Source organism: Nicotiana attenuata, chromosome 7, assembly GCF_001879085.1.
Source record: "Nicotiana attenuata strain UT chromosome 7, NIATTr2, whole genome shotgun sequence".
Lineage (NCBI taxonomy): Eukaryota > Viridiplantae > Streptophyta > Magnoliopsida > Solanales > Solanaceae > Nicotiana > Nicotiana attenuata.
In genome coordinates, this window is record NC_031995.1 from 46,971,217 (window position 1) to 47,043,305 (window position 72,089).

The following is a 72,089-nucleotide window of genomic DNA, read 5'->3' on the forward strand; positions in this document are numbered from 1 at the left end:
CCTATTGTGTAAGTTAGCACTTTGGAAGAATTTCATAAGTTTAGGTTGAAGTGCATTTCAGTGTTATCAATGTCTATTTGGGATTTTGAGTCCGGGGACAGCTCCGTATGGTGATTCTGGCATTGGGAGCGCGATCAGAAGTGGATTTGGAGGTCCGTAGGTCATTTTGGGGTCATTTGGCGAAAGTTAAAAATTTGAAGGTTTTTGAGAAGTTTGACCGGAAGTGGACTTTTTGATATCGGGGTCGGATTCCGATTTCGGAAGTTGGAGTAGGTCTGTAATGTGGAATATGACTTGTATGCAAAATTTGAGGTCAATCGGAGGTGATTTGATAGGTTTCGGCATCGAATGAAGAAGTTCGAAGTCCTAAAGTTCATCAAGTTTGAAATAGAGCGTGATTTGTGATTTTAGCATTGTTTGATGTGATTTGAGGCCTCGAGCAGGTCCGCATTATGTTATGGGAGGGGACCCCGGGTGGATTCCGGATGGTTAACGGGTCAATTTTGGAATTTGAAGAAAAAGGGGAGCAGATGTCTTCTGGTGTAACCGCACCTGCGAGGCTTGGGCCGCAGGTGCGGAGCCGCAGAAGCGGCCATGAGCGCCGCAGTTCTGATTTTGGGCTGGAAGTGCAGAGACCGCATATGCGGTCATCTCGCCGCAGAAGCAGGACCGCACCTGCGGTAGGGGAAGCGCAGAAGCATAAAGGGGGCAGCTTGTGGAAGACCGCAGATGCGGTAGTGAAGCCGCACCTGCGGAACCGTAGAAATGATCAAGTGACCGCAGGTGCGAAAATGCTGGAGGCAGTGAGGCTTCTTTAAATTCGGGGATTGGCTCATTTTCACTCCATTTCTTCCATGGGAGCTGAATTTTGGAGCAACATTGAGGTGCCATTTTCACCACCAAGCATGAGGTAAGTGGTTTATACTAGCTTGAGTTAAATACATCGATTATGTATATGTTTTAACATGGAAATTAGTAGAAAGTTGGGATTTTGAGGAAAACCTAGAAATTTGGTATTCTTGGATTTTGACCACGATTTTGGACATGAAATTGGGAGTAAATTATATATTTGAGTTCGTGAGGTTATGGGTAAACTTTATCTTAGAAAAATTTAGGAATCCGGGCAGGTGGGCCCGAGGGCGATTTTGTCAACTTTCGAGCGAGTTGGGAATTTATATAAATTGAATTGTTATAAGTATTAGGGTGTATTTCCATTGTTTTGCCCGTTATTTGGCTAGTTTTGGAGCGCGGTGCATTCATTTGAGTCGTCGGAAGGGCTTGGGAAGCCGGTTATGGAACTTCGGAGCGAGGCGAGTCTCCTTTCTAACCTTATAAGAGGGAATTAACCCCATAGGTGAAATGTTTAAATCTGTGCTCCTATTTGTGGGGGGCTACGTATGCACGAGGTGACGGGAGTCCGTGCGTAGCTACTATTATGCTTAAGTCCGGGTAGTCTAGGACCCAAAAGCATGCCTTACTTGTAATATTTGAAATCTTGTTGTCAATATAAAACGCTTAAATCATATCAAATTTGTAAATGAATTTAAATTAAATATCACGTTCTTGACCGTTAAAGAGAAGTTGTCATTTCTTTGGGTAATTATTTTCCCTGATGAATTTTTGATTGACTATTTGATGTGCTTATTTATATTTGACCGCGTCACATGTATGATTCACGAGCGGGTAATAAATGCAGCTATGGTTCGCGCCATTCAACCCTCTGGCAATGCACGGTATAAATATTTGTTTGATCGGGTCGTACGACCTCGGCATGATTTGCGCTTGCTTTTTTTGCTTGACTTGTAAATTTATAAATGATGATATTGCCTCCCTGGCTTGAGATAAATGTATAGATGATGAAAATGAATTTGGAAATTCCCTTTTATTATAAAAGAATTGTTTACTTGCTTCACGTTATTGAGTTACAGCTGTTTTTATATAAATCTCTTGGATCACTAGTAAGTGTCGAAGTCGACCTCTCGTCACTACTTCTTCGAGATTAGACGGGATACTTACTGGGTACACGTTATTTTTTTTTGTACTCATACTACACTTGCTATGCATTTTTGTTACACAGGCACATATATGTCTAGTGGCCTAGTTAGCGCAGCGGCCTGGTTTATACGAAGACTTAGGTGAGCTGCACTTCTCGAGATGACCCACTACCAGCAGAGTCTCCTTCAGAGTACTGTATTGTATTTTCATTTCTGTCCAATTTATATTCCGGAAAGTTATTGTATTTCATTTGATTCTCCTAGTGATTGCTTATGCAATTGTGACAATGGCTCTGGGGTGATTATGAGATATTTAGTATTGAAAGTTGTAAACATTTTTACTATTCAGTGAAGATTACTTTTTATTAATTAAAGTAAAGGAAATTTATGGTTCCTAAAATATTAAAATGAGAGTTTAATTTACTATTTAATGTTGCCTTGCCTGACCGAGGTGTCCGGTGCCATCACGACCCTTAATGGATTTTGGGTCTTGACAGAATTAGAGGATATAGAGTCTGAAATCACGTATTGGAAGAATGTTGTAGTTTGCTATGTGTTGGGGGCTTATCCTCCATTTAATGTGTTGAATAGGTACTTGCAGAGGATATTGTTGGAAACATGGGATTAACAAAATAGCAATACTAAAAATTGGCATTTTGATGGTGAGGTTTGACACTGAGGTGGGGAAGAATGATGTCATTCAAGAGGGTATATTTCATTTTGATAACAAACCGCTTATTGTCAAAGCTTGGACTGTAGATATGGAGTACTCAAAAATAGAATTGTCCACTGTTCCTTTATGGATCAGACTCTCAGGGCTGGATTTTAAATATTGGAGTGCCAAAAGATTGAATAAGATAGGAAGCTTAATAGGAAAGCCTTATAGACAAGAATACAAAGAAGAAAGTAGGATTGGAATATTTTAGAATGCTTGTGGAAGTGAAGGTGGGGGGATCGATTTCCTGAGGCAATCTACTTCAGGAATGAGAAGAGGGGGGTCATTGAGCAATGAGTGACCTATGATTGGAAACCAACTATGTGTGAGGTGTGTCACAAATATGGCCATACTAGAGATATATGTACAAGGAATACGGAGAACAAAAATGAGGTGGGAGAAGCTATGAAGGGAGATGGGAAGCTTATGCTAGTTCCAGTGGAGCCTAATACTGCTATTCAGATAGAGGGTACATCTATGAAGGCCAATGAACCTGATTAAAGACCAAATCCTGTTAAACATGTGCAGGAGAGGGAAGGAACAAAAGAAATCAAGTTAGGGGATGGGCACAACCATTGAAGACACAGAATGGAGCAGGGGCTCAAGATGAAATCATAAAATATAGTAACAACAAGGAACTCTTTCTTGCCGCTTGGGAAGGAGGAAAGTGAAAAGAATGTAGGGAGTGGAGGAAATGAGGGTGTACCATCTTCTCTCCCAATAGGGGGTGGTTAATATACTAAGCTGGAATGTAAGAGGCCCAAATGGCCTCACAAAGCAGACGGAAGTTAAACTCCTCTGTAATGAGCTTGATGTTGGAATAATTGGTCTTTTGGAGACTAAAATTAAGAATAACAAGGTTGACACAAAAGCAACTAAAATGTTTGAAGTGTGGAAGTACTACACTAACCATTTATCTCACTACAATGGGAGAATTTGGGTGGTGTGGAAGGAGGAAGTATACAACATTACTATAATTAGTGAGAATGCTCAAGCTGTAACCTGCAAGGTTAAGCACATAATGCTACAAATGGAATTTGTGGCTACATTTGTGTATGCCTACAATCAGAAGGAAGAGAGAAAGGCACTCTAGGAATATTTGAATTAAGTTTCAGTGGGTATGACTCAATCATGGATAATTTTGGGAGATTTTAACTCTGTCTTGCATGTAGAAGATAGACAAGGAGGTGATCCTGTTACTATAGCTGAAGTTCTAGATTTTCAAACATGCGTAGATATGAATGGACTGGTGGAACTTCCTAATGGAGGGGGGAGAGGGAGTGCTCTTATACATGGAATGATAAACAGGAGAATGGTAGGGTGTTTTCTAGGATTGATTGGGTATTTGTAGATGGGGAATGGATGGACAATATGGTAGATTGTCGAGCAAGATTCTTACCTAAAGGGGTGAGTGATCACAACCCTGTACAGGTTACAACAATGCAACATTCTTGTAGGAGAATGAAACAATTTAAGTACTGTAATGTATGGAGTACTCATCCTCAATTTACAAAAATAGTAAAGGAGGGGCGGAAGCAGAACATAGAAGGATGGAAGACGTTTCAAGTGGTGAAGAAAATCAAAGGTCTCAAACCTAAATTGCAGCTGCTGCATAAAAGCAACTTCAATAACATTCAGAAAGAAGCAACAATGGATAGAGAGAATCTGTTGAAGTGCCAAGAATTGCTTAAGTTGAATCCTTTGGATTTACATTTACAACAAGAGGAAAGAAGATTAGGGGCAAAGTTTAAGAGGTCGAACTATATGGCAGAAATATTACTTCAACAAAGAAGTAAAGCAAACTGGATACGGCTAAGGGATGATCACACTAGGTACTTTTATTTAATGATCAAGCACAGAAAATTAGTACAAGTAGTAACACAGTAGCAAGACAGTAATGGGAACATACAGGATGATCTAGCAGCTATAGCTGAATTGTTTGTACAGTTTTATAAAGATTTACTGGGTAAACAAGGAGGATGGAGAAGAATACCATCACCATGGTTTCTACAGAATAGTCATAGACTAACTACTCACCAACAGTTAGTTCTACTGAACTCATACACAAGGAAAGATGTTAAGGAAGCAATGATGAGTATCAATGTGAACAAGAGCCCAGGTCCTAATGGATTTGGGAGTGGTTTTTTCAAAAGTGCATGGAACATTGTGGGAGATGAAGTAAGTGAAGCTGTCTGGAGTTCCTTAAAAATAGGAAGTTGTTAAAACAACTGAATACTACCCTGATTAGTTCGGTTCCTTAGGTGCCTAATCCTTGAATGCTGGGCAGTTTAGGCCAATATCCTGTTGCAACACCACATACAAATGCATCTCTAAGATTCTATGTAAGAGACTAAAGATAGTGTTTCCATCACTAGTCAGTGAATCACAGGCAGCCTTTATCCAAGGAAGATCATTGGTGCATAATGTACTGATTTGTCATGATTTATGCGACACTACAACAGAAAAACTACTCCAAGATGTCTTATGATAATAGACTTAAGGAAGGCTTATGATATTGTGCGGTGGGAGTTTATAGAGGAGCTGCTGAAAGGCTATAGGTTTCCAACAAGTTTCATTCATTTGGTAATGGCATGTGTCTCTTCTACATCTTTTCTATTAAAGTGAATGGGGGGGATATGGTTAATTTAATGGGAGAAGTGGATTGAGGCAAGGGGATCCGATGTCACCACTCCTGTTTATAATGGTAATGGACTACTTATCCAGAATTATGGGAAGAATGGGTCAATTGCCAGATTTTCGATTTCATCCTATGTGTAAAAGGCAAAAGTCGATTCATTTAATATTTGCTAACGATCTAATGATTTTTTGCAAGGGCAATATTAGCTCAGTTAACAGAGTTATGGAAGCATTAAAATATTTTTCAAAGGTGACTGTCTTGATAGCTAAATAAATCCAGTATGTTTGTGGTTGGGGTGGATGCAGAAATGAAGGAGAAGATAATAGAGATGGCGGGATTTGCAATAGGAACATTCCCAATACGATACTTGGGGTTACCACTTTTGCCTAAGAAGTGGAACAAGATGGAATGTCATCAGTTGACTATGAAGATTACTGAGAAAATTAGAACATATTCAGCCAAGAACCTATCTAATGCAGGTAAATTGCAAGTCATAAACTCGGTGTTGTTTTCATTACATAATTTCTGGGGAACAGTATTCATCCTCCCACAGAGTGTACTAAAAGAGGTCGATAGGAAGTGTAGAGAGTTTCTATAGGGAAGTAATGCAGAACAGAAGAAGGTTTCTTTAGTTGCCTGGGAGAAAATCTGTAAACCAAAAACACAAGGAGGTTTGAATGTTAAAGGATGTAGGAATTGGAATATAGCAGCAGTGGAAAAATTGGTGTGGATGATAATGGAGAAAGCGGACAACCTATGGGTGAAGTATGTGCATGGTATATATATGAACAATGGTATAAATTTTTGGGAGCATCGGGCACCATTGGATAGTAGATGGTACTGGAGACAACTCAACAAGCTAAAACTGGGTATGACAAGCTGGTACCATAATGGAAGATATTGTTTGACAGTCAATGTGCACTATTCTATAACCAAAGGATACTTGAACATAATAGGAGATGCTCCTAAATTACAAACAGCTGGACTAGTGTGGAGCAGAGTAATGCTCCCAAAACATAGGTTTATAATGTGGCTAGCTATGCAGGGTAATGCTGTATGGTGGGCCGGGTTGGGACTGGGACCGGACCGGGCCCGCGGTCTTAACGGGCTAAACGGTCCTGGCGGGCCGGTCCCCAATGGTGCAAGAGGCCCGTCGCGGGCCGGTTCTCATCTCTAAGCCCACGAGCCCGGGACCGCTAAGCCCGGGACCGGCAGGCGGGCCTGGGCCGGTTCAACCGGGCCTAACGGGCTCCAACGGCAATTTTTAAAAAAAAACGGTCAGATTTTTAAAATCTAGCCGTTGGCCTTCATAATTTATCCGTTGGCCACTTTTAAAAATAGCCATTTGGCCCCCAAACTTTATTTTAACCCCAAACTTTATATAATTATACTTTTTCCCAATTCTCAACTATAAATACACCCTCATTCTTTCATTTTTACTCACCAATTTATCAATCTCTCTCAATCTCTCTCAATCTATATCTAATTTCTCTTCTATAATTGCTTATTTTATTATTGCAATTTCGTGAAAAATTGTGAAGTTGGTGAATTGAAGCATTCAAGTCTTCAAGTCTTCCACGATTTTCAATTTTCAAGAAGTTGTTCGGCAATTCGGTAAACTCGTTCCAACTCTTAAGTTTTAAGAATATATTTTTGTGTGTTTAGTTTGCATAATTGTAATTAATATGGCATTTTCTTTGAAAAAAATTATTTGGTGGTAAGGGAAAAGCTAAAATTGGTGAAAGTAGTCTCCAACCTACTACCCTTCCCCCGGCTCCCCGACCCAGACCTGTTACCCGTCCTGCTACTCCTATTATTCTTGATAGTGATAACCCTTGTTTTCAATTTTCCGATAGTGAATTTTGCCATAATGTTGCACCAGGTGAACAATTAAATGAAGAAGTTATGAATGCTCTTTATCCTAATCAAACTATCTTAGAAAATGATGAGGAAAATGAGGATGTAGATGAAACCCAACCGGATTTAGATGATACACCTACTAGTCCTGTTAATAACCCAACTGATGCCCCGCCCGACCCACCTGTAGAAACCCCTACTTTTAATAGACAACCTTCTAAACGCCTAGAAACATCAATAGTTTGGAATTTTTTTACTCAAGTAAGAGAACAAAATAAGGCTAAGTGTAAAACTTGTGGGAAATTGCTGGCGCATAAATATACTGGAGACCGTAGCGGTACGGGTAGTTTGGCTAGGCACATACAAACACACCCTAGAGATAAAGTTAAATATTTACAAATGAAAGCGCAGCAAGAGGGGACAAGTGTAGATATTGCGGTTAACCCTAGTACAGGTTCAAATCTAGTTCAACCAGGAATTAACACTGTGACCGGTGGTATTTTATATTACGATCCTAATAAAGATCGTGAAGAATTAGCAAAGATGGTTACCGTTATGTGCTTACCATATACTTTTCCTTCTAACCCTAATTTTGTGCATTATATTAGAAAAGTTTTTAATCCTACTTATAAAGGTTGGCCTCGCGCAACAGTTAAGAGCGATATTTATAAATATAAACATGAATATGAACAATATTTGCGGTATTTATTTACTCATATAACTAATCGAATTTCTATTACTACTGATATTGGTAGAAGTAATAATGACTGTGATTATCTAACTGTTACAAGTCATTGGATAGATGAGGAGTGGATAATGCAAAAACGCATTATTGCTTATAGAATAATTAATTCACGTCACACAGGTAAGTTTATTGCTAACACTGTTGCAGATATTTGTAGATATTTTTGCATTAGAGATAAAATAATGGCAATTTATATGGATAATGCTTCTAGTAACACTAGTGCTATAGGCATACTTACAACAACACTAAATCCTGCATTTAGTAATTGTTTCCATGTGAGATGTATTTGTCATATTTACCATTTAATTGTCGGTGATGGTATGAGAATTTTAAATTTAGAAATTGAAAAGGTTAGAATGGCTCTTAATTGGCTTTTTTATTCAAACCGTAGAGGCAAAAGCCTCAATTAAAATAAATGCTCAAACAATTTATAATGCTTATCAACTTGCGTTAGATCATGCTAGGCAAATGTTCCAACCCCTACTTCGTCTAGTTCACAATCATCTAAAAGAGCTGCGGGCCTAAAAGCACTTAAATCTTGGACGGAGTTTAGGGGTTCTCAAGGTGATAATTTTGATGAGACTTCACATCTAAATAAGCTTCAAGTTTATTTGTCGCAGGGACTTGAAAAGGAGAATCCAGACGACACCTTTGATTTTTTGGAATGGTGGAAGGCAATACAATATATACTACAAGAAAATATATAAGGGAATATATATACATAACATACTATATATAGTATACTATACTAGTATACTATATATATTATATATACTTGAAGAAGTAGTACTATGTAGTACTATATATACTACAAAACAAGATTTTTCAAAATGAGGGCCCCACCCCCAATGACCACCAACGGTCATATTGCACAAATAGCCGTTTTTTTTTCCAATTTACAAAACTAACCTTCTCTAACACTATAAATACCCCCCCCTCCCTCTTCTTCATTTCAATACTCAATACTCATTTCTCAATTTAAATTTCTCTCAATCTCTCAATCTCCAATTTTCAAGACTTCAAGTCTCAATCTCAATTTTCAAGTTAAATCATGCCTCGTTCGGAAAGAGTGCGCTTATTTGTTTCGCAATACTATGAAGTGCTTGAAGAAAATGAAGAAGGCCAAATATTAAAGTGCAAGAACTGTGGAAGAGTCTTAAATTTTCGTTTAGGGTGTACCACAGGCATTTTAAGGAGGCATATAAAGTATTGTGTTGAGGGTATTTATCCGCAAATTCGTCTTTAAGATTTTTCAACAATTTGTGTTATTTTAAAATTATTAGACGTATTTATGCTTCATGTTGTACTTTGTTATTAATTTATTATGCATGCCAATTTAGTTTTACTATTGTTTTGTTATTTTACTTTTACGTCAAGCACTTTAATAATTAGATTTCTATATTATATATACTACATATATTTATATAGCCATGCATAAGAGCAATTTATATATATACATACATATATGGTTTACAAGAAATTGCCTTAAATAAAAAAAATTAAAAAAAAAGCCCGTTAGGCCCGTTAGGCCCGCTAAGCCCACGAGCCCGGCCCATTTAGCCCAGGACCATATGGGCTTAGGCCCGTCACGGGCTGGTCCCACCCGTTGAGCCCACGAAGCCCGGGACCGTGAAGTCCGGGACCGCCAGAGCCCGGGATCGCTAAGCCCAGGCCCGTTTAGCCCGGCCCGTTTAGCCCATTCAGGCCCGGGCCCGGCTCACCATACAGCCTTAATGCAGGGGAGGCTTATGACAAAAGAAAGATTGCGAGATATGGGAATACACTGTGACAACACAGCATATGGATTATGTGATGAAGGAAGTATTGAAAATGCAGTGCACTTATTTCATGAATGTTCCTGGTCTGTGCAGCTATGGACAATGGTAAAGCAATGGAGTGGGCTCAATATACAACTTCCAGAGGTGGCAGATACCATGCACAACATAAATAGAAAACACTGGAGACTCTTCAAGAAGAAGATCATGGTAGCGATATATGGAGCGGGAATCTACCAAATATGGCAAGCACGAAACTAGAGACAATTTAGAATACAAAATATAAATAATAGTTTTGGTTTAGAGCAAAAACAAAGTGTAATATGTTGAGGGAAACTAAAGAAGCGAGAAAAACTAGATTTCTAATTGATAGGATGTAGCTAGTAGTTGGACAGTTTGAGAGGTGTTTGAGGCTCAATTACTGGTGCTATAACAGTATTGAGTGCTCTCCATATGTACGTTGATGGTTGGTTGTCTGGTAATATATTCACATCTTGTTAAAAAAGAAAAAAAAATCATCCAACTAAACACTATTAGGGAAATTTTATTTTCAATTTTTTCAAAAAATAAAACATATTCTAAGTGGATGATTAGTTTGCAAAATTTTTAAAACCATTTTTAATTCAAAATTAAACAGATTGGTGTCTGTTTGTGAAAAATACGCCACTAGCTTGATAACCTGCCATTGGTCGAACTCAGCGACTCTCGTGTTTTATGCTCCAATCATGTTTAACTTTATTCACTCATCAAATAAAATAAAGTGGAATGCTTCAGTAGTTGATAAGTGAAGTATTTGACAAATAATATTGAATGGGACAAATATCTAAATAGATTATAGAGGACCACGATTTCTTGATTTTTATGATTGTCTTTGTTCTTTAGTCGCTATAAGTTTGAAGAGCCATGTAACCCTATAACCAGTGAGGCTGACAACATATCTCTACTGATGCCGATGACACAAGAGGCCTTGGTTACATGATCAACATCTTTATATATCTCTAAATAATCTTGATTTTAGTCGGGCAAAATACATAGTTTACCTATTTACCTTGCATCCAAATCCCTGTTACATATTTCTCTACCACGGGGTACATCACTTTTTTCCTAATCAGATTTTTAAATCATGTGTATTGTCACACGCCAATAAGGCCGTGACACGTGTCACTGGCAAAGAAAATCACTTAAAATTACAATTATATTCCTACCTTCTTTGTATACGGTCAAAACCGGGCTTGACCTTTGTATGCCTAATCTAGAGTGGAACATGATAGGCCAAGGTTTAACCTCGTGTTATATCGAACCATGGTGCAAAGTTAGATCGCCGAGCTCGTGACCCAAAGACCGATCAAGATCGAGATCGGCCAAGATCGAGACGAGCAAGATAGAGATCGAGCGAGATCGAGGAAAGCTTACCGAGCCAAATAACGGAAAGCCGAAATATCCACAATCGGGCGAGGATCATAGCGGAAATCCTGCCACATATCAAGAAGAGGCTGATTAATTAGCTAATCAAGAGATTTCTTACCTCATATAGATTTGTATCAAGGGTAGGACTCCCTTACTATGTAAAGGGGGTCTGATCATTTGTAAAGCAGATCATTCTTAATACAAAGTAATATCCTATCATTTTCTAGCTTTCATTATCTTGTTACTCTGTTCATAAATCAGTTGAAATATCTTTTGGTTCAAGGGTGACTGAACTCGAGGGCTAAGGCTATTCAATTTGTGTGGTTTGCATTTATTCTTTCATCGTCAATTTCAATATTAATCTATTCTTCTTAATTTGTACTAAGTGATATCACGTATCCTTAAAACTGTGTATAAATGCAATTGTTATCCGATTTTAGGGTAAACAGTTTGGCGCCCACCGTGGGGCTAAGGATAATAGTGGTTACCTGGTACAAACTCTCGTGACACACACTGTTTTACACTTGTTCTTTGAAGTATATTTCATTATAGGACTAAAAATGTCAAACTCTCAGTCAGCACCTATACACGTTGACAATGATATCGGCCACCACGACGAACATGATAACATAGCACCAAGGAAAGATGTACCCCCGGTTGGCCTCGATGGAGTTCCGGCTGTAGATCCAATCGACATCAGTTCACATGTAGCCATCAACGGAAATTTGGCCGTCGATCCTAAGGCGGCGTCCGTGGCGATGCCCGATCAGCCGCTCAAAATGCACGTGTCGATGAAGATGGAGGGATCCGCTTGCGGGTGATCTTCGAAATGTTGCAGGCTCAACAGGCAGCAATAGCCCAGCTCCAAAACCAGAATCACACACCGAGCAGGGTCGAACTCGAGCCATCCCAAGAAGTTGTACACAGGGTCGAATCAGTTTCAAGGAAATCGAGCGAGAAAGGATCGGAGACCAATCCTGCTATAATGAAGGTGCTCGAAGAACTAACGAAGTGAATCGAGTCGGGGGAAAAGAAGATCGAGGAAAATGACAAGAAGGTGGAAACTTTTAACTCCAAGATCGATCAAATCCCGGGGGACACCGCCAATATTGAAGGGATTGGATTCCAAAAGGTTCGTACAAAAACCTTTTCCCCCGAGTGTGGCTCCGAAGCCAATCCCCAAGAAGTTCCGCATGCCCGAGATTCCTAAGTATAATTGAACGACCGATCCAAATGAGCACTTCACCTCTTACACGTGTGCTATCAAAGGGAATGATCTAGAGGACGACGAGATCGAATCTGTCTTGTTAAAGAAATTCGGGGAGACCCTATCAAAGGGAGCCATGATATGGTACCATAATTTACCTCCTAATTCTATTGACTCATTTGCTATGCTTGCGGATTCTTTCGTAAAGGCACACGCCGGGGACATCACGGTCGAAACTAGGAAGTCGGACCTTTTCAAGGTAAGGCAGAAGGACAACGAGATGCTCAGAGACTTCGTGTCTCGATTCCAAATGGAACGGATGGACTTGCCACCTGTCGCCGACGATTGGGGTGTTCAAGCTTTCACTCAAGGACTCAACATTCGAAGTTCACTGGCTTCAAAGCAGTTGAAGCAGAATTTGATAGAATACCCGGCTATTACTTGGGCTGATGTACATAATCAGTATCAATCTAAGATTAGGGTCGAGGACGATCAACTTGGGGCTCCTTCTGGGTCCGTTTATCCTATCAGACCCATCGATAGAATCAAGAGGGATATTGACCAAGAACCAAGGACGAATAGAGATCGATATCAGCCATATAATGGAGATCGTAGGAGCAGCGGATCTGGGCGAAACTCTGCAGGAAATGAAAGAAGAAATGATCGAGGTCAAAGCTCACGGGGACTCATGAGCAAGAACGACTTCGATAGATCTATCGATCCCAAAGAGGCACCACGATTATCTGAGTACAACTTTAATGTTGATGTGGCTGCCATCGTATCGGCTATCGGGCGCATCAAAGAAACCAAGTGGCCTCGACCTTTACAAAATCCAACATAAAGGGATCCCAACCAAATATGCAAATATCATGGCACATATGGCCACAGACAAAGGATTGTCGGCAATTAAGGGAAAAAGTAGCTCAATTGTTCAACAACGGTCACCTTCGAGAATTTCTGAGTGACCGAGCTAAGAATCACTTCAAAAACAGAGATTCCAATAAACAAAATGAATAAGACAAGCCTCAACACATCATCCATATGATCATCGAAGGGGTTGATGTTCCTCAAGGTCCGATGATAAAACGCACCAAAGTATCAATCACAAGGGAAAAACGGACTCGAGATTACATACCAGAAGGGACACTATCTTTCAACGATGAGGATGCGGAAGGGATCATACAACCCCATAATGATGCACTAGTAATTTCTGTACTTATGAATAAAACTCGAGTTGAATGTGTGCTAATTGATCCAGGTAGCTCGGCCAATATCATTCGATCGAGGGTTGTAGAACAATTCGGTCTATAGGAACAGATCGTACCTACGGTCCGAGTGCTGAACGGATTCAACACGGCTTGTGAAACTACTAAGGGAGAAATAACATTACCGGTAAACATAGCTGGCACCACCTAGGAAACTAAGTTTTATGTAATCGAGGGGAATATGAGATATAACGCCCTGTTCGGGAGACCATGGATCCACAACATGAGGGTTGTGCCCTCGACCCTTCATCAAGTATTAAAATTTCCAACACTATAAGGGATAAAGACGGTTTACAGGGAACAACCCGCTGCAAAGGAGATGTTTGTCGTCGATGAAGTAATTCCAATATCAACACTCTCATCAACAAAGGGCTCAGGTTCGAAAGGAAAACAGGAAGCCATTAGCAATCATCGAAGCCAGCCTCGACCTAATCGGGCAAGCAAGGGATTGATGAAGATGACGACTACGGGGTTCCTTGATCCTTTATGGCCCCCGTTGATTCCGATGCTACCAAATCAACAGTTGAAGAGTTGGAGCAGGTCGTGCTGATCGAACATCTTCCGAATCAAAAGGTATACCTAGGCACGGGGTTAACACCCGAGCTCAGGAAAAACTCATTCAATTTCTTACAGCTAATATGGATTATTTTGCTTGGTCCAATCTCGGTATGACAGGGATCCCACTGGAGATCACTACTCACAAACTGAGCTTGGACCCGAAGTTCCATCCGGTAAAGCAGAAAAGGAGGCCCTAGTCCGAGTTCAAGCATGCCTTCATCAAGGACGAGGTAACTAAACACCTTAAAATAGGGTCCATCCGGGAGGTTAAATACCCGGAATGGTTAGCAAACGTCGTAGTAGTTCCTAAGAAAGGAAACAAACTAAGAATGTGTGTAGATTATAAAGATTTAAATAAGGCATGCCCCAAAGACTCCTTCCCTTTGCCTAACATCGATCTCATGATCGATGCCACGACCGGCCATAAGATCCTCAATTTTCTCGATGCCTACTCCGAGTACAACCAAATACGGATGAACCCGGATGATCAAGAAAAGACCTCTTTCATCACTAAATATGGCATATACTGCTATAACGTAATGCCATTTAGATTAAAAATGCCAGTGCCACTTACCAACGACTAGTAAACAGAATGTTCGAAGAACAAATAGGGAAATCCATGGAAGTTTACATTGATGACATATTAGTTAAGTCCCTACGAGCAGAGGACCATTAAAATCATTTGCAGGAAACCTTCAGTATATTGAAGAAGTACAACATGATGCTGAACCCAGAAAAATACGCATTCGGAGTCGTGTCGGCTAAATTCCTCGGGTCATGGTGTCCAAAATCGAGATCAACCCTAACAAAATCAAAGCTCTCGAAGATATCACTGTAGTGGATAATGTTAAGGCCGTAAAAAGGCTGACCGGGCGCATTGCAGTACTAGGGTGATTCATCTCGAGGTCTTCCGATAAAAGTCATCAATTTTTCTCGTTGCTGAAGAAGAAAAACAACTTCATGTGGACCCCGGAATGCCAATGGGCTTTAGAAGAACTTAAGTGATATTTATCGAGCGCACCATTGCTTCAAACGAGGGCAAACAAACGACTATACTTGTATCTAGCGGTACATAAATAGCGGTAAGTGGAGTCCTAGTCCGAGAAGAAAAAGGTACACAATTTCCAATTTATTATGTCAGTAGGACCTTAGGTGAGGCCGAAACTAGATACCCTCACCTAGAGAAATTGGCACTCGCCTTGCTAAGTGCCTCTAGAAAACTGAAACCATATTTTCAGTGCCACCCTATATGTGTTGTGACAACCTACCCTTTACGAAATATAATGGATAAACCCGAACTCTCGGGATGATTGGACAAATGGGCCGTAGAAATCAACAGGTACAATATCGAATATCAATCCCGAACAACCATTAAATCTCAATTTTTGGCAAATTTTGTGGCCGACTTTATGCCGGCCCTAATACCAAGGTCGAAAGAGAGTTGTTGGTAAATTCGGGAACGTCTTCGGGAATCTGGACCCTCTTTACGGGCAATGCCTCGAATGTAAAAGGGTCCGAACTTGGCATCGTACTGAAGCCGCCCACAGGCAATATAATTAGACAATCTATTAAAACTGTAAAATTGACTATCAACGGGGCCGAATATGAGGCCATGATTACAGGTCTCGAACTACCAAATGGTTTGGGGGTGGAGGTGATCGAAGCTAAATGTGACTCCCTCCTCGTAGTAAACCAACGGAACGTTCGTGGTCAGAGAAGAACGAATGCAAAGATACCTGGACAAGCTATAGGTAACATTATATCGTTTCAAAGAATGGACTTTGTAGAACGTGCCCTGAAATCAAAATAGTGAGGTCGATTGCCCTTGCAAACTTAGGGTCGTCGGTCGATGACGACGAGCTCAACTCGGGGGCGGTCGTACAACTCATAAGGTCGGTAGTAGAGGAAGGTCACGCCGAGATAAACTCTACAAGTTTAACTTGGGATTGGAGAAGTAAATACATAGAGTATTTGAATATAGGGAAACTTCCTTCAGATCCCAAGGAATCGAGGGCCCTGCGCACAAAGGCAGCACGATTCAGCTTGTCCGAAGACGGAACCTTGTTCAGGAGAATGTTCGATGGCCCACTAGCAATATGTCTGGGACTAGGAGATACCGAATACGTTCAGAGGGAAGTTCACAAGGGCACTTACAGTAACCATTCAGGCACTCATTTGTTTAAAAGATGATCAGAGCCGGTTATTACTGGTTGATATGGAAGAGGATGCGAAGGATTTCGTACGAAAATGTTACAAGTGCCAAAGGTATGCTCCGATGATTCACCAAGCCGGGGAGCTTTTGCATTCGGTCTTATCGTCATGGCCGTTAATGAAGTGGGGATGGACATCGTCGGCCCTCTTCCGTCGGCACCAGGTAAAGCTCAATTTGTCTTATTTATGACTGAGTATTTTCTAAATGGGTTGAAGCACAGGAATACGAGAAGGTCAGGGAGAAGGAATTCATCGACTTCATTTGGGACCACATCATATGTCGGTTTGGGATACCATCCGAAATTGTATGTGACAACGAAAAACAGTTTATCGGCAGTAAAGTGACCAAATTTCTCGAAGACCATAAGATCAAAAGGATCTTATCGATGCCTTATCACCCTAGTGAGAACGAACAAGCCGAATCGACCAACAAAACCATAATCTAAAACCTTAAGAAAAGGTTGACTGATGCTAAGGGAAAATGGAAAGAGATCCCGCCCGAAGTTCTTTGGGCATATCGCACAACTTCAAAATCCAGTACCGGGGCTACCCCGTTCTTATTGGTTTATGGCGCCAAAGCTCTAATACCGATCAAAGTCGGAGAGCCGAGTATCAAATTCTGATATGCAATAAAGGAATCAAATGACGAGGCCATGAATACGAACCTAGAGCTATTGGATGAAAGGCTGAATCTGCCCTTGTTCGATTGTCCTCCCAAAAGCAACAGATCGAGAGGTATTATAATCGAAGGGCCAAAATTTATTCTTCAATGTAGGGGACTTAATACTAAGGAAGGTCACGTTAAGCACCCGGAATCCGAACAAAGGGAAATTGGGTCCAAACTGGGAAGGACCATACTAGATTCTCGAGGTCACAAAGAAAGGATCCTATAAGCTCGGAATGGCAAACGAAGAACAACTGCCGAACAATTGGAACGTAACTCACCTTAAATGATATTACTGCTAAGGTACGACCCCATTTCAATTCTTTCTATTTTTGGACTAACGCTTATAGGTGACCGGCAAGGAGCGGCACGAAGTCTTTAGGTCTGAAAGCCTTGAATCGTTTTTGTCCCAATTGGGTTTTTGGCAAGGTTTTTAACGAGGCAACAGTGGATCGTGCTAACTTAGAATCAAAGGCCGATCATGAATTAGTGTCGAAGACAGCACTAACAGTATCCGAGGTTCCTCTACAATCAACCTCTTATACTGGGGGGCATTACCCTTAGATATCAATTTCTTGCGAGAAAATTACTTTGTAATAGAAGGGTCTCGATAGGTAGGATTTGTTGCAAGGGCTAAACGGTCAAACGAACTGTGCACACATAGGTTACTCGAGCCCTGGCATAAAACATGTACGCATGTATGACTATTTTTCATAAGAATAAAGAGAAGTATTTTCCTTGCAATTATCTTATGTCTTAGAACTTTCCACTTTACAATTTCGTACTTTCGATCTCTTAAGGAAATGAGCTCAAGGTCCGATTATAACCAGAGTTCGGATGATCATTCCCACACTCGGGGACTGCTATCCGAAAAACAAACTCCAACAGATAGAACTATTAATCATCAGGGGCATAAGACCTTAAAGGCAACCCCCGAATTTTAAAGGCCACAGCTATACCCATTCGGGGACTGTTATCTTAGGCAAAGCCTGGATAACTCGGGAAATCAAACTCACTGGGCTACACCCAAATTAAAAGTTTACGACCGTATTAACACGGCTCGGAGACGTCCGAGAACCGTAACAAAAAATAGGCCCTCAAAATTTTAATAACCGGTTTTAAAGGCTACCCTCGACAAACTATGATCTAAGTTACTTACTTTGGGAGAAGGTTCCTGATAACCCCGAACCTCCAAGATGACTCAAAAACAAAAATAATGTAAAGGCAGGGTTGTTCAAACTTACACAACCTAAGCTATTTTATGCTTAGGCATTTCGACCTTTGTAAATACAAGTAATAAAGCAAAGGAAATATTTGAAACCCAAAAGGGAAAAGAAAGCCTTGTATATATTTACACAATAGTCTTTTACAGATGCCAAAATGGCTTAATTCAAAAAAATTACAATGGCCGAAACATCCTCCAAAAGATGCAAAAGAAAAGCAAAAAATATAAAGGCCTAAGTGGCCTGGTCTTCATCGGAGGCAACATCTCCGCCCTCGAGATCTTTCCCGCCTTCAGACTCACGCAAACTATCTGAGTCTTGCTCTGGAAAGGGCAGCTTCTAAGCCCTGGCTTCCTCTGCTTTGGCATTCTCGAGTTCAGCCAGTATATCGAAGCCTTGAGAATGGACTCCCTCAAGGGCTTCCCTTCGAGCTTGCCACTTTGCACGATCCACTATGTTGATGGCCTTGACGTCGACCTTATATTGGGCCATTTTAGCATCGGCTTTGGTGTTGGCCACGGCCACCTCAGATTTGGCTGCCTCGAGCTCATTGGCCAAGTTTGCCTTATCAGAAACAGCCAAGTTCAATTGGTATTGAAGCTCCTCGATTTTCTTGACCTGCACCGAGGCCTTCTCTCTTGCAGCTCAGAGCTCGATCTCGGCCGACTCCAGTTGTGCTTGGGCAACTTCCCTTTTCGAGGCTAAGATTTCCATATTTTTCTTGAACTCCTCGGCCTCAGCTTGAATTGTATCTACTTTTTTCTAAAGCTCCCCGATCTGTTCAGGCCTCTATCGGACCTGTAGAATCGGATCGTTAGTCATTATCTCCAATTTGTCTTCACTATCGTGAAGCACTCGGAATACCTGCTCAGCCATCTCGGCATGCTAATCCCGAGCCGTTACTAAATCGGCCTTAAGCTTCTCACTAAGAAGCTTGTAGGTGTCACTTTTCTCATTGAGGTCCCGGACCTCGGCCTCGTGATGAGTTAATTCCACCCGATATCGGAGGAAAGCCTCGTGATGCAGCACCGAAGCCTACAAGCATAAGGGAAGATGTTATGGTTATTACAACTTTAAAAGTTAGTGTATATGAGAAGAAAAGACATGCGAATTTACCCGATTTAATGCTTGTTGGGCTTCATTGAATAGCAGGGGGTTTCCACCTCGTCCATCACTGCCTAATCTTCTTCAGTCACCAAACACCAAAGGTAACTAGCGACCCCCAATGGGGCACAGAAAACCCGGGCATCCTCCGGGATAGAAAAACCTATTGACCATCTTCGGTCAGGATTAACACTTGGGGTCGGGATTTTGGCTCGATGAAAACCCGGTGGAACCCGACGACGGCTCTTTCCTTGGCATCGGCAAGTCACCGAGCCCGATGATGTCAAAGCAGTGGAATCAACCCCATCCAAGAAGCCGTGTTATCAGCCACCTCCTGAGGACTCAACATACCAACCTCACGAATCATGGCATTTGAAATCTGAGGGGGCCCGCTGATGTCGATCGCTCCATGTTCATCTATCGGGGCACTTTCCGTAGCTCGAGAACCATCACCCTCGGTCTCTCTCTCGACCTCCCTATCTTGGGGAAGAATGGGCTTGACCCTTTCTGGCTCGGAAGCTTCATCCAGAGCTCTCTTACCGACCTCCTCGTGTCGGGATGTTTCAACTTCAGTGCTCGCCGATTCAAGAATTTCTTGTACGGTGACACCAACCCGCACATGGGCCACCAGCTTGGATTTATCTTCCTCTTCCTCTTCTTCGGAATCATCCGTTAATTGGAGGATCGAGTTTGAGGACATAGCACTGATATCTCCCCTAGGCTTGCACGACCTCTTCTTCAGTTTCTTCTTTTCCGAGCCCGGGGAACTCGTAGCCCCTTTCCTTTTCTTCTCTTTGGCCTACTTCAGAGCAGGTGGTTGGGGAAGGACTTCTTCGCTACTAGATGGGGGCCTCATTGCAACATCCTTCCCAAGGCCTACAAAGAAAAAAAGATGAGTAAGCTCGAGAAGAAGCCCGAACGATAACCGTTCTAAGAAAGAAACTTACCATGATTGCGGGCCTCCTATCGACCCTTCGATAAATCCATCCAAGCACGCTCGGAGCATGGTCTCTGTGACACCAGGCCCTCGACCCATTGCTTGAGGTGGGGAACTACGTCTGGCAGCTGGGCCACAGCTGCAACACCAAAAACATAGATAAGAAATAAAATAGCAAAATTGAACATTCATGGCAAAGTACTACTCACGATTAGTGTTCCATTTCTCAGGAAACGGTATGTCTTCAGCAGGGATCAGGTCCGAAGTCCTTATGCGGACAAATCGGCCCATCCAACCTCGGTCACAAGCCTCGTCGATAGAGTGGGAGACTGTAAAGGCGCATACAGTGATCGAGGGTGAAAGGACATCCCTCGATTTTGCTTATGAAGAATCGAAGGAGAATCACTATTCTCCAGAAGGAAGGATGGATTTGGACAAGGGTCATGCCGTGTCTCTTGCAGAAGGCGACGATGACAGGGTCTAAGGGACCCAACTTGAAGGGGTAAGTGTAAACACTTAGGAAACCCTCCATGTGGGTAGTGATCGATTTCTAAGTCGAAGGTAGCACCACATGCTTATCGATCCAGTTGCAATCCTTGTTAACCTTGGCAAGGAGGTCATCGGTAATTATGCATATGTACCTCGAGATCGGTTCACGTCGACCCGGTACCGAGGAGGTTTTTTCAATCTTAAAATCAGCAACAGTAGGGCACACTCCCGGAATGAAATCCTCAAGGGGATATTCCGCTACAGCTCCGTTGCCGGCGGGCCGTGATGAAGAGGCGACCTCCTTTTGCGGTACAGTTTTTGAAGTTTTTGCCATTGTAGAGCAGAAGAAAAGGGAATTAAGATGGTATGCGGTTTGCTAAAAGTTCAAGAAATTTGGGTGCAAGAATTGCGAAGAAAAGAGATTTTTGTAGAGAAGTAAAAATGGGAGGATCTTTGAACGTGAAGTCTGAATAGAGGAAGGTTACAATACTTATAGCTTGCCGGCGACGGTTCAGAACTTATGGTAGCCGACGGCAACTAACAGGCATTTAATACTTTGGTAACTGGACCGACGGGACGTTTTGAGTTGTTGCTTACATCATGATCGGGTGTATTAGTGACGTTCATCACTTACGTCATGGCCCATCGAGATGGAGCTCGAAAATTCATATCGTTTCTCGTCATCTTCTTTCTGAGAAATAAGAGTACTATCTATATACGGTCAAAACCGAGCTTGACTTTCATATGACTAATCGAGACTGGAACATGATAGGCAAAGGTTTAACCTCGTGTTATATCGAACCATGGTGCAAAGTCAGATCGCCGAGCTCGTGACCCAGAGACTGATCAAGATCGAGATTGGTCAAGATCGAGACCAAGTAAGATAGAGATCAAGCGAGATGAGGAAAACTTACCAAGCCAAATAACAGAAAGCCAAAATATCCGCAATCGGGTGAGGATCACAGCGAAAATCCCGGCACGTATCAAGAAGAGGCCGATTATGTGACGACCCAAAGGGTCATCACCTGTTTTTAATTAAATTCAATGACTCCAAGGCCTTGAAAACCTCATTTAGAGTTGCCTCGATTTGCGTGCGCAGTCCGGGCGCATAGCCGGAAAGCTTAAACATGAAATTCTGTGAAAAATGCTAAGTGTTGGATGTTAAAATGAATAAATTTGACCTTGGTCAACATTTTGGGTAAACAGACCCGGACCCGTGATTTGAAAGTTCCGGAGGGTCCGTAGGAAAATATGGGACTTGGGCGTATGCCCGGAATCGAATTCCGAGGTCCCAAGCCCGAGAAACGAATTTTTTAGTAAAATTGTTTTCTGAAATTGTTTAAGGAAATTTGAAGTGAAAATTGATTAGAACGTGTTGGTATCGGGCCCGTATTTTGGTTCCGGCGCCCGGTACAGGTCTTATATATGGTTTAAGTCATTCCTGTGAAATTTGGTTGAAAACGGACGTCGTTTGACGTGATTCGGACCTAAATTGGAAATTTTGATGTTTTAATGAAGTTTGAGGAAAAACTCTTGATTTTGAGGTTTGATTCATTGTTTTTGATGTTATTTTGGCAATTTGATCGCACGGATAAGTTCGTATGATGTTGTTGAGTTAGTTCATGTGTTTGGTTAGGAGCTCCGAGGGCTCGGGTGTGATTCGGGATGGTTTTAGACTTAGAAAAGTTGCAGAAAATAGCCGTCATCTGTTGTCCAATGATTTCCTCTATGCGATCGCATAAGGAAGGTCGCGATCGCATAGAGAAAACTTCAGGGGTTCACAAATTCTTCTATGCGATCGCATTTTCCACTCCACGATCGCAATGCTCAGAAACCTTACCCTATGCGATCGCAAGCTTTTGTCCGTGATCGCAGTGCCCAGCAAACCTTACCCTATGCGATCGCAATCTATTGTCCGCGATCGCGTAGAACAAATTCGCCCAGTTAAATTTTAAAATTCCAGAACAGTGTCATTACGGGATTCTTCAAAAAAAATTCACAAGACCTTCCTTCTCCAAGCTCTTAGGCGACCATTGAAGCAATTCTTCATCAAAACCTCTTGGGTTAGTATTTCTTAGCTTATTTCCTTCCATTTTCTTCAATATCTAATGAATTTCTAGGCCTAAGATATGTGATTAGGGTAGGAAATTTGGGATTTGGGTAGAGTTAGGGCTTTTTAATTTTTGTCTTGATTTAGACCTCATTTTGGGGTCGAATTTGAAAACAAGTTATATATTTGGGCTCGTGGGCGAATGGGAGATTTGATTTTGGTCCGAACCTCATGTTTTGACCAAGCGGGCCCGGGGTCAATTTTTGAGTTTTTGGGAAAAATGATGGAAAAGCTATAATTAGGCATTGGGTTCGTATTGTTTAGCATTTATTGATGTATTGAAGTCATTATTGTATAGATATAATTGAATTGGAGCCGGATTCGAAAGGAAAGGCGGTTATTGAGGATTGAGTTGGCCGTGGAAGTTTGAGGTAAGTGTTTGGTCTAACCTTAGCTTGAGGGATTAGGAGTTGCGTCCTATTTGCTATTTGTTTCTTGTTGAGTACGATGTATAGGCATGGTGAAGAGTATCTATATGTCGGTGTCGAGCATGACCGTGAGTCTTATATTATGATTTCCATGATTTCGTGGTATTATTCATGCCTTGGTGAAAATTTCTATTTGTTGTGTAAAGTTATGAAAAGAATTGTGACATATGAACGTTGAGGAGCGTTGGCTCCAGTTGTATAACGAATGGTGAAAGCATAAGTGATAATTGAACCTCTAGAGCAGTGGCTCGAGTGATGAAGTGAATTGTGAAGTAAAAGTGAGAAAGAGAAGAGATCATTTATGTTGCCCCCTTGCCGGGCTATTGTTGAGTTGTGGTTCCCTTGTATTGTGTCTTCATTGATATTACAGATACTTAGATTGATGATTCTTTGTGTTAGGTAAGGATTATGCTTATAGCTGAGGTAGTTAGATGTTGGGACAAGTTTGGGTATAGCTGAGGTAGTTAGGTGTTGTAACAAGTTTGGGTATAGCTGAGGTAGTTAGGTGTTGTAACAAGTTTGGGTATAGCTGAGGTAGTTAGGTGTTGTAACAAGTTTGGGTATAGCTGAGGTAGTTAGGTGTTGTAACAAGTTTGGGATGGCTGAGGTAGATAAGTGTTGTAACAAGGTTGGTTATAGCTGTTCCTTTTTCCCTTGCCGGGATAGTGTAGACCTTTCGATCCCTTGTCGGGACTCTTGATATAATTGTAAATATTATATATGGATCGGGTTGCACGCCAGAACAATATTATATATATGGATCTGGTTGCACGCCGCAATAATATTATATATGGATCGGGTTGCACGCCGCAACAATATTATATATGGATCGGGTTGCACGCCGCAACAATATTATATATATGGATCGGGTTGCACGCCGCAACAATATTATTTATGGATCGGGTTGCACGCCGCAACAATATTATATATGGATCGGGTTGCATGCAGCAACAATATTATATATGGATCGGGTTGCACGCCGCAACAATATTATATATATGGATCGGGTTGCACGCCGCAACAATATTATATATGGATTGGGTTGTACGCCGCAACAATATTATATATATGGATCGGGTTGCACGCACGCTGCAACGCTAATATATATATATGGATCGGGTTGCACGCCGCAACAATATTATATATGGATCGGGTTGCACGATGCAACACTATTGTATATATGGATCGGGTTGCACGCCGCAACAATATGATTAGGGAGCAGGTGGTACGCCTACCACGAGATATAATAAAATGGGAGCGGGTGGTACGCCTACCACGAGATGAAATGAAATGGGATCGGGTTGCACGCCTGCAACAAGATGTGAAAGAAAGTAAAATCTGCCTTTGTTTTCCTTATTCTTGCTAGTGGTTGGATTTTGATTCCTTTATGGTTCTCTTGATATTCTGTTTTACCTGTTATTCCCCGAAGCATGTTTCCCCCTCCCATCCTTACTTGCTTATACCTTCTTTACTTTCCGTTGTATATTATATAACTGCACAGGTTTATTTGATAGTCTGGTCCTAGCCTCGTCACTACTTTGTCGAGGTTAGGCTAGGCACTTACCAGCACATGGGGTCGGTTGTGCTGATACTGCACTCTGTGCTCTTTTGCACAGATCCAGGTCCCGGACAGCAGCAATAGCTCGAGAGCCAGCCTTCAGTCCATCGAGACTCCGAGGTGGCCTTGCACGCGTCCGCAGGCCCGACGTCTCCTCTATCTTATATTTCATTCTGTATCTCATGTTTTCGAGACAGACGGTGTTATATTTCTTTCAAACGATTGTATTTAGTACTCTTAGTAGTCCGTGGATGTTGTGACACCAGTTCTTGGGTAGAAGCACATGTTGATTTCCGCATATTATTCAGCTTATACAATTTAAGTCTTCCGCTTTAATTTCATATCCCGCAGTTATTTAAATATTTATCGCTTGTTGTTATGAATGATAAAAAGGATTTAAAATAAAGGAATTAGGAGTTTATGATTTGTGGCTTGCCTAGCTTCTTCGAGTAGGCGCCATCACGACCCCCGAGGGTGGGAAATCCGGGTCGTGACAAGTTGGTATCAGAGCTCTAGGTTACACAGGTCTCACAATTCACGGACAAGCTTCGTAGAGTCTGAGGGATTGGTACGGAGACGTCTGTATTTATCCCCCAGAGTCTACGGAGTTAGGAAAACATCACACTTGTTCTTTCCTGTCGTGCGGCTTTGTTTCTCAAATGCTAAATTGAAACCTCTACTCTTGTCTCTTCGCGAATGGCGAGGTCATGTACCGGTTCTTCAGCTGAGCAGCAGCAGCACAGACCAGTGATAGATCAGCTACGTCTATCGGAGGCAGTTTGAGCGTCCCCAGCAGGATTCTATGACTGCTACTCAGTACGAGATCAGATTCATTGACTTGGCTCGTCATGCTCTTATCATACTTCCTACCGTGAGAGAGAGTGGGGAGGTTCATTGAGGGACTCGTCCAGCCCGCTCAGTTAGCTAGAGGTGGAGGTAGAGGTATTAGAGGTGGAGCTAGAGGTATTAGAGGTGGAGGTAGAGATTTTAGAGGTGGAGGTAAAGGTATTAGAGGTGGAGGTGTTGAGACCCGTGTAGATTTGTTGCTTTTAGATATGGTTGACTTCGATATTATATTGGGGATTGACTGGCTATCACCTTACCACGCTATCTTGGACTGTCATGCCAAGACTATGACCTTAGCTTTACCGGGTATGCCTCGTATAGAGTGGAGGGGGACTCCTGGTCATTCTACCCGCAGTGTTATCTCGTATGTGAAGGCTCGGCGTATGGTCGAGAAGGGGTGTTTGGCCTATTTGGCATTTGTTCATGATTCTAGTGATGAGGTCCCTTCTATTGATTCTATGCCCGTTGTTCGTGAGTTTCCTAATGTTTTCCCTTCAGACCTGTCGGATATGCCGCCCGACAAGGATATTGATTTCTGAATTGATTTGGCTCCGGGCACTCAGCCCATTTCTATTCCGCCGTATCGCATGGCCCCGCCTGAGTTGAAAGAGTTAATGGAACAGTTGCAAGATTTACTTGAGAAGGGCTTCATTAGGCCAGTGTTTCGCCTTGGGGCGCGCCGGTGTTGTTTGTTAAAAAGAAGGATGGGTCAATGAGAATGTGTATTGACTACCGGCAATTGAACAAGGTTACAATCAAGAATAAGTATCCATTACCGAGGAGTGGTGATTGGTTTGATCAGCTTCAGGGTGCCCAGGGTATTTTCAAAGATTGACTTGAGATCTGGCTACCATCAGTTGAGGATTAGGGCATCCGATGTCCCTAAGACAGCTTTCCGCACTCGGTACGGGCATTATGAGTTCTTGGTGATGTCATTCGGGTTGACAAATGCCCCAGCAGATCTTATGGATTTGATGAACCGAGTGTTCAGGCCTTATTTGGATTTGTTCGTGATAGTCTTCATGATGATATTTTGATATATTCCCGCAACCGAGAGGAGCACGAGCAGCATCTTAGAGTGGTTCTTCAGACTTTGGGGGATAGTCAGTTTACGCCAAATTTTCGAAGTGTGAGTTCTGGTTGAATTCAGTTGCATTCCTGGGTCATGTTTTGTCAGCAGAGGGTATCCAGGTTGACCCAGAAGGGTGCCCAGTTCAGATGGTCGGACGAGTGTGAGGCGAGCTTTCAGAAGCTCAAGATAGCTCTAACTACGGCACCGGTGTTGGTGTTGCCCACAGGTTCCGGGCCTTATACGGTTTATTGTGGTGCATCTCGTATTGGACTAGGAGCAGTGTTGATGCAGGATGGCAAAGTCATTGCCTATGCTTCGAGGCAGTTGAAGATTCATGAGAAGAACTATCCGGTTCACGATTTGGAGTTGGCAGCCATAGTTCATGCATTGAAGATTTGGAGGCATTATCTATATGGCATGGCATGTGAGGTGTTCAAGGATCACAAGAGTCTTCAGTACCTGTTCAAGCAGGAGGAGTTGAATTTGAGGCAGAGGAGGTGGTTGGAGTTGTTGAAGGATTATGATATCACCATTTTATATCATCTGGGAAAGGCCAATGTGGTGGTCGATGCTTTGAGTAGGAAGTCAGCCAGTATGGGCAGTCTTGCTTATATTCCTGTCGGTGAGAGGCTGCTTGCTTTGGATGTTCAGGCTTTGGCCAATCAGTTCGTGAGACTGGATGTTTCTGAGCCCAGTCGTGTGTTAGCTTGCACGGTCGCTTGTTCTTCATTATTGGAGCGTATCCGTGATCAGCAGTATGATGATCCCCATTTGTGTGTCCTTAGAGACACGGTGCAGTGCGGAGGTGCCAGGCAGGTTACCTTAGAAGATGATGGAGTTTTGAGATTGCAGGGTCGAGTATGTGTGCCTAATGTGGATGGGCTCCGAAATTGATTTTGGAGGAGGCCCAAAGCTCCTGGTACTCTATTCATCCAGGCGCCGCGAAGATGTATCAGGATTTGTGGCAGCATTATTGGTGGCGTAGAATGAAGAAGGATATCGTAGCATATGTGGCTCGTTGTTTGAATTTTCAGCAGGTTAAGTACGAGCATCAGAGGCCCGGTGATTTATTTCAGAGGATTGAGCTTCCCGAGTGGAAGTGGGAGTGGATCACTATGGACCTTGTTACTGGACTTCCGCTGACTCGGGAGAAGTTCGACGTAGTATGGGTCATTGTTGAAAGGCTGACCAAGTCAGCGCATTTCATTCCTGTGGCAGTCTCCTATTCTTTTGAGAAGTTAGCTGAGATCTACATTCGGGAGATTGTTCGCCTTCATGGTGTGCCTGTATCTATCATTTCGGACCGGGGTACGCAGTTTACCTCGCGCTTTTGGAGAGCAGTTCAGCGAGAGTTGGGCACACGGCTTGAGTTGAGCATATCATTTCATCCCCAGACGGAAGGTCAGTCCGAGCGGACTATTCAGATTTTGGAGGATATGCTCCGAGCTTGTGTTATTGACTTTGGAGGCTCGTGGGATCAGCTTTTGCCTTTAGCAGAGTTTGCCTACAACAACAGCTACCGGTCGAGCATCCAGATGGCTCCTTATGAGGCTTTATATGGTAGGCGGTGTCGGTCTCCGATTGGATGATTTGAGCCGGGAGAGGCTCGGTTGTTGGGTACGGATCTGGTTCAGGAGGCCTTGGACAAGGTCAGGATCATTCAGGATAGGCTTCGTTCAGCTCAGTCCAGGAAAAAGAGCTATGCAGACCGCAAGGTTCGAGATGTGGCTTTTATGGTTGGTGAGCGGGTATTGCTCTAAGTGTCGCCTATGAAGGGCGTGATGAGATTTGGGAAGAAGGGCAAGCTTAGCCATAGGTTCATTGGTCCGTTTGAGATTCTTGATCGAGTGGGAGAGGTGGCTTATAGACTTGCTTTGCCGCCGAACATATCAGCCGTGCATCCAGTGTTTCATGTGTCCATTCTTCGGAGGTATCACGGCGATCCAGCCCACGTGTTAGATTTCAGCACTGTCCAGTTGGACAAGGACTTGTCTTATGAGGAGGAGCCGGTGGCTATTCTAGACCGGCAGGTTCGTCAGTTGAGGTCGAAGAGTTTCCCTTCTGTTCGTGTTCAGTGGAGAGGTCAGCCTCCTGTGGCATCGACCTGGGAGTCCAAGTCCGATATGCGGAGCCGTTATCCTCATCTTTTCCCCGACTCAGGTACTTCCTTCTTCTGTCCATTCGAGGACGAACGGTTGTTTTAGAGGTGGAGAATATGACGACCCAAAGGGTCATCACCTATTTTTAACTGAATTCTATGACTCTGAGGCCTTGAAAACCTCATTTAGAGTCGCCTCGATTTGCGTGGGCAGTCCGGGCGCGTAGCCGGAAAGCTTAAACATGAAATTCTGTGAAAAATGCTAAGTTTTGGATGTTAAAATGAACAAATTTGACCTTGGTCAACATTTTGGGTAAACGGACCCGGACCCGTGATTTGACGGTCCCGGAGGGTCCGTGGGAAAATAAAGGACTTGGGCGTATGCCCGTTATCGAATTCCGAGGTCCCAAGCCCGAGAAACAAATTTTTTAGTAAAATTGTTTTCTGAAATTGTTTAAGGAAATTTGAAGTGAAAATTGATTAGAACGTGTTGGTATCGGGCCCGTATTTTGGTTCCGGCGCCCGGTACAGGTCTTATATATGGTTAAGTCATTCCTGTGAAATTTGGTTGAAAATGGACGTCGTTTGACGTGATTCGGACCTAAATTGGAAAATTTGATGTTTTAATGAAGTTTGAGGGAAAACTCTTGATTTTGAGGTTTGATTCATTATTTTTGATGTTATTTTGGCGATTTGATCGCACGGATAAGTTCGTATGATGTTGTTGAGTTAGTTCATGTGTTTGGTTAGGAGCCCCGAGGGCTCGGGTGTGATTCGGGATGGTTTTAGACTTAGAAAAGTTGCAGAAAATAGTTGTCATCTGTTGTCTAGTGATTTCCTCTATGTGATCGCATAAGGAAGGTCGCGATCGCATAGAGCAAACTTCAGGGGTTCACAAATTCTTCTATGCGATCGCATTTTCCACTCCGCGATCGCAATGCTCAGAAACCTTACCCTATGCGATCGCAAGCTTTTGTCCGCGATCGTAGTGCCCAGAAAACCTTACCCTATGCGATCGCAATCTATTGTCCGCGATCGCGTAGAACAAATTCGCCCAGTTAAATTTTAAAATTCCAGAACAGTGTCATTACAGGATTCTTCAAAAAAAATTCACAAGACCTTCCTTCTCCAAGCTCTTAGGCGACCATTGAAGCAATTCTTCATCAAAACCTCTTGGGTTAGTAATTCTTAGCTTATTTCCTTCCAATTTCTTCAACATCTAATGAATTTCTAGGCCTAAAACATGTTATTAGGGTAGGAAATTTGGGATTTGGGTAGAGTTAGGGCTTTTTAATTTTTTTCTTGATTTATACCTCGTTTGGGGGTCGAATTTGAAAATAAGTTATATATTTGGGCGAATGGGCGAATGGGAGATTTGATTTTGGTCCGAACCTCATGTTTTGACCAAGCGGGCCCGGGGTCGATTTTTGAGTATTTGGGAAAAATGATGGAAAAGCTATAATTAGGCATTGGGTTCGTATTGTTTAGCATTTATTGATGTATTGAAGTCATTATTGTATAGATACAATTGAATTGGAGTCGGATTCGAAAGGAAAGGCGGTTATTGAGGATTGAGTTGGCCGTGGAAGTTTGAGGTAAGTGTTTGGTCGAACCTTAGCTTGAGGGATTAGGAGTTGCGTCCTATTTGCTATTTGCTTCTTGTTGAGTATGATGTATAGGCATGGTGACGAGTATCTATACGTCGGTGTCGAGCATGACCGTGAGTTTTATATTGTGATTTCCATGATTTCGTGGTATTATTCATGCCTTGGTGAAAATTTCTATTTGTTGTGTAATGTTGTGAAAAGAATTGTGACCTATGAACGTTGAGGAGCGTTGGCTCCAGCTGCATAACGAATGGTGAAAGCATAAGTGATAATTGAACCTCTAGAGCAGTGGCTCGAGTGATGAAGTGAATTGTGAAGTAAAAGTGAGAAAGAGAAGAGATCATTATGTTGCCCCCTTGTCGGGCTATTGTTGAGCTGTGGTTCCCTTGTATTGTGTTCTTCATTGATATTACGGATACTTAGGTTGATGATTCTTTGTGTTAGGTAAGGATTATGGTTATAGCTGAGGTAGTTAGGTGTTGTAACAAGTTTGGGTATAGCTGAGGTAGTTAGGTGTTCTAACAAGTTTGGGTATGGCTGAGGTAGATAAGTGTTGTAACAAGTTTGGTTCTAGCTGTTCCTTTTTCCCTTGCCGGGATAGTGTAGACCTTTTGATCCTTTGTCGGGACTCTTGTTATAATTGTAAATATTATATATGGATCGGGTTGCACGCCGCAACAATATTATATATATGGATCGGGTTGCACGCCGCAACAATATTATATATATGGATCGGGTTGCACGCCGCAACAATATTATATATATGGATCGTGTTGCACGCCGCAACAATATTTTATATGGATCGGGTTCCACGCCGCAATAATACTATATATATGGATCGGGTTGCACGCCGCAACACTATTATATATATGGATCGGGTTGCACGCCGCAACACTATTATATATATGGATCGGGTTACACGCCGCAACAATATTATATATGAATCGGGTTGCACGCCGCAACAATATTATATATATGGATCGGGTTGCACGCCGCAACACTATTATATATATGGATCGGGTTGCACGCCGCAACAATATGATTAGGGAGCGGGTGGTACGCCTACCACGAGATATAATAAAATGGGAGCGTGTGGTACGCCTACCACGAGATGAAATAAAATGGGATCGGGTTGCACGCCTGCAACAAGATGTGAAAAGAAAGTGAAATCTGCCTTTGTTTTCCTTATTCTTGCTAGTGGTTGGATTTTGATTCCTTTATGGTTCTCTTGATATTCTGTTTTACCTGTTATTCCCTGAAGCATGTTTCCCCCTCCCATCCTTACTTGCTTATACCTGCTTTACTTTCCGCTGTATATTATATAACTGCACAGGTTTATTTGATAGTCTGGTCCTAGCCTCGTCACTACTTCGCCGAGGTTAGGCTAGGCACTTACCAACACATGGGGTCGGTTATGCTGATACTACACTCTGTGCTCTTTTGCACAGATCCAGGTCCCGGACAGCAGCAGTAACTCGAGAGCCAGCCTTCAGTCCACCGAGACTCCGAGGTGGCCTTGCACGCGTCCGCAGGCCCGGCGTCTCTTCTATCTTATATTTCATTCTGTATCTCATGTTTTCGAGACAGACGGTGTTATATTTCTTTCAAACAATTGTATTTAGTACTCTTAGTAGTCCGTGGATGTTGTGACACCAGTTCTTGGGTAGAAGCACATGTTGATTTTCGCATTTTGTTCAGCTTATATAATTTAAGTTTTCCACTTTAATTTCATATCCCGCTGTTATTTAAATATTTATCGCTTGTTGTTATGAATGATAAAAAGGATTTAAAATAAAGGAATTAGGAGTTTATGATTTGTGGCTTGCCTAGCTTCTTCGAGTAGGCGCCATCACGACCCCCGAGGGTGGAAAATCCGGGTCGTGACAGATTAATTAGCTAATCATGAGATTTCTTATCTCATATAGATTTGTATCGAGGGTAGGACTCCCTACTATATAAAGGGGGTCTGATCATTTGTAAAAAAGATCATTCTCACGCAATACAAAGAAATATACTGTCATTTTCTAGTTTTTATTATCTTATTACTCTGTTCATAAGTCAGTTGAGACATCTTTTGGTTCAAGGGTGACTGAACTCGAGGGCCAAGGCTATTCAATTTGTGTGATTTGCATTTATTCTTTTATCGTCAATTTCAATATTAATTTATTCTCTTTAATTTGTACTAAGTGATATCACGTATCCTCAAAACCGTGTATAAATTCAATTGTTATCCGATTTTAGGGTAAACATTCTTCATCTTGTTCATGATAACTGCTCAAAACCATGCTTTCACTTGTTGTTTGTGCTCTTTTGATTCCAACAACTGAAGCAACGAGGTAGTAATAGTAAAGAAGAAAGTGTATTTTTTAGTGAAGAAGATTAAAAAATTTACGATTAGTTATTTGTAAATTCACCCATTAACGAAATCAGAGAATATACTTATCTGCAAAAGCTTGAGTTGAGCTTTAATGGCCGAGGAAAATTTTGAAAAACTCATTATTCGAAAAAATTGTTTTATCCATGGCAAAAGCTCAAGTTAAGCTTTTTTGGGAAAAAATAATCTTCTATACATAAGCTTGAGCCAAGTTTAAATGGTCGGGGGAGCTACAAAGAGCTTTAATTGTTGAATTCTAATTATAACTTCTCAACAAAAAGTCTACAAAACCAAGAACTAATCAACAAGAAGAAATATTAAAATCTTGGTGGGTCTATTTGAGAAGAAGTAGATTGGGTAGAGAGAAGTGGGTTTAAGTATCAAGAGAAGCCATGACAGGTTTGGTGATTTTGTAAACAAGGAAGAAGATGACCCTATTTAAAAAATTTAGAAAACCAAAAAATTGACCTCTGATACAAAAATTCTACTGCTCACGCGCTTCTTTTGTTGGTAAAAATACGCACTAACCACGTGAGTAAAGTGGTGCGTCTTAGACACACTCTAGAAAGATTAAATGTGTAAAAAGTTATCCGTGATTGAAAGGTGTGTAATAGGGATTTGAGTGCAAGATGGATGGGTAAACAATGTATTTTGCCTTTTAGTTACGCCTTCGCTACCAATTATGGTGAATTTGGAACCAAATTTACGCATAAAACTATTCTTGTGATGAAAGTGATGTTGGGTTTTTGTCTCAAAAATGGAATGAATGGTAAATGGAGAGAAAATAAAATTTTAAATTTTTGTCCTTTACAAAGTAACATTGTCCCATATTGGAAGAGGAAAATAGATTTGATGGGACCAAATTATTTGTTTCGTATATATATTTATGACCATTTCCGTAATAGCCATTTTACGCGAAAGAACATCTGAAAGAGTTGTACCACTTCGTTTGGACTCACCCTGTTGGCTATAAATAGGGATTTTTACCTAGCTATACTATAATAGAAATATATTTACTACCTTTATTTAGGTTCCTTATTAATTACTTTATATACCTATATTTACTAGTTTTATACAAAATCATAAAAATGAGGAAATGAAACATACCTTAAATATTGGGTATCAGTTACACATAATCCCCTACATTTAAGATGCTCTTCCTTTTTTCAAGAAAAATTATATCCGTCGTTGTACTTACCCAAAATCATCACCTCTCTTTGTACTTACCCAAAATCACACTGTAAGAAACCCACAGAACTCCAAAATCATCACCTCTCTTTGTACTTACCCACAGTAAGAAACCCATTGATACCCATAATATGTCTAACCAAAATCTCACTTACTCACTCCTCTTCCACTGTTATCCCCCCAAAATTGCAGATTCTTTCCTCTTCCAAAGCAGTTGATATACGATTTCTCTCTTTAATCGTCCAAAATCTCTTTCTTATTTATACAATACAAAAGAAATTCAAGATTTGCTCTACAATCAAGTTGTGGGTAAGCTTCACTTTACATTAAAGTTGGTTTTAGGCTGAATTTCATAATTAAACTCGAGGAAGATGAAGTTTCAGAATTGTATTACGATAATGTATCATAATTGTATCTGAGTTGTATTTGATACATCTATACCTAAGACAATTCTGATACGATACTAATACTATTAAAATACAATATTGTATTATAATTTAAGTTTAGAGTTGGTTCTAGGTGGATGTTTTAAATTGAAACTTAAAAAAGATGAAGATCAAAGTTGTATCATAATTTAGAATTGTATCACAATTTGTAACTAAAACAATACATGATATAATACTAATACAAGTATAATATAATATTGTATCAGTTTAAGTTTAGAGTCGGTTTTAAATTGTATCATAATTGTGTAAGAATTCTTTCAGGATTTTATCAAATTTGTATTTGAATTATGAGCAGTTGTGAGATCGTGACGAATTTCACAGTTTGTATCACAAATATATGATAATTATATATTAATTATTAGCATTGTATTAGATATTATTTTGGATATTAATATACCATCTACAAGTTATATACAATTGTGGTACAAGTATGATACAATTACATTTTACGTATTGATGTATTTGATACAATTTAAATACAATTATGATACATTTATCATACAATTCATGGATATTTCTTCATTTTCAGTGTTGTCCGGTCTCCTAGCAAAAGAACGATGCGATTGATGATTTAATAATATAAAATTATCGGCAGTGGAGGAAAGAGAGAAGATGGAGATTCTGGGCGTAGATTAAGGAATTTTGTTATAAAAAAAGGAGAGAGAAGAGGACAGGGAAAAAAAGGAAATGATATAATTGAATCTCTTAATTGAAGACACTAATAATGGGGTGGGAGCCTTTTAAGGAGCAATCTACACAATTTGCAAGAAAAACCTAGATACTTATTAAAAACTACAAAACATAGAGAACATTGGTAAATAAATTTCTAATATAGTATAACTAGGTAAAAGTCCCCTATAAATACCTAGTCATTCCCTCATATTTTTCTTACGAAAATTCTGAACTCTCTTCTTCCTTCTGCATTATTTTTAAAAAAAGGTAAATAAAAGTAAGTGCAAGTTACTGCCGATCTTTGAGTTCATTGGTCATTGGGGTTTGAAGTACCGCTACATCAGTGAGGGTAATCCGTTTTATCCTGGGAGGAAATAATCCTAAACCCCGGATACTAGGAGGGATTAAGTTCCTTAAAGAAATACTGTGGATCAGGTGGCGCGAATTAATTTCCGTTTTCTTGTTCATTTTTTGTTTTACTTAATTTCTGTTCTCAAAATGTACTTTTCGAATACAGATTACTATGAGTGTCAAAAAGTAAATGATACATAAATACCTGCTCCCTCCCTCCGTTCACTTTTACTTGGCATGTATACTAAAAATAGATTTTTTTTTTATCACTTTACGCATATCAAGAGCAGACAATTTTTTTTCCTGTTATACCCACCATATTTATTACTCATTTCAAATCATTTTCTCAAATCTAATAAAATATGCATCAATTAATATGAGTATCATATTAAATTATGCACTTCATTTATTATTTCTTAAGGGGCATAAAAAATCAAAACGTGCCAAGTAAACGGTGGGAGTATAACACATGAAATATCAACATTATATTAGCTTTTTGTCCCACGTCACAGATTAACATCCGCCAACCGAGTTCGACTATACATAATGCATGAAATTCTTTTGATTCACAAGAAAAAATAAAAAGAAAAACTTAGAGGGAGAGCATATTAGGATGTTACACTTGGTTTTCTGATTTAACGTGTTTTAATTTTTAAAAACAATTCAATAGTATTTAATGGAGTACTTGTGTGTGCATATATAAAAATGATTTCCCAAAATCCAGCATACATATAAATACAAAAATGACTAGGTATTGTACCTTAGAAGAAAATCAAAAAAAAAATGTCGCAATCAAATATTAAGCCCTATAGTATTCTTTGCACAAAATCAAGGCACCAGCGCTGACAGTGGCTGACCAAAGATATTAAACCGCATGTTCTCTTGGCAAGTCGGGTATAGCTAGCATATTACGGGTTCAATTGAACTCAATACTTTTAATACGAAACTTAAATATATATATAAAAAAAACAATCAAAATTCATTAAATATATACATATTTTATATTTATAGTAGTTTTTATTGTGTAATGAATTTAATTATAAAATATAAAAATCTAAAGCATTAAGTTAAAATTCTGAATCCGCACCTAGGGATAAGAAAGAGAGCCGTGCTAGTGTTGCCACAATATGACACAATGACGAAGTTGCTTTTGCTACTGGGTTTGATTAGGTGGCCAACTGATAACCTCAGCAAGCGATTAGCTACTAAACCCGCCAGAAATTTCAAAATCTTAATTACGTAGCTATCCAAATACTAATAAGTTAACATGGTCGTTTGGTTTGAATATGGGTTATGTTGGGATAAGTTATGCTGGGGTTAGTTATTCTGGTATTATTTTTTAATTTTTTTGTTTGGCATGTTATATTAAAAATGACAATTGCATAATTTCTAAGAAAAAGATATAAGTTATCCTGGCACTAATTATCCCACTCCCTACAATGTATAAGTTATCTCGATACTAATTTTAATCCTGGATAACTTATACCAAATTTGCTAACCAAACAAAGTATAAAGGTGGTATTAAATTTTTTATACCGGCACTATATTTACTTATACCTCTACCAAACGGCCCTTATAGTATAAAAAATGGGATTGACTCAACGTCAACATCAGGGAAAATTAGAATACTCTTTGCTGATGTTCTAATTCTAATCCACATACAAAACGACTCAAAGAGTAAATGTGCATTTCAAGAACCCCACAATGCTTTCAGCTTTCATACTTTGCTTTCTCAATAAACAAAAAGAAAAAAAAAAATAATAATAAAGCCTAAAACGTCTGAGGAAGTTAGGCCAACGGTTATTTTAAAAAAATTCACTTGAAATCAAAGCAAAAGGGGCTGTTTGATTATTGGTCACCATCTGAACCCAAACTTCACCTTCCTCTGTCATGTTTGTTCAACCCCATAACCTCTTTCTCTTCTTATTTTCTCCCTTTTTATTCCTACTTCCATTCCTCTTTTCTCTATTCTATCCATTTTCTTCACTTTCTTAGAGATTCTTGAAATTATGTAATAGGTTCAACTTGGGAAATTATTGCTGTGACATGCTAGCAGGGAATTTTCTTTGAAAAATTCTGTAATAATCATTGTCTCTCCACCCACATGCTATATGGTATTATTACTGATGATATATTACTTGATAGCAGTAAGAATTTGAAAGTTCTTGGAAATTTCTCCTCGTTGACAAATTTCTTAAAAGAGTCGGCTCCATGATTTAAATTTAATTGTTCAATATTTTGGTTCTTATCACCGAACCCATTACACTCTTTTTCTTTTTTTACTATATATCTGTATTTCGTATTGAAAATACTGGTTTTAGTTGAATCTATTGATAGAGAGTCATCATTCACAATGAATAGTCGTTACTTCATTACGACAGACTCGTTATGTAGTTCTAGAGTTGTTGTTCCTTTACCGACAATTGCAACTGAAGTTGTGGAAGAAACAATGGATGTTAATGTTAGAAACATGTCTTCATCAAGGACACCACTTTCGTCATTCTTGATAAGAATGGCTATTAGAATATCAAGATCAAGGTGTTTCAGTTTCTTAAGAAGGGTTTTTCATTACCAAAATGGTTCAAGATCAGAACTTGGTTCAAATCCTTTTAATTCTGTGATTTGGATGATGATGGAGTGCATAGCTTTAAGTATTCAGATAATTGTCACAACATACACACTGGCTATTTCAAAGGAAGAAAGGCCAGTTTGGCCAATGAGGATTTGGGTATTTGGATATTCTTTTGGATGTGTACTTAGTCTGATTCTGCTTTATTGGCGCTATTGGGCATTATATATCAGGCAAAGAGATGATTCTGATATTGAGCAGCAAATAAACCATGATGAATCAAGGTAATACTTCACCCTGTCCAAAATATTAGTCGTTTTGGCAAAATGAATCTCTGTAAAAATATTTGACATGGTCACTTTTGTTATTTTTTTTCGTAGATACCAGTTAGTGGAGTATCAAATAAGGAAGAGTAATCTTTATAATAAGACTAATATCTTTTTTTGAGAGGTGTGCAAACATTTTAAAAAGACAAATAATATGGACGGAATGAGTGGTACAGACAGACCTCTCTATAACAGTATCGCCATACAACAACACTTTACTATAAAAACCAAGCTTTTTCAGAATCAATTTTTGTGTTATGTTATAATATATGTTCTCTATAACAACACTTCGCTATAACATCAAAAAATATTCGAAACAAACGATGCTGTTATAGAGAGAATTGACCGTAATTTTCTCCCTTCCCTTGCTCCCTCAGGGGTAATTTGAGGCTCAATAGACGCCATGGTTTCCATCCACATAATGAATACCTTCTTGAATTTGAACATATCAAATGCTATTTTGTGTTGACATGCATAAAGAATTTGACAGGTCTCGCTTTTGTATTCATTTTTCAACATGTGTTAAACAAATAAAAAATCACTCTAATCCATAGCTCAATACTTGTTCTATTTTAATACTTGGCTCCAATTTTAATAACGTAATCCTCATTTGACTTTTGACTAGGCTGCATTTCTTGTTTCTGTTGTTTTGAGTCATGTGGTTCGGCTGGTGGCAAGAAAAGATTTAAAAATTGTCTACAAGAACCAAATGTCTCAAATTGTTTCTTTCTCCACCATTAAACAATGTGGCTGTGATGAACTTATACGTTTGTGCATAAACTAGACTTAGCTACATCAACAAACTTACTTAATTTTAGATTTTTCAAGAATTTGCATAGAGTACAACCATTTAAGATCAGATGTAATAGAATAAAAGATAAATTTCCAATGATTTAACTTATAGGCACTAACAACGCAAAAAGTGTTATACTATCCGTATATTCGCTGTAAGAAGTAAATTATCAAGATTATTAATTTGATTTTCAATATTTTAGATGTGTAAAATTGTTTTTCCAGGGCCTTGCCGCCTCTGCTGGAGAGATGTCGGACTTGTATAGAATTATTCTTCGCCATATGGTTTGTAATGGGGAATGTTTGGGTGTTTGATTCACGCTTTGGATCATTCCATCGTGCTCCAAAACTTCATGTCCTCTGCATCTCACTGCTAGCTTGGAATGCTGTCACTTACTCTTTCCCCTTCATATTGTTTGTATTGTTATGCTGTTGTGTGCCACTATTGAGTAGTCTTCTTGGCTATAACATGAACATGGGATCGCTCCATCGAGGCGCATCTGATGAACAACTCTCCAATCTACCAAGCTGGAAATACAATGAAATTGGAAATAAACAGGAGTTTCAGACTTCAGCTATAGATAATGAAAATGCTGTAAGTGATCTGTTTCCTTATTAAACACCTAGAATTAGAAAAGAAACAAATTGTTAAGAAAGGATGTTTTTGGTATGACGAAAGTGATTTTAAGTTAAGAGTTTGACATAATTATGAAGGAAAATGAATTCCGTCCTGAAGTGAAGGAAGACATTTTTCGTCTAAAAAATATTTTCTGGCTACCAAACACTAAAAATGAATTATTTTATAGAAAACATTTTTCGGACTTTCATTGTACCAAATACACACTTAGAAAAAGAAAAAAAAGTAAGTAGCAAGGAAATTTGTACATCATTCCTCAAATTAAAGCCTAACAAATTTGTGGAATAACAGGAATGTTGTATCTGTTTGGTCAAGTACAGAGACAAAGAAGAGATCAGACAATTGCCTTGTTCTCATATATTCCATCTCAAATGTGTGGATCAATGGCTCAGAATTATATCTTGTTGTCCTCTCTGTAAACAGGAATTAGAGAGGTAAAAATGCAAGAAAGCTCATGATAGTACTAATACTTCATTTGTGTTTTTTTTTTTTCTTTTAATTTTCTTGCCCAAGTTTTAAAGAAAAGGTCAACACAAATTGCATGTAAAACATAGTTACTAGAGTGAGCAAAAAGTTATTGTAAATTATAGTTCACCAGTGACTATGCTTCTTGGTGAGAAAGTATTGAGAAGAATCAAGAGAAGTTGATGGTGCAAGAGTTATTTCCTTTTTGGGAAGATATTATTTAACTCTTCCCAATATCATTTTGTATCTCTTTCTGTATTGACTACCAGTGTGATGTTAAATTCAAAAGCTTAGTAGAGGCTTCTTAAAGCAAAATGGAAATTAGTCAGCTTTGTCGATTTGGAATATCATTTCTTTTGTGGGATTTTCTCCTAGTGCCCTCAATCTGCAAACACAGGGGCGGCTCAACTATATCTCGTGGCGTAAGGCGAAATCATATTTAGAAGAATTTATTTTATAAAATTTGTACACTAACAAAAAAATTTACTTTCTTGACAATAAATTAATCATTTCCGACAAAAAATAGCGAATTTCAAAAAAAAAAAAAAAAAAGAAGAGCACAAAGAATAACATGGTGGATTATCGGATGTTGAGGTGAGGAACTCAAAGTGAAAATTTTGATTTGGCTATCATCACAAACAAGCAAAAGAAATAAACGTACATAATGTAATAGTTTAAGTTTTGACCATTGACAGTATCAAAACTTGACTAAAAAATATTTACATCTTCTGATCAGTTTAAACAATAATTGTAGTTCATTTTATTAAGTAGCACTCATTGGCGAATATCTAACATAAATTGTGAATAATCCAATATAATATGTTAAATTACACTGAAAAGAAACTGGTGTCGCGCCCCCTTTTTTTTCCTTCCCTACGCGGGGAGGAGGTCCGGGTTTCGACATTCACGGGGTGTAATGACTCATTTCCTTTTGGGAATTGGGTATTAGAATAGTCTCCACCTAATGGATTATGGTGCGTTAGGGCACCTAGAGTGATTAACTCTTGGGTTGGTTTGCATTACCAGAGATTGGGGTAAGGGCTCGAAATAACCACGAGGGGAAGGTGTTAGGCATCCCTCTTGGTCCACAACTGTGGGTCCCGATCGAACTTATATTTACACATTAGTCCATACAAATAGTTAAATCAAATAAGTTGTAAAACTCATTGAACAAGTCAAGTAGTGAAATAAAGGTTTGAACAAATTATATAAACAAAGTTTTTTCTTTTCTTTCTTTTTTTTAAAAAAAAGGAGAGGATTTGGGTTAAGGAGGGGTCCTAGGTTGTTTATCCTATAGGATCACCTCACGCAATGTCCGGTAAACACTCCTCAATAAGGGGCTACACGTGACATTAACGCGTAGTCATCATATCCCATGTCTACCCTTCCCACCCTTATTGGTCATGCAAAGCGAGTGTTTGGTCACTGATTCCTATTGCGTGCTGCTACCGTCCCTTCCCAATAGTCCCGGAGGGAGTTAGGACCTCTATATATAAGTGGTTCTAGACGTACCCCTAAGGTTTCAAAGGCAAGAATCTAAGGCGACAGTCAAAACATGCAGGACTTTCACATAATGGGAGCAGATAAAAAGGCTCAAGTTTCCTCCTCAAGTAAACATGCAAGCAGCACGACTCAAACACAGTTAAGGTCTTTATTAATCAAAGTCCTAAAGCAGGATCTCTAAGTGATTGTGCAGAAATAGACCAAACTTTTATACCCAGAAGTTATAACCTAGCAGTTGCCTAGGAATTCTTTTAAAGGTTATTAGAATCAGAAACGTTGAATGAGAGAAACAACTTCAGAGAAATGCAGATTTTGAAAATGCCCTAAGGCTTGCCTATATGTAGTACTATGTCTTGTTAATGCAGAAACAAACAAGTTTTCAAAATAGACCCCCTTTAATATCTATAGATAGGATATCTAATTAGATTAAAGCCCTTTCAAAAGAACTAGTTGCAGGAAATCTCGTTGCTTAATAAGACCAGTTGTAAGAAGATGAACTAGGCGTAATGACATTGATTCATTAGGCTAATCAGATTATCAGACATAACTGCGAATAGAAATCCCTATAAACATGATATCTAGGCGTATTACTGATTGTGAACGATTTGCAGGCATAAAAACATACATAAACACTCGTTGTAACTGAAATTGGATTAGGTCCTTTAGCCATGGTATATATTCTTGAATTAATTTAAGACGTGATGGCTTGGAACCTAGAAACATGGCTTCTAACATGACAAATGCAGAATTCACGAAGATGGTTTCTATTTGATGCAAACGGCATTAAAAGACATTAAAAGTGAGGTCCTTATAGGCATGATTTCTACTTGATGCAAAGGAAATTAGAAGCGGAATCCTATAGGCATGATTCTCTATTGTGATGCAAAGGAAGTTAAACGCGCAACCCTATAGGCATGATTTTATTATGCAAAAGCAATCAGATTCAACAAGAATAAAAACCCTATGGACATATTTTCTATTGAGTGAAGCAGGCAGATTTGAAAATAAATCCTAAGGGCAGGATTTCTACCCATGTTACCCTACAAAATATGCATCTACCCACCCTTTTACTAAATACCCCCAAATATCTGTTTACAAATTATTACAGGCCAATAAATGAATTACATAAGGAAATAAAAAAATCAAGAAGCTATTCTATAGAGAGTCTGCAATTAGGCCCAAGTTTCCCAAAGCCTCCAATGGTCTTTCAAACCTCATTTCCATATACAAATCAGACTCTAGGTGCATCAAAGTTCCCTAAGGGTCTCAAGGACCCCGGGCAATGATTACGCCTAGACTTAGTAGCCAAGCATTGAACCAGTGCAGTGTGGAAAGGCCAGCCTCAGTATGCCAGAGTTCAGAGGGTTCTCAAGAGGATCCCAAGGAAGTACACATACTAGAGGGGGCATAACTTATTAACTAAGAGTAGAGTGAAAGTGCAGGACACAAGTTGAAAGAAGTTTACTAAAGACTAGACTTAAAAGTCTATTTTTGAAAGCAGTCAGTAAGGTAATAGAGGTTGTTTGAAAAGTTTGGAATGATAAACAAAATCGAGAACTCAGGATGGGATCCCACACAGAACCCAAATGAGTTCAATAGTCACACAAGAGGGATAGGGATTTGGGGATGCACAGCCATTGACTGCAAACATATAACCCTGGCAAGGGTATTTGGACTGGCTTGGACATGCTCGGCAATAATTGAAACTGGCATAATCACAAACTAATCAGGGAGAATATAAACACATAGGGGGATAGGGAGTTGGGGACTCATAAGAATGGTAAGCACACAGTAGGTTAACAAACAATTGTCCAGGCATGCTTGAATCACACAAGGGAATACATGAATTTAAAGGGAGTGGAATCATACTAGCATGCCTAACTACAAACTTCACAACAGAACCACAAGTAAAAGCAGGCTAGAAATAAAAGAAACTGAAACAAGAAGAGAAACATGTTGTTGTTGAGGCTTTAAATTAAACTTGGACATACTAGTGAAGATAGAAGTAAGCAGAATGAAAGAACCAAAGAGCACAGATGATTAGCCTTGGCTTGCAGCCGGCCAATAGTAGCAAAATAACACAAGGAAGAAGGGAGAACAGAGGTTTTTAATAAGAGAGGAGTTTTTGAAAGCCAAGTGTCCGTGTCTTGTTTGTGAAAGACTTAGAGTATTTATAGTTGAAAGTAGGTAGTGGAATAAGGTAAAAAAATCATAGTAGTACACTAATTTAAGAACTCAGAATCAATCAATTAGAGAATCAAGGAAGTACTTTCTTAAGTTCGGGGAATTAAGATCAAACGGAAAGATTCAGTACCATATAAGGCAAGAAGAAGAATCGGTGCATGATTAAATAAGGAAAGGAGCCAGAGTTCAGTAGGCATAAAGTAGTCAAATAGGACCAAATTCAGAAAGACCCCATTAAGGAAAGACTAAGTAAAACAAAGTACCATAGTAAATAAGGTAATGAAATCAGTTAATTCAAACAGACGAGTAGAACTCTAGGGCTTTGAAGGAAAATCTTTCAATTACCAATAGTTAAGGAAAATTAGAATCAATCATGGGGAGTCATGATTCTGCATATTTCCACATATAAATAGAGACGAATGAACAGAAGTAGCAAACAAACAAGGTCAATTATATAGGCAGAAAGAAATAAGAGATAAGCAAACACAGTCATATAGAGGTGATATAAGTAGGCTAAAGATTCAGCAGAACATATTCGAAGCATGGTGACCACGAGAGATTAACAAGACCAAGGCAAAGAAAATCATGCTAACATACAGAGCTAAGGCAAAGGAAATCATGCTAATACACAGAGCCAAGGCAAAGAAAATCATGCTAACACACAGAGCCAAGGTGAAGAAAATCATGCTAACACACAGAAACAGAGTAAAGAAAATCATGCTAACACACAGAAATGAGTAAAGAAAAATCATGCTAACACACAGATTCTAAAGAAAAATCATGCTAACACACAGAAACAAGTAAAGAAAAAAAAATCTTTTTTTAAAAAAAAATAGGGCTTTTAACAGAGTTGAGTTAAAAAGCAGTAGGAACATAGAATCGGTCAAAATAAACAAGGGAAAAAGGTTTGACCATGAAGAAATTGGTTGAAACAGGTATAGAAAGAACTCCGAGAAAACTCTAGTTTTCAAAGAAAGTAAAAACGGTTTAGAATAGAGGATCTTTCAGAAGAAAGCTCGAGAGTAAGCAAATCATAGAAGGAAACAGGCTTAAAGCATAAAAATAACCTAGATATGAGAAAACTGAAGAGAGTTAGGGTTTCAAAAGGAAACCTAAGTAGAAATCGAAAGAACCTGTTGTAACTTCACAAATCGTAACACACATGGTGTGATTTTGCCCAAAATCACACCAGAGAAGCCTCGAACAACAGAATCAGAAACCCTATGTCCAAATCGTCATGGCCCAAAACCCTTGAGGGCCTTAGAGATGATGAGCAAGGCGGTGGAGTGACCATTGGAGGCTTGGGATTTGAGAGATAGTCGTCGGAGATGACCGGAGAAGGAGGTGAGTGGAGGAGTCTAGGGTTAGGTTTGAGAGAAGTGTGGAGATGAGAGAGCATCTGAAGGCGGCGCCTTTGAAAAAATGACTTAGGGTTAGGGGTCGTTTGGAAATTAAAAAGGAAAGGGGGAGTAAGGACCGTTGATCTAAAAGATCAACGGCCAGGATTTATGATGGCTTGGGTCGGGTAGGAATAATTGGGGCCTGGGTCAAGTTAATTGATTAGGAGATTGGGCTGGTACGTGGTCCGATTTTGGCTACAATTGAAAGCTAATTTTGGCTATAATTCAAATATCCAATTTTCACTATTTTAATTTATAAAAATTATAGGTAATTTCTAGACAATGATTTAAGGTGCCAAAATGATTTAAAATACATAATTAACAATTTAAAAATACAGGGTCCAATTTTATGCATATAAAATATAATTATATCTTAAAAGTGGGCTAACATTGCAATTATATGCACTTTAGCTTTAAAAAATACTAAATATAATTGTAAAACTATGTAAAAATTACATCAGCCATATTTTGGTATAAATATTGAAATACAATAAATGAATTATCAAAACAATAATTTTAGAAATAACTATTGGGGATTTTATGGATAAAAAAGGGAGAAAAATAAGTCAATTTAAACCCTAAATTAATGGGGAAAATAATAAAAGCCCTGTGCATGTTTATATACATATATATATATATATATATATATATATATATATATATATATATATATATATATATATATATATGCTATTTTGAAGGCTTTTAGGCATATTTAAAATATATAGGAAAAAATTGGGTATCAACAACCGGTGCATGGATGCTTTTGTATTCATGCACCTTCAGAGAAGATTGTAAAAGAAATTCATTAGGTTGCCGATGTATATAACTTTATTCGTATATAAAAAGGATAATATTAAAATTGAAGAGTGAAGCAAATGTACTAATTAATGAACGAAGAAAATTATCATAATTTATGAACTTATTGGTATAAAATAACCTCAATCAAATAACAAAAGAATATACTAACACTTTTATTTATAATAATTATTTATATAAGTTCTACAATACAACAACAACAACAACAATAAGAAGAAGAAGAAGAAGAAGAAGAACAATATAAAATAAATTTGGGGCCTTCAAATTTTGAGGGCTTAAGGCAACGGCCTCACTGATCTAGCCTTAGACCCGACCCTGTGCAAACAACTACTCATTAATCTCCTATCCATGCAGAGACCGACCAAGGATTTGAAGGTGGTGAGGGCGCATGAGCTGTTCAACCAGTATCCCCACCAGATTTTTGGTCTTAAGAGTTCCAAGCAAAATATCATCTATAAGTATATATATATATATATATATATATATATATATATATATATATATATATATATATATATATACTTATATATTCAAAAAAATTGCCAAAGTTAACAGGGTTTAGTGACTCCGCTTCTCCAAGCATAGCTAGGTTCGACTCTGTCTCCATATGTTTGCTCAATTTAAGAGACAACACATGGTGCTAATCTAGTCGTACGTTCACTAACTTTATTCATTGAACGTGCAAGCAAAAAATACTATTTACGAGCAAACACAGCTCGACATATGACACATCGTATTATTTTTTAAATATAAAATAATTTTTTATATTTAAATTAATGAGATAAATAAATTAAATTGTCGTGTCAAAGATCAAATATACGAAACTACAGATATTTTTACTCAAATAAAAATTGAACATGATCAAGTACTTCACTATAACGATTCAGCCGGATGTTTTGTATATTTTAGCTTTGTTCCTCTATTTGATGTCCTCACGTATGTATATTTGATATTTGGTTATTTTCGGGGATGGGATTGGTTTCAGAAAGATTATGGAGCGAATTGAGACACTTAGTCTCATTTTGGAAGCCTAAGGTGTAAGAGTTGACCTATGTTTGACTTTTGAGTAAACAACCTTGAATTTGTGTTTTAATAATTCCAGTAGGTTCGTATGGTGAATTTGGACTTAGGAATATATTTAGATTTGAATTTGGAGGTTCCTATTTGACTCTAATTGTCGGAAGTTGGTAATTTGAAGGTTTGGAGAGTTCATACATGTGACTGGGAGTTGACTTAGAGGTTATCGGGCTCGGATTGTTGTTTCGAAAATTGGTATAGGTCCGCCTTATCATTTGAAACTTGTGTACAAAGTTGGGTTCCTTCTGGATTTGTTAGACTTGAATCAGACGCTTGGTTTGAAGTTGAAAATTTATGAACTTAAGAGATTGATCTTCATAAATGATTCTTGCTTTTGATATTAGTTACGGTGCTTTGCGTCTTTGGATATATTTTGATAAAGTATTAGGACTTGTTGGTATGATTCGACGGGGTTCCGGAGGGATCAGGTGTGTTTGGATTTCAAATCATATTTGAGGTTGGTTGTCAATCAGGTTCTAGCATTTTCACACCTGCGAGGTTTGGTGAGCAGTTGCGAGTCCGCAGAAGCGGACATGTGACATTTTGTCCTGGAACAGGGGATCCGCAAGTGCAGATATTTTTGCGCGAAGCGGTTGCGCACCTGCGAGGTTGTTTCGCAGGTGCGGCTATGCAGAAGCGAGGATGGCTTCGCAGATTTGGAGGGTCGGGAATTCTAGTAACATTGCAGATACGAGGGTTTATCTACAGAAGCAACATATGTGCCATCAGAAGCGAAAATCGTTGGGTAGTGATATAATTTGAGGGTTTAGCTTATTGTTTCATTATTTGGAGATTTGGAGCTCAACTAGAGGTGATTTCTAAAGAGTTTTTCACCATACTTTGGAGGATAAGTAATCTCCACTTGATTTTGACGTTGGATCTTGATTCCCCATTGTTTTGTGCACTTGGAACATGGGTTTGAAGGATGAAAATTTGGGGGTTTTGTATTATATTTTGGAGACTGATTATTTGAGATTTGAATCCCAATTTGAAGTCAGATTTGGGTGAGGCTTTTATATTTGGATTTGTATTAGAATGGGTAATCGAGATTTATATCTTTTATCGGGTTTCAGGATGCCGCCTCGGGTCTTTTTGGTTGATTTTGGTATTTTATAGAGATCGAAGCTTTATTGATTGGGGTTATTTTCTTTGGCTTTATTTGATGTTCTTGAGTTGTTATTGACTAGATTCGAGTAGTTTGAAGGTCGATTCGCGTGGGAAGGTATTTTTGGAGTATTGACTTGGCTTGTTTGAGGTAAGTATCTTGCCTAAACTTGCTTGCGGCACTAGTTGCTTGAGTTATTCATGTTGGCTACGTGCTAAGAGTGGCGTACGCGAGAAGTCGAGCCCATGTACGCGCACCAGATTTATTCATGTTCGAGGTAGTTTTTAGACCATATTAGGTCTTCTTTTGAATATTTGTGATTCTTAATATCATACTTTACATGTTGTACGACTACGTGATCTTGTAAAATATATTAGAGATCATGTGTAGGTTAATTTCCTGATCAAACATGATAATTATATTTTGTGGCGTATTTGCCTAATGTGAGTCATAGTTGTACGCTTCGCACATGTATGCATTTTAGCATGTTATTTTATAGTCCAACAATATGTCATTTATATTCATTGATTGTACACATGTATTCTTGTATTTGCTTTCGGTGTTCTGGACTGATTTGACAACACGTGAGTTATCCGCGTGGGTTGAGTTGATTGTGGCACATGAGTTTTTCGTGTGGTTGTTATAGCATGTGAGTTGTCCATATAACGAGTGAATAAGAATCCATCCACCTAGGGTCGTCCTCTCATATTTCTCCTTGATGACGTGCACACAGTTGTGGAAACCTGATCAATGTTGGGTCTTTGTATATCTTATCTATATGCAAATTCCTTGGATGTATATATGATTTTTCTGTATATCTCCTCTATTATGTTGGTTCCGTTATACATGCCTCTATATGTATATCTTATCTATATGCCGTTTTTGTTAATAAAATGGTACACAATACATATCTTCTCTATATGTCTCCTCTATGTAATTTGACTGGCCTTTTTACGCATATCTCATATATATGCTGAATTGTTATCCTATTTAATATTGTGCATATCTTCTCTATGTGCACTATGAGCTTTACCTACAGTTATGCGTAGATTTTGGTATTGTTACTGTGTATTCTTATGTATTTATGACTTGTGCAGATTTTATCACGTGAGTATCATTGGTGATTTCTTGCGGCTTACATTCCAAGGTTAGTCATGATACTTACAGAATACATGAAGTTGGTTGTACTCATATTATACTATACACATAATTGTGCATATCCAGGTATAGGACCTAGCTAACGGCTGTGTTGGACCAGTTGTTGAGTTGCTGATAGACGAGGTAGAACTGTATTCCGATTGTAGTCCTTGGCGTCTCCTTCCATTTATTATCACGACCCAAACCGAAGGGTCGCGACAGGCACCCGGTGCCTTACTCAAGCGAGTACCAACTTAACATATATTTTTTATTGAACTATCATGGGTAAATGAGCCAGAAAGGCCGTCATGAGATAACCAAAATAAAACATAAGGGGATACTCGATATAGGACGACCCAACATGATATACAGACTTATACATGTGACATACGGGCCTATGAGGCTGACATGATCATTTGTACACTCAAAACATAGGCCGACAAGACCATACAAGTATCCATATACATGACATCTATCTACAAGCCTCTAAGAGTACATAATCATCATAAAAGTCGGGACAGGGTCCCGTCATACCAATGAATACATGTCCAAAGCATACTGACCAAATAGGCAACTCCGGAGCAAGTGGAGTGCGCCAACACCTTCCGCTGAGTTGATAGCCTACTAGGAGGATTGTACCAAGTATGTAAGGCAAGAAACATATATAAGAACCGTAATATAAAGAGAGATAGAGAAGATACAACTTGTAACATCTGAGTGCCTCTGAGGGGTACTGACATGAAATGCATGATATATATATATATATATATATATATATATATATATATATATGCTCACATAAACGTTTAAAAATGTATGCCTTTGTGGACATCATCATCATCATCATATCTGCGGCGGATGTGCGGCCCGCGAAAAGATTATGCAGTCACATAGTTGACCGCGAAATGACCTCCAAAAATTGGCTTTTTTTCTACTCAACTCTGCGACGGATCTGCGGTCAGCGGAGTAGTTCTGCGGTCGCATAATGGACCGCAGAAACGCCATGTTCTGCAACAATTTTTCCTCCAACTCCCCTACGCATTGCACAACCCAAAAAGTCCGTACCACGTCCTCAAACGCATTAGCCTACCTCGGCATCACGAAACCCTAGGTCCTAGGTAAAATTTTACAAGGCCTTATATCCTCCCCCGCTTAGTATCATTCGTTCTCAAATGAGGGTCAAAATCCACCATCAACATCCAATGTGACCCAACTCTTATTTCACCCACCAACAGTTCCAAATTTTGACTAACTCCCTAGATTTTACTAAATTTCGCTAGAGTCTCCCCTGTAAATGGGTCTATCCACTTGTCAAAGAATCCCAGAAACCAATCCTAACAACATATACATAACATGACAACGTAAAGTAGCATGAAAACAACACCAACATTGATCTTATCAGCATTATATTACCATAAAGAAGCATCCACAACACAAACTGTACAAGTATAACATAATACATATAAACTAAATCTTAACATTTTCATAGAACACAACTAAATAGCTATTCAAACAAATGAGGGTACTTCTTCTTCATTTCTTCCTCGGCCTCCCAGGTGGCCTCTTCAACCTGTTGGTTTTGTCACGACCCAAACCGATGGGCCGTGACGAGTGCCCGAGTCCTACCTGTCGAACACCCTTAAGCATGCGACTAAGATATAAACATGAATAATATCTGCTGAAATACGAGAATAACATGCATGAGGGAAAAACTGTCCAAAAGGCATATGTACATATACATGCGGATTACAGTGGGCGAGCTGGCAAAGCCGCTATAGACAACTATATACCCAAAACTGAAAGCCGACAAGGCCACATACTATCCAACTATACATAACTGTCTACAGACCTCTAATCGAAATACAACTGTACAAAGACGGGACTAAGCCACATCATACCCATATATGTATACAAGCATATTGTACCAAAATCAAAAGCAGCTACGGATCAAGTAGAGCACGCCAACTCTCGCTGATCAAGGATCCAAAGAAGGGGGACCGTCAGCTTGCCTACATGCACCTGCGGGCATGAACGCAGGCCTCCTGAAATAGGGCGTCGATACGAAAAATTTACTGAGTATGTAAGGCATGAAAATCAATACATAAAAGACATAAATGAAACCTAGAATAAAGAAATTCATCTATCAATCTAAATAACTTCATAAATTCTAAAACATTTATAATGTCATGCACGTGCATATAAATGTCGTGTCATGCATATGTATAGGTGTAAATAATATCATCAAGCCTCTGAGGGCATCCCATCATAACGTCTCGGCCATTGTGGGCAATATCATCAACATATACCAACTGATCAGGTGGTGGTGCATATATAACGCCGTAACCTTTTGCCCATATCCCATATATATATATATATATATATATATAACGTCATCTGGTCATGGGTCAATGCACATGTATAAATGAATGAAATACATGAAAATATAGTAATAATCTACAATTACTTCCGTTTACGGTAACTTAAACTTTTACAACTGACTATTATTATTCGTAGACGACCATAGAACAAGTAAAANCTGTGCGTTTTTTCGTTTCTTCTATATAATTTGGATCATGCCAAAAAGAAAGAAGGGATGACCTTAACATACCCGGAGTAGGGAAAAATCCGTATAATATTCTTAGAAAAGATTGTACCGTAATCCTTCAGAACCGCAAAATTTTTACGTTGCTACGGTTCTAACAATTCTCGTTGGAATTGTTTGCAAAATTTCGTTGGAAGCATTTTCTTTTCGGATGAGCTTAACATTCTGCTATTGAATATTGAGAATGAGGAGGCAAGACTCATATTTCAGTGTTGCTGTTCTCTGCCCAAAAATGAATCAAACTTTTAAAAGAAATGCAATTTTTAGAAGAGACCAAATTTGTACATGCACCTTTAGTGTTTAAGTGTTTTACACGTAGATGCTAGGTAGCCATTAATCTTATATGATTACTTAAGTCATATGTTTGGTAAGCTTCTTGCTGCCATGTTTTTTTTGGGGGGGGGGGGGGACGGGAATTATTAATATTTATCCCCGTATTGGTTAATTAGGTAATGTCACGTTATCCGGTAATTAACCAATTACCTGCATAATTAAAAATTATCTCAAATTACTTAAAATTCTATTTATTTTTAATATAGTTTATACACCATGCTACCGTAGTCATATGGTACCTTGTATGGTACTAGTCCATAATTATCGGGTATTATCGCTCGACCCGTATTTTATTCCAAATCGGTCACCTTCAACGAAGCTCATTTTCTTTAATTCGTGTGCCCTTTATCCTCCGTGACACTTACTTATTGCTTGTTATAAATGACATGAATACGTTAACCTCAAGATAATCTCATCCCTGAGTCTACATCGATTAATTGAAGACAAATCTTTAACGTATGAAAACGCGAGATGTAACATCCTCCCCCCTTAGAAACATTCGTCCTCGAATGTTTAACTCTACAGGATCTATATAACCTTGGAAGAGTCGCCTTTGTAACAATACTAATACCAACTCTTTCTGTAGAAACTCAATAATTCAACGCCACATAGGACCACAATCATGAATAACGACAATGACCTCACACTACCAACGACAATAACTGACACAAGAATCCATACACGTACCTTAAGGTTATGACGTCTCAGTCGGACCCTTCTCTGGAGGAGGAAATAAGTAGGGATGTCTAGACTTCATGCTTCCTCGGCCTCCCAAGTCATTTCTTCCACATTGTTGTTTCTCCAAAGTACTTTCACCGAAGCTATGTCTTTAGTTCTCAATCTCTGAACTTGTCTGTCTAGTATAGAAATGGGAGTTTCTTTATATGATAGCTGCTATGTGACCTGAACGTCATCAACTGACACGATTCTAGAAGGATCTCCGATACTTTTACGCGGCATAGACACATGAAAGACTGGATGTACAGACTCCAAGTCCGAAGGCAAGTCTAACTCATATGCTACCTGGCTTACCTTGCGTATGATCCTATATGGTCCAATGTACCGAGGGCTAAGTTTTCCCTTCTTTCCAAACCTCATGACACCTTTCATCGGTGATACTTTTAGAAATACCCAGTCGTCAACCTGAAATTCCAAGTCTCGACGTCGATTATCCGCATAAGACTTCTGATTTGAGCTGCTAATGGCCTTTCCAGTATAAGCTTAATTTTCTCGATTGTTGTTGTACCAATCCTGGTCTTACTAACGTAGTTTTCCCAACATCGAACCACCAAATAGGCGATCTACACTTCTGTCCGTAAAAAGCTTCGTATGGAGTCAATTGAATACTGGAATGGTAGCTATTGTTATATGCGAACTCAATAAGCGACATATAATCATCCCAACTACCCTTGAAGTCTATCACACAAGGTCGTAGCATATCCTCAAGTGTCTGAATAGTACGCTCAGCCTGTCCGTCTGTCTGGGGATGGAATGCCGTACTAAGACTTACCTGAGTCCCCAATCCTTTTTTGGAAGGACCTCCAGAAGTTAGCTGTAAATTGAGCTCCTCTATCCGGGATAATAGATACAGGGACACCATGCAGTCATACTATCTCCTTAATATAAAGCCTTGCATAATATTCTGAGGAATATGTAGTCCTAACGGGCAGAAAATGGGCTAACTTTGTAATCCTATCAACAATCACCTATATCGAATCGAACTTATGCTGGGTACGAGGTAAGCCTACGATGAAAACCATATTGATTACTTCCCATTTCCAAGTCGGAATCTCCATAGCCTGCAATAATCCACCGGGTTTTTGGTGCTCAATCTTAACCTGCTGACAATTAGGACACTGGGCAACAAACTCCGCTATATCCTTTTTTCCTTCCGCCCCACCAATATACTTCCCTAATATCATGATACATCTTTGTCGCTCCTGGATGGATAGAATAACAAGAATAATGAGTTTCTCCCATAACCTGCCGACACAGCCCTGCAACATTAGGGACACATAATCATCCTCGATATCTGAGGACCCCATCTTCTGAAATTTCAAACGGTGTCTTATCTTTTTTAGTGGGGTATCCCTTTGATGAACTAACACAGGATCCTCGTACTGGCGTTCCTTTACTTCAGTTACTAAAGACTAGCTAGCTGATGAATCTCATGGGCTATTACCTTTTTTTATTCTGGTTGTAGATATGATAGGCTACCCATAGATCTACGGCTGATGGCGTCGGCTACTACTTCACCTTCCCCGGATGATATAAAATATCAACGTCATAGTCTTTAAGCAGCTCCAATCATCTCCTTTGACGTAAATTCAATTCCTTTTGCTTAAAGATATACTGGAGTCTCTTAGGATCCGTATATATATCAACATGAATGCCATACAAGTAGTGCCTCCACATCTTTAGTGTATGAACACCGCGGCTAACTCTAAATAGTGGATCGGGTAGTTCTTCTTGTGCTTTCTTAATTGTCTAGAAGCATAAGCTACAACCTTACCATGCTGCATCAACACACAACCCAATCCAATGCCTGAAGCGTCACAATAGATAATGTAACCATCGGTCCCTTCTGGGAGCTTTAGAACTGGTGCAGAAGTTAATATGTCCTTTAATGTCTGGAAACTCCATTCGCAAGCATCGGTCCATCAAACTTGGCTCCCTTCCGAGTTAACTTACATGGGTATTCTAATCTTTCACAATTCATGAAATTTCCTTCTTCGAAGGCCAAAACTTCATCCTTTATCTATCACAATTACGCCCTTATTCCAATACCAGAGCAACATTTCATCTATTCTAAATGTCACTAGTCTTAGACTCCTTTGAGTTTATTCAGGCTATAGTGAGCCTTCTATAACTTAGAGAAACTATCCGCTCTCTTATGAGCTTAACCCCAAGGACTTATCCATTCTCGTCACCTTTTCACTCATCTTTTCTTATCCTTCCTCATGTCTTCCTAAAACCTTGTCAAAGGTGCTGAAAGGGAAGAAAATCCCTCTACAAATCTCCTGTAATAACCTGCCAAACCGAGAAAGCTACGAACCCCCGTCAGTATTGTGGGTCTAGGCCAAGTCTTTATTGCCTCAATCTTTTGTGTATCCACCCGGATGCCTTCACCCGAAATGATATGCCCAAGGAAAGCTAAAAAGTTCAACCAGAATTCACATTTAGAGAATTTTTGCATACAACTTCCCTTTTTTTGTAGGACTCTAAGCACAGTACACAAATGATCCGCATGCTCCGCCTCTGAACGAGAATACACCAATATATCGTCGATAAATACAATTACGAATATATCTAAAAAGGGCCTAAACACATGGTTCATCAAATCCATGAATACTGTTGGGCATTGGTCAAACCGAACGACATAACACGAAACTCAAAGTTCTCATATCTGGTTCAGAATGCTATCTTCGGGATATCTTTCTCCTTAACCCTTACCCGATGGTACGCGGACCTCAAGCCTATTTTTGGAAAACACTTGGCACCTTGCAACTGATCAAACAAATCATCGATCCTCGGTAGCGGGTACTTATTCTTGATCATCACCTTATTCGACTGTCTAGAATCAATACACATCCGTAAGGAACCATCTTTCTTCCTCACAAATAACGCCGATGCACCCCACGGTGATGTACTAGGTCTGATAAAGCCTTTTTTAAGCAAGTCCTTTAGTTGTTCCTTCAACTCTTTTAGCTATATGGGGGCTATTCTATAGGGAGTAATAGATATTGGTTGAGTAGCTGGTAGTAGGTTAATAGCAAACTTAATTTCTCGCTCTGGCGGAAGACCCTAAAGTTCATCGGGAAAAACATTAGGAAACTTATTAACAACAGGGAAGGACTGAATGGTTGGTAACTCTACTTCCACATCCCAAACCCGAACTAAGTGATAAATATAGTCCTTTCTTATCATCTTCCTTGCCTTGAGATAGGAGATAAATTTACCTCTTAGCGATGTCGTATTACTTTCCATTCTAAAACAGGCTCTCCTGGGAACTAAAATCAAACCATCTTTGATCTACACTTGATGTTAGCATAACAAAAGGCCAACCAATCCATACCCATTATAACATCAAGTTCTACCCAACCGAACACCACGTACCTTATCCTTGCTTATTATCAAATCTAATTCGGGCCATTTCGGGCCACATCCATATATATAAGTAACAATATTAAAATATAACTTGCATAACTAATTTAGAAAAAGGTTTATATACATAGGGGTCGACCAGGCCGTAGACATGTCATACCCAAAACTATATACAGGATATTGTGTGCAAAACCTCTAAGTAAACATAACCATATAATATATATATATATACAAGTCGGGACAGAGCTCCCTACATCCTTATAAAACAACCTAACATATGCAGAACCGTGAATTGGTAATATTCCCAGAAGAAGTGGAGCTCACCAACCAAAAGCTGACATCTGGAGGAAGTCTAGAGTAGAAGGTCCTTGCCTCGTCCTATATGAGAGCATCGATCGGACACACTTTGAAGCGAAATCTTCATGTCCTTATCAGTTACCTTCCTACTCTTGGCCCGGCTACTATCTTCTTCCTCTGTGTATCCCATAACATACATTGACGAACCTTGATTGACGGACTCCCAAGACTGTGCACTATTTGGAACCTCAGAAGAACTGGTGTCCGCAAATACCTTGACATAGTTTTAAGCCTGAGGGGAACCCGACTGTGCCATTACATGCACTACTCCCCTAATACCCTGATCAATGGGATGTGATAATGAAACCAAGGGCCTTGGTGAGGTCAAACTCCTCTCACCCCATCTGCTGCCGGAGTGGTCAAAACAGCTCGAACGGATGACTCATATGGATCCTCGGATGGATCTTCCTCAATAGAACCCATGATTTCCGATGGGTCTGATTACATAGTATAACTTATATCTCTTTCTAACACTTTTTTATCCTTCTGACCCGTCCTAGAGGCTGTAGTCTTTAGAGGCATTGCTGAAAACATAACATATCGTTAGGAACATGAATTCTTATATCGCACGATCTAAGATAAAAAGAGAGGATAACATCCTATATGTCCTGTAGCCTCCTATCTATAAGTGTGGTGCACAACACACTCATAAACAAGACTCTACTAGACACAGTCTGTAGACAATCCTAGGACAGAACTGCTCTGATACCACTTTTGTCACGACCAAAATCGATGGGCCGCGACGAGTGCCCGAGTCCTGCCTATCGAACACCCTTAAGCATGTGACTAAGATATAAACATGAATAATATCTGCTGAATTACGAGAATAACATGCGTGAGGGAAAATCTATCCAAAAGGCATATATACATATACGTACGGATTACAGTGAGCGAGCCGGCAAGGCCGCTATAGACAACTATATACCCAAAACTGAAAGCCGACAAGGCCACATACTATCCAACTATACATAACTGTCTACAGACCTCTAATCGAAATATGACTGTACAAAGATGGTACTGAGCCACGTCATACCCATGTATGTATACAAGCATATCGTACCAAAATCAAAAGCAGCTTCGGATCAAGTAGAGCACGCCAACTCTCGCTGATCAAGGATTTTAAGAAGGGGGACCGTCAGCTTGCCTACCTGCACCTGTGGGCATGAACACATGCCCCGTGAAATAGGGTGTTAGTACGAAAAATGTACTGAGTATATAAGGCATGAAAATCAGTACATAAAAGACATAGATGAAACCTGGAATAAAGAAATTCATCTGTCAATCTGAATAACTTCATAAATTCTAAAACATTTATAATGTCATGCACGTGCATATAAATGTCGTGTCATGCATAGGTGTCTCACCTCTTTTTTTACTACCCCGGGAAGGGATAAGGGATTTTTTCAATTTAAATGACAATCGAAACGGGATTATTTATATTAAAATCAGAGTCGCCACTTGGGATAATTTATGGTGTCCCAAGTCACCGGTTAAATCCCGAATCGAGGAAAGATTGACTCTGTTCTATAGTTCGCGAACACAGAAATCCGGGTAAGGAATTCTGTTAACCTGGGAGAAGGTGTTAGGCATTCTCGAGTTCCGTGGTTCTAGCACGGTCGCTCAACTGTTATTATCTATTTATCTGATTTTAAGACATGTTTTAGCCTATGGTATACTTTTAACTTATTATCCCCTTTTAATTAATTTTAGGAAGATTCAACGTTATCTAAAACACATCTTGAACCACGCCACATGAAATGCACCCACGGTCCACGACACATTTTATTAAACGTTGTTGAGAATTAGAGTTGGATCACATGAAATGCACACCCGAGTTTAGGAAATTAAATTTAAAATAGCGCGCCTAAAGCAACTACACACTTTCAAGGTAATAGCAAGGTTTGCGAGGGCCATGGAAAATTCAACTAATGGCACACCTCGATTTCTAAAGAGTTAAAAATTAATTAAGTGAGGGCCATGGGTTTTGAGATTTTATTTGGCATGGGACGCCTCGAATTATTCTATTAAAAGGGTTCTAAATTTAGTTTTGAGGGTCATAGATTATATGCTTTGTTGAAATGGCACACCTCAATCTAATTGAAAGATAATACTAAAAAAAACAAGACGTTAAGCCTAATCCAAATTGAGGTTCAGTTTGCTCTTGCTAGTCATAAACCCAAGTGTAATGAAACAAACATTTTAATTACATGAGATGGTTTGGGCCAGCTATAGGCCCAATGTCATTTGAAGATTTTTCAGAAGAAAAAAAAAACACCGAGTGGCCAGGCCTGATGCCCGGAAACCAACATCAAAGGGAATGGCCACTCAAATCTCAAGGACGAACCACTTTTCATCATATCCATTACAAAAACAACGAATTAGGACTTCTCTGGATAGGGCCCAAAGTTGGGCCTGAAGAGTCACCAAGGGCGGAAACAAAACATATTAGCCTCTTCCTAACAGGCAAACCCACATTGGATTAAGTGGGGTCCAATTCCCTTAAGGAAAACTCCAGGAAAGCATAGGCAAAACTAACACACATTACCATATTGAGAGTTCAAAATTTTACGCCTGTTTACAAGTAATTGTGAGGTGAACAAGGATCCCAGGTTACCCTTTATCACATGCTAATTTTGGCATTAACAACTTACCCTAACGATGATAAAACTAGGTATATCTAACAATCAACCAACGTTACTCCAATTATAAAAATTGAGCTGTGGAGTCTCAAACAACCAATTTCAATGAGATATTCAAGTTACCAAACCTAAATATGAATGAGAGATGCAGAACTCAAACTACTGATTCAACCAATAGCATTATTCACTAAATCTCTACCATAATAGTCCAAACACACAAGTACTTGAGAAGAATTTAACCAAACTAGAATCGGAATAACAGATCGAAGTCCAAATACAGTCCGAAAATACATTGCCTAAGCATGACTGAGTGCAGAATTTAGCTACCGATCCAACTAGGCCTATTGTTCATTTCCATCATGACAGTCCAAGATTAAATACAATGATGAGAGTTCAACTATCAAAACCAGAAATCAGCTAGAAGATACAATGAATCAGACAATAAAAAAAACACAATGTAATGCAGAAAATACAGCTAAATCATAAACAGATGAGTTGATGCTATGCTTAAAACCCAATATTTCCATTTCATGCTTCAATTTTGAGCTTCACATTGAGTAGAGTCCAAGGAAGTACCTGGATACCCAAAAGATACCAAAGAAAAATGAGGACTTAGCAGTAGCAACAGAGCAGATGAATCAACAGCTCCAAAAACACAACCAGGTTCAGCTCTTTAGACCATTTTTACCCAGATAAACAAGAGTTCTTCGAAGCTTTTTGAATTCCAGTTAACACTCAAGACTAAAGAGTAGATTCAGAATCAATTTTCACCCCAAAAGATGCAGAAATTTCAACGTATTTTGCATAATAACTCTCTCAGCCGTTTTTTGATTTTTTAGTGTTTTTCTTCTTTTTTTTCTAATTCTACTGAAAACAGGCCTTATATAGAGGACCTTAGGGCAGCAGAAATGAATTCACAGTTTTCACAATTACCCCTTCCCCAATTTTCCTTTTGTTCGACTAGCACCCTAAATTTTAAACCCAATTACTGAACTACCCCATCCCCTCTTTCCTGGAAGCTTCCCAATCAGTTATAGCAAGATTCCCTCAACTTAAACTCCCCCAAATACCCTTAAAACAGCTGATAGTTACCTTTACCCACAGCTGAGACTTGGAACCCATTAAACAAATGACAATCCCAAAACCCCTCACAAACCTTTTGGGCCTCAGCTAATGGGCCCATCTGCATGTAATGCAGGCCTCAAGCTAAACAAAGCCCGACACACAGCAAATTTCGGAAGAAGAAGAAGAAAATAGCAACAATCCGACTCAATGAAAACAATCATAAAGGACCAATTCAAACTAGACCACGGAATTGTAACAAAATTAAACAGAGGAATTAGAAATGAACAATGCAGAATTACATGGATTCAAAGGCCTAACAGAACTAGATCATGCTAAGTCGTTTAACAACAATTTGACAGCCTAAACGATTCCGAGGTTAAACACAAAGACAGGAAAGCTAAAATTCTCCATTTCTTGAAAGAAAAGGAGAAGAAGATAAAGAAAAGAAGGGAAGCGGATAGACAGACAAAAGGAACCAAGGGAGATAGAAATACCTAAATCCGGCGAAACACGACTTAGGCTAAGCAAACCCCGGCTCTTCTGATTTAAACCAAAATGAGTGTTAATCGACTGTTCTTGTGAGAACAGCCGGCTAACACTCGTTTCAGGCCCAAATTGTCTTCAAAAATGGGGAAACATGAACCCAGGCCCTTGCATAATGAGTTCAAGACTGGAACGGATTTAGAGTTTTATTCTTAGATCTGAGATTAAGAGCGACTAGTGAAGATTTTGAGGAAATTGACACCGGTATGGTATTTGAGGGAATATGGGGAGTGTGTGGTTGATTTTTGGTGGGGTTTGGAGCTCCACCGTCACCAATGGCGAATTCCGGTGGGCGGCGGGTGGTGGTGAGAGGCTGGGTTTGAGAGAGACGAAGATGTAGGGGGTCTTAGGTTACTCTTTCGGACAGTTTTAATTAAAATAAAAAGCAGATTCACAACCGTTGGATAATGGAAAACGAGAGGCTAAGATCAATTAATAATAATTGAACTCAAAACAACGTAGTATCACCTCCATACTACGTCGTTTCAAAGGTCTTAATGACTACCAACTTGGACCGGGTATAGGGGTAATTGGGCCTGGATTGGGGAATATTAGGCGGATTTTAATTGAAAATGGCCCAAATTTACAAGACAAATCCTTCTTTTATTTTCTAATTTTCCTTTTCTTTTAATTAAAATCCTACAAATTAAAAATCTTAAATTATCCAAAAGCGTGAAATTGAACTAATTAACTAGTTAAAAAATTATAAACAATACTTAATTCTAAATTAAAAGAGAAAAATCAATAAAATAGAAATTAAGAGACAAAAATGTAGAAACACGCTATTTTTGTGATTTTTTCAAAGTGTTATAAAACAAATAATTACTGAATAATTCTAAAAATGTAAAAACAAAATCCTAAATGCAATGCATTATATTTTGGTATTTTCATGATTTCAATAAAAATTAAACATGCGCAGAAAAATGCAAATACTTAAGAAAATTCTACAAGAATTCCTAAAATGGCAAATAATTAAAAGAAAAATCTATTTCCTTGGGATTTTGTAAGAGTATTTCATATAGGGCAAAAATCACGTGCTCACAATAGGTATAAGTGTACATAATATCATCAAGCCTCTGAGGGCATCCCATCATAACGTCTCGACCACTGTGGGCAACATCATCAACATATACTAACTGATCAGGTGGTGGTGCGTTTATAACGCCGTAACCTTTTGCCCATATCCCATATCTCACATACATACATACATACATACATATATATATATAGACACACACACACATACATACATATAATATATATATATATATATAGACACACACACACATACATACATATAAATACGCGTATATAACGCCATCTGGTCATGGGTCAATGCTCATGTATAAATGAATGAAATGCATGAAAAATAAATAATCACAATGTTCCTGTCGGATAAACTTTTTCAACTGCATATTATTCTGAGACCCATGAACATAAGATATAATAATATGTCACATGGGGAATCAAGAACACAGAGACCCCTAGTATTTCTATGAATAGAGTCGTTTATGAAAACTGTGCGTTTGCTCGTTTCTTCTGTATAATTTGGATCATGCCAAAAAGAAAGAAGGGATGGCCTTAATATTCCTAGAGTAGGAGAAAATCCGTATAATATTCTTGGAAAAAATTATACCGTACTACTTCAGAACCACAAAATTTTTACGTTACTACGGTTCTAACAATTCTCGTTGAAATTGTTTGCAAAATTTCGTTGGAAGCCTTTTCTTTTCGGATGAGCTTAGTATTCTGCTATCGAATATTGAGAATAAGGAGGCAATACTTATATTTCAGTGTTGTTGCTCTCTGCCCAAAAATGAATCAAACTTTTAAAAGAGATGCAATTTTTAAAAGAGACCAAATTTCTATATACACCTTTAGTGTTTAAGTGTTTTACACGTAGATGCTAGGTAGCCATTAATCTTATATGACTACTTAGTCATATGCTTGGTAAGCTTTCTTGCTGCCACGTTTTTTGGGAGGGGAAATTATTAATCTTTTATCCCCTTATTAGTTAATTAGTAAATGTCCCGTTACCCGATAATTAACCAATTACTCGCATAATTAAAAATTGTCTCAAATTACTTAAAATTCTACTTACTTTTAATATACTTTATACATCATAATACCGTGGTCATATGGTACCTTGCATGGTACTAGTCCATAATTATCGGGTGTTATCGCTCGACCCGTATTTTATCCCAAATCGGCCACCTTCAACGAAGCTCATTTTCTTTAATTCGTGTGCCATTTATCCTCTGTGACACTTACTTATTGCTTGTTATAAATGGCATGAATACCTTAACCTCAAGATAATCTCATCCCCGACTCTACATCAATTAACTGAAGACAAATCTTTAAGTATGAAAACGCGAGATGTAACAGGTTTTGCCATAATACTTTCATAGAGACAATCTCTTTGTTTCTCAGCTTTCGGACTTGCCTATCAAGAATGGAAACTAGAATCTCTTCATAAATCAATTTTTCATTAACCTCAATAGTCTCAACCGGAACAATAAACGACGAATCTCCAACCACCTTCTTCAACATGGATACATTAAACACCGGGTGCACTAAAGATATCTATGGAGGTAGTTCAAGCATGTAAGCCACCAAACCAACCCTCTGGATAATTCTATACTGCCTGACATGCCTGGGACTTAATTTTCCTTTCTTCCCAAACCGCATTATACCCTTCATCGGCGAAACCTTCAAAATACTCAATCATCCTCTTTGAACCCCAAATCCCTGCGACGCACATCCGAATAGGATTTCTGACAACTCTGAGCAGTTTTCAACAGTTCTTAATGATCTTAACCTTCTCCATAGCTTGATGCACGAGGTCTGGACCTATCAAATCTGCTTCTCCAATCTCGAACCACCCAATGGGAGATCTATATCTCTTACTATATAGAGCCTCGAACACGGTTCCATCTAAATGCTAGCATGGTAACTGTTTTGTAGGCAAATTCTATGAGTGTCAAATGATCATCCCAGATACCCTTGAAGTCAAAAACACAAGCGCGGAACATATCCTCAAGTGTCTGAATAGTCCGCTCTGCCTGCCCGTCGGTTTGTGGATGGAAGGTTGTACTGAGATTCACCAGAGTCCTCAAACCTTCCTGAAATGTCTTCCCAAAATTAGCCATAAACTATGCCCCTTGATTTGAGATAATAGAAATCGGAGTGCCATGCAACCTGACTATTTCCTTGGTATACAACTAAGCATATTGTTTTGCTGTGTCGGTAGCCTTAACAGGTAAGAAGTGTGTTGATTTGGTGAGTCGATCCACAATCACCCAAATCGAGTCGAACTTGCGATCTGTGTGAGGCAGTCCTATCACAAAGTCTATATTGGTCATCTCCAATTTCCATATTGGAATTTCTATGTTTTGTGCCAACCCACCGGCCTTTGGTGTTCGGCCTTCACTTATTGACAATTTAGACATCTTGCCACAAAGTTCGCTTCATTCCTATTCATATCATTCCACCGGTAGACTTCCTTAAGATCATAGTACATCTTTGTTAGGCATGGGTGCACGGAATACCTAGAAGTGTGAGCCTCGGTCATGATTCTCTCCCAGAGACCATCTACATTTGGAACACATAATCGCCCTTGGTACCTTAGTGTACCATCATTCATACCAAGAGAAAAAGCCATGGCCTTATGTTTATGAATCCCCTCCTTCAACTGTACCAACAACGGATCGTCGTATTGCTTCTCCTTGACTTCCACAACAAGCGATGATTTAGCTCTATTTTGCACAATTACCCCTCCTTCACTAGAGTCCACAAGACGAACTCCCAAACTAGCCAACCGATGAACTTCCTTGGTCAACGGCCTTTGATATGCCTCCAAGTGAGCCAAACTACCCATAGATTTCCGGCTAAGAGCATCCGCCACGACATTAGCCTTCCCCGGGTGATATAGAATATCAATGTCGTAGTCTTTGAGTAACTCAAGCCACCTTCCCTGCCTCAGATTTAATTCCTTCTGCGTGAAAATATATAGAAGGCTCTTATGGTCCGTGAATATATCAAATGGACCCCATACAAATAATGAAGCCAAATCTTAAGTGCAAACACCATCGCTGCGAATTCTAAGTCAAGTGTTGGATAGTTGTTCTCATGATTCTTGAGTTGCCTCGAAGCATAAGTGATCACCTTGCCATGTTGCATCAATACACATCCAAGTCCGATACTTGAAGCATCAGATTACACCACGAACCCATCTATACCCTCTGGTAAGGTCAACACCGGTGTTGCAGTCAATCTTGATTTCAACTCTTGGAAACTCTTCTCACAAGCCTCCGACCACTAGAACTTAACTATCTAAGTCATGTGTTGGATAGTTCTTCTCATGATTCTTGAGTTGCCTCGAAGCATAAGCGATCACCTTTCCATGTTGCATCAATACACATCCAAGTCCGATCCTTGAAGCATCACAATACACCACGAACCCATATGTACCCTCTGGTAAGGTCAACACTGGTGTCGTTGTCAATCTTGATTTCAACTCTTGGAAACTCTTTTTAGAAGCCTCCGACCACTGGAACTTAACTGTCTTCTGCGTCAATTTAGTCAATGGAGAGGCAAGAGTAGAGAACCCCTCCACAAATTCCTTGTAATACCCAGCTAAGCCCAAGAAATTGCGAATCTCTGTTAGAGTTGTGGTTCTAGGACAATTCTTCACAGCGACGATCTTCTGAGGATCAACCTTAAATCCTTCACGGGGGATTACATGACCCAAGAATGTGACAAATTTAAGCCAAAATTCACATAGAAAACTTTGCATACAACTTTCTCCTTAAGCCAAGTGACAGCCTAGAAAAAAAGCCACATGGCATAAGTAGTTAATAATTAATTATTGGTTATTATTTTTAATTTAAATATCTATAAAATAATAAAATAAAATATTTTATAAAAAAAGAGAATTTTTTTTAAAAAACTTTTCAAGTTGAAGTTTTAAAATTATTTTAAAATAAAAACTAAAATTACAAAAAATAAAAATCGCCAATTTAAAATTTCTTCGTTATTTTTTTCTTTTAAAATTATAAAGTTTATTTATTTATAAAATATTATTTAGAATAATATAATAAAATAAAAAATAAAAAATATATCTTCCATTATATTATAAAAAGAAAGTAGCATACAAAAATTAAATAAAAGTAATATGTTAATAAAAGTTTCTATTAACAATGAAATAATACAAAATATTAGATAATATAATAAAGAAAAATACATAACAAAAAAGTTATTTGATACATATATAAGTCTCATTAAATATTTCAAGAGTAATAAAATATATATTTTCTATTATATTGCAAAAAGAAAGTAGTAGACAAAAATATTAAATAAAGTAATATGCTAATAATTTTTTTTATTGACAATGTAAAAATACTAAATATTCGATAATAGAATAAAGAAAAATATATAACAAAAACGTTATTCAATGACTATAAGTCCCTTTAATTTAATAGCGATTTTATTATTAGGTATATCACATTGACAAATAAGATGACAATTGAAATTTATTAAAGTAATATGATCTAATTTGTTCAAATAAGCCCGATCTGTTATAAATAGAATTCTATTTATGGTGAATGTCTATATTTAGAGAGATTCTAGGGATTATTACTTGGTGGCTAAGTCACTTTTCCCCTATAAATAGAGGGTTCTATTCCATTGTAATTCATCCCAAAATTCAATAAGAATTCCCTCTCTCTCTTTCTCTGCAATATTGTTCTTCTTCTTTTATTGTTTTATAACAAGTTATCAGCACGAGACTCTAACCAATGGGTAGAAGCTTTGGGATTGAGCATAATGATTGTCAATTATTTCATGAACTTCCTTCATGATTAAATTTTGAATTTAAGGTATGTATTTTGCCATATTTTTCTCCTTTATTCTATACTTTGATTTTAAATAAAACTCAAAGAAAATAAATTTTGATCATAACTCTAATGGAGTTAGTAAAAATTTATAACCACTCGAAGTGGTAAAAAATCTCTGTCTTGCCATGATCAAATTCATGTATGATCGTGAGCACAAGAAGTGAAAACTAGTCCCATTGAATTTGCTCCATTCTCATTCCCTTAAGAGAATGTGATAGCAGTATGTGATAAGTCTGAAAGAAGACAAAATTATTACAATGAATGTATCAATGGATGTGGACGTGGCAATAGACAAAATTATAATCGTCATCACTGTGATAATGTGAACAATAAGGATTCTCAAAATAATCCTTCACTTTGTGAAAGTAATAGTTGTCATCGATTTGACATGAGATTTTCTAAAGCATATATAGATGATTATGGTCCATTCATAATTTGAATGTGACAACACGTGGTTATGAATACGTATTCATTCTTGGAAGAATATGAACGTGCTAGTGGTAGTGAATATACCACACTCACCTCTAGAATGAGGTTTGAGAGGAAATAAGAAAATAATATCATTATTATGGCATGAATGATCACTGGTCAAGAACCTATTGTACGCCAAAATAATTTGGTTATGTGATTATTAAAGGACAACAATGATGCAAGAAACAGATCTTACATATAATTTTGGCCATACTCATAATGATATAACTTTCTCTTTAACAGAGATATTCACCATATGGATGTTGATGAATATGTGGTAGTACAAAATTAATTGAGAACTCTGCAAGCCAATTATATTATTTTGAAAAAAAAAATACAATTGATTACCAATAGGGTATTGTGTGTTGTAGTAAGTCTCAAAGAAACTTATTCAGTTTCCAAAGTATACGCGAAAGCAATTGATTATATTGAGACTATAAATAAAGGAAAGATTTAATATCTTCTATTACTACAATTTGTAGCGGGGTAATATGTATGTGAATAGTTACCCGCTTTATTCTCCATTTTGTACTACACAAATAAAAGAATACCACAATAAAATGGTTGTTTATTGATATAAAAACCCATATCATAATGAACTTGGAGTTTACTGATAATTGCACACGTCATGGTGTAAATCTAAAGTTTATCAATATTGAAGAACTAGAAAGTTCTTTACGAATTCTCTTATATTGCTTATTCTCATTAGTTAATAGACCAACTAAAATTGGGATTAAATCTCATGAGTGTTGGAAATATCAAAGGTGAATATGGGCCCATTCACCTTCTATGTATACCACATAAGATCATCTATGAGATAGTTACATGTGCGATTATTATTAACCCGCAACATGGTATTTGCGAGGTAACTTGCTCAATAATTTGATTTAGAGCATAATTTCCAGATTTTTTATTCAAGATAATTCATCTTGATAAGTTGGTTTAGAAAAATGATTTATTGAGTGCCTCCACTTAATAACTAAACAATTGCTTATGAGAACAAAATTTTGTATATCAGTTTGATATACGTTATATACGAAAGTATATTATTTTCTCCCCTCACAAGTGGTTCGGGGTCAGGAACCAAATAATTTCATCTTATTATTGATGTGCGGTGTATATTTTGATTAACACCATAACACACAAAGATGAATTTTCAAAATTGAGGAAGCAAGTTAGTTTTTCTAACATGAGGGGAAACAAGATAAACAGTTGAGAAAAAGTTACGTGTAATGAATTATCATATGTACATCTAGATCTTCGAATAAGATAATATGAACTTGAAATTCATAAAAGATAATTCCTCTGCAATATATTGCAAAGCATGCCAGACGCATTTGCTGACCAAAGAAAGTAACTATATTCTCATTGCAAATGCTCATATTAAGTACTAGAAGGACAAAGTCTATGGTACGCTTAAAGCGTATTGACAATTGGTTTCAAATAAACTTCTTGATAAAGAAGATGAGCAAATGATCAAAATGATCCTAATAAAGGAGGCAAGTGATTTAGAAGATCACATGACATAACACTTCGTAAAATCTCATGAGAGATTCAGGTACCCGAATATATCAATGAAGAGATCTGTATGTTATGTCTTTATGAAAATTAAGGAGGTTGTTACCGATATAAAATATTTGTCGACGACATTGATTATAGCGCTAAATATATATGAGGATCTTAAGTCTGGAGAAACAATTCAAGTAGAATTTGGTTTCATATGAAAGACAAGTAGTTTTGGACCTGTAGTTCAAGCACTTAAAAATATAAAGACAATGGTGTGTGCTATCACCTTTATGTATCTTATATGTCTGGCATGACATGAAAACTTGATGCAAATCTAAAGTCTATTTATATGGCTTATTGACTATACTTATACGGTAATCCAAGAACGATTTAAAACACTGATAGCATATGCAATTCTTGGAGGATTTTTTTGGTCACGAATGACCACATCCTAAATGCAATTTGTGCACATTTGTATCTTGCTATAACTATAAGCATGATATGTGATAGCAAAGATTTTCAAGGTACAACATATTCATTGGAGTTAATATGATTGATTTATTCCCCAAATCTTTGCCGATGTCAACCTTCAAGAAGCTAGTGTACAGGATTAGAATATAAATGCTTAAAGATGTGAATTGATGCTCTCATCAGGGGGAATTAACACGCGTTGCACTCTTTTTTCCTTACAAGGCTTTGTCCCACTGGGTTTTCCTTGCAAGGTTTTTAACGAGGCAACCAAAAGGTGTATTATTAGATATGTGTACTCTTTTCCCTTTCTAGAATTTTTTCACATTGAGTTTTATTTTAGTTAAGGTTTTAACGAGGTACATTATCTGTTGAATATACATTCAAGGGGGAGTGTTATAAATAGAATTTATTTATGGTGAATGTTTATATTTAGAGAGATTCTAGGGATTATTACTTGGTGGCTAAGTCACTTTTCTCCTATAAATAGAGGGTTCTATTCCATTGTAATTCATCCCAAAATTCAATAAGAATTCCCTTTCTCTCTTTCTTGCAATATTGTTCTTTTTCTTTTATTATTTTATAACACAATCACAATTTAATTTAATTAATATTTTTTAATATTGACCGCGACTACTACTAGTTGTATATTATATATAGATATAGAAGGTATAGATTTTAACTAATGCAAAAAAACGTACTATCAGTTAGCAATAATCAACAGTTACCAAACACACCCTTAATCTATTCCTTTTTCCCGAAACGTAATTAATTAATCCTCTTAATTGAAGTACGATTTAGGGCTTCTTCTCTTCCAGTTTTTCCTTTCGAGGTAAATCTCCAACTCCTTTTGCTTTTCCTCTTCTTCCTCCCCATCACAAAGGTAAAATTCTTCTTTTCCTCTTCAATACTTTTTAATTTGATTTCCTCTTCCGATTTCATTAAATTTTTTCTCTCATATTCTGTTTTCTTACTGTATCTCTGTGTTGAATTACTGATTCTTGCTTAACTTTAGTCTTTAGGTCGACTTCCTCTTCTTTCTCCTCTTTCTGGTTTTGGGAATTGTTTTTTTTTTTTTTTTTTATGTTTGGTTGGTGTTCAATTATCTTTATATACAGTATTCAGGATTTCTGTCTGATTTTTAGTCGTTGTAGCACTGAACTTTGCATCTTTTAGTGCATCGGCAATGTATGTGCAAATTGAAGCCTCTATATATATGCAAATTGTCGCCAATTTCTTATATCGGTCTATCAAGTCTGTTATTGCAAATTAGCGACGTAGATGTATCTGCACATTCTCTGAATAGGAATCTTAGGAATCATGTTGTGTAATTACGCACCAGCTTGTGCATATAGAATTTTGGTCATAGTAAGAGTCACATGACAACTCTTTTAAGCCAAGAATAATTCTTAAATCTTTGTTTGACTGGTCGTTCAGCAGTTGCACGCATTGCTTTCACATATAAAATTGATATTGTTTGTATAATGTACTGGTTAAATATAACTGGTGTGAGAACTTTGGATTTGACTGCTCGCCTGCATTTCTCCTCTTCTGTTTCCCTTCACCCCCAAAACGTGCCTGTATATAAAATTCATGCTAATGCTTAGCGATGAAATTCTATTTCAAGGCTTGTGGTTCTTTTTCTTCACAATGCACATTGACTATATCAGGTTCTTTTAAGTTGTGCTTACTCATATTAAATACAAGTTCATCGTTTATCAACAAATACCTAGGTGTATTGACTATGTCAGATTAGCTGTTAATCCCACAAAATACAATCTTCATTTAATTGATTGCGTGAGAAGAGACGTTCAGTGAAAAAATAATAAATGACACTTTCAACTTCTTCCTTATGGGAGATCACAGGTATATGCTCTATCAGGATTGGGTTGTTAAGTTTAAATCATAATTTAGCTTCTTTCAATTTGCAGAGTTTATGCTTGAATTACATGGTCATATATTGAGATGCATATAAAGTCATTTTCACCCTTAAAAATAAGTGATAAGGAGAGTAGAAAAATAGTCATCTCAACTTTTGAGAAGATGCTTTAACAAGAGCAATAGGAAAGTAGAAAGATAAAAGGAAGATTGCGAGATATTAGATCTGACGGATGTAAATGAGTATAGATCTCAGACGGATAAAAAATAGTGGCAACTTTAATACAACGTGGCCAATGAAGGTGGCCGAAATGGCCCCCAGGGCCTAGCTCAAGTGGCAAAGGGTGGTGGATTTGTGTCTTAGGTCACAGGTTCAAGCCCTCACACCATGCAAAGCAAAGGCTGGTATTTAAGTGGAGAAGGGTAGAGGGGCGGGGCCATTATCCACCGAGTTTCTAAGGCTGCAGTTGGTCCAAAGGATAGGCCCCAGACGGATTTCTCGGTCATCAAAAAAAAAAAAAAAGAAGGTGGCCGAAGTGATGGCGCAGAGACGTTGGAGTCTACTGCACATAAAGTGTGGGTATCTTCATGTGTTTTTACATGTAAGTCATAGTATGAGATTTTGTACTTCATGAATATATAAGCGTTTTATGTTTTTCTCTTCATACTTTAATAT

General features: G+C 38.6%; 2 protein-coding genes across 3 annotated transcripts in view; both read left to right on the forward strand.

The window, feature by feature from the left end:
* On the forward strand, window positions 37,353–40,675 carry LOC109229034 (E3 ubiquitin-protein ligase At1g63170-like). The gene is made up of 3 exons (XM_019394339.1): window positions 37,353–38,392; window positions 39,452–39,821; window positions 40,155–40,675. The coding sequence occupies exons 1-3, from the start codon at window positions 37,893–37,895 to the stop codon at window positions 40,299–40,301; spliced, it is 1,017 nt and encodes a 338-aa protein (XP_019249884.1). The 5' UTR covers window positions 37,353–37,892; the 3' UTR covers window positions 40,302–40,675.
* LOC109229035 overlaps window positions 70,267–72,089 on the forward strand; it is an 8,438-nt gene continuing 6,615 nt past the window's right edge. The window contains exon 1 of one of the 2 annotated variants that reach the window (XM_019394340.1): window positions 70,267–70,367. The gene's annotated coding sequence lies outside the window, so the exon portion shown is untranslated. Of the gene's footprint in view, window positions 70,419–72,089 lie in introns of both variants that reach the window. The other variant, XM_019394341.1, reaches the window with a different exon arrangement.

What these genes read in the sequence shown, in the direction of transcription:
- LOC109229034 (XM_019394339.1), top strand. Translation starts at nt 37,893, where the DNA reads ATGAATAGTCGTTACTTCATTACGACAGACTCGTTATGTAGTTCTAGA. An exon ending in ATAAACCATGATGAATCAAG is followed by an intron (nt 38,393 to 39,451) that starts GTAATACTTCAC and finishes TTGTTTTTCCAG; the next exon opens with GGCCTTGCCGCCTCTGCTGG. An exon ending in CTATAGATAATGAAAATGCT is followed by an intron (nt 39,822 to 40,154) that starts GTAAGTGATCTG and finishes GTGGAATAACAG; the next exon opens with GAATGTTGTATCTGTTTGGT.